The 72,089-nt window shown below is 43.4% G+C and overlaps 1 pseudogene; it reads right to left on the reverse strand.

The window, feature by feature from the left end:
* Window positions 1-6,073: 6,073 nt before the first annotated feature.
* LOC115664152 (zeaxanthin epoxidase, chloroplastic-like) lies at window positions 6,074-53,486 on the reverse strand (annotated as a pseudogene).
* Between the last annotated feature and the right edge of the window lie 18,603 nt (window positions 53,487-72,089).

The following is a 72,089-nucleotide window of genomic DNA, read 5'->3' on the forward strand; positions in this document are numbered from 1 at the left end:
ACTGCAAAACCGAAAAAAATAACATGTAAAAGTGCCGACGAAAGTCTCCTCAACGGTTGCTGCCCTGCCACCAGCTCACCACCTCCGGTGTTTACCGTTGGGAAGTCACGTGTCGCCCCACCGCCCGCTCATCTTCTTCACGTTCTTCTTCTCCATGCAATTAAATGCATCTCTCCCTCTCTTCTTCTTTTCTACCATGTCCATGTCAATCGTCATTGGCCAAAAATATGTCCCTCCTCTAATTTTTTTTCTCACTCGAATGACTTTCCTATAATCAAATTGTAAAAAAAAAAGGAGTTTTCTATTGAAATATCGAATTATCTAATCACGATACCTTTTAAATATTACATATCATTAATTTAATCCGATTGTCATGCATTACCAACTTTTAGAATAGTCTATAATTATCGAGTAATCACGTTATGCGAGAGAAATATATATCACGTCGCAAAATCAAAACAACTAAACCTTTAGGGTGCGTCTATTTCGCGAAAAATGAATGATTTAGAAAACGTTTTCCTAAAATGAATCGTTTATATCATTTACAAAAATGAATGAACGAAAATTTTTTCATCGTCCACAAAAGTGTTTAGGTATAAATTGTTGTCTAATGGAGGTATTTTTCATTGATTAATTATTTCAAGTGATACAGGCGATTATTTTTAGGAAAATATTTTCCAAACCATTCATTTTTCGCGAAACAAACAGAGCCCTAGGGTTTATAACAAAATAGAGGATCCATCTTCAACATAAAAACTCACCGGGCAAAAAAGAACATCCGACGAGATTAACGAAACTTCTTATGTGTTCTTTGAATTCCCCAAGATCTTCTATACATTTATATTGTGTATATCAAAATATATACATGTGCTTGCGTGAAGTTCTCCTCCTCCTAAGTTCAAATCCTTTGCCAAGAGAGCAAACTACTATTTTGGACCCTCGGAGGAGTGAATGAGGGGGCATGGGGTGATGAAAGAGCAGGCCAATTCATCAGTAGCTTTTGTCTGCTGGTTTCGAGACATAGAGAAGACTTCAAATCTCATAAAATCAACCCCCCACTTTGGGCGATCCAACTCCAAGATCCCATCTTTTGTCTTCAGATCCTGCGCAATCAATCCCTTTTCATTCGAGAAAAATTTGGCAGGTGAAGTAGGAAGGATCATGACAAATTCGAGCTCAAGATCCATCTGTCCACCATCCTCCCCTGACCTAAACGAAACCCTAGAGACAAGAAACGACACCCCAACACCAGCCAAAGTCCAACCCTTGTCTGCTCAAGGGGTGATCATGGTGGTGGCCGATTGGCCACTCATGTCCCTAGTGAAAATGCCCCTCTCTCTCTCTCTCTCACTCTCACTTGCACAGGCAAGAGGGTGTCCGAACATGTTGAGGTCTGGTCACGACATTGCGAGACAGGTGCACTTGGGTCTGGAGTGGCAAATTCAAAGAAAAGATTTGGGATAGCGACCACACGTTTGACATTAGAAGAGGGTGTTTTGGACTCTTGTGCCCAAGATGTTGCTGTGTGGTTGTGGTGGGATGAGATCATGAGAGTGAAAGGTACGTTATTGGAAGGGACCAGTCCGTGGTCGATTATTTGTATGTGGTGTTTGTATATATGCGCATGACATTTTTGGATCACCACCTAAGAACCTCAGTCTCAAAAGTGTTGTCAGTTTGGGACAGGTTACAGTCATTGACTTTGGTGAGAAATTGACTGGTGATAGCTAGGGTTAAGTGTTGGCCGGTTGTACTAAAGGTAAGAGTTGCATTTGAGGTTGATTTGTGAGTTTAGGCTGTTTTCTTCTGGCTGTGAGGGTGAATTTTGCTTTCACTTGAAAAGGTCATAATAATTGTTAAAAAATAGAAACTTTGGTTTCATTAGACTGCATACTAAAGTAATAAAAGAAAGCAAAATCATAGCTAGGTCAAGCATTCCGGCCTAGATAATTTCTTTTTATAATCGGGCTAGTCCGAGCCTTCGAGTTTTAGATTGTAAAACTTGATTGTCTCAACCGGCCCGAAAGTCTTCGTTTTCTCTCTCTCCTTTTTTTCTCCCTTACATTCTGCCTCTCTCGAGTCTCTCTACTTTCTCTCCCTCAAGCACACGGTCGACATGCGTCTTCCGCCTCTCTCTGTCCTTTTCTCGCTCATGACTCGCCCACCAACGACTACGCCACCACCGCGTGAGCCAGCATCATACATTTAATGCTCCTCCACGGCTCCACTAGTCACCATAGTCTTCAATGGCTTTCTCTTAAACTTGTCACTCTCTTGTCTATCGAGGCTACTGTCTCGGGCCAAATAGTCACTAGCCCGAAGGATCCAACATCACGAGTCAATACTTTGGCTCCGTTTGTTCTACGGAAAAATGAATGATTGGAAAATATTTTTCTAAAAATGATCGCTTGAAATAATTAGCAAATTAATTTTTTTTCATTATCGACAATAACTTATGTCTGAACATTTTCGTGGATAATAAAAATATTTTTCTTTCATTCATTTGTATAACCGATATAAGCGATTATTTTTGTAAAAATATTTTTCAAATCATTCATTTTTCGCAAAACAAACATAATATTTGTTACATATGTATGTGCTCCACAACCTATATTTTTTTGGGTAAGCAAATACCATTTCACTGCACAAACGCATCAGTAGTTGGACAAGGTCCACGACATGTTCCCATCTCTCATACAGTCCACAAGAAGACCCCCACAATGATCCAAAGACCAAACAAATGTCCCGATTGCCCAAGAAATGGCCCAAAAAATGTGACCCATTGGCCCAATAACCTCTAACACAGCCCAAATAAGACTCAAAACCATCAGACCACACCCTTTTTTCACCTTCTATCAGTATCTGCAACAACAGAGGCAACAATATCAACTCATCACTCGGCACATATACAATTAAGGGAAAATGACGCAAATAGTCTCTAAAATTTGGCCCAATGTGCAATATGGTCCATGAACTTTTAATTTATTTAATGTGGTCATTAAACTTTACCGTAATATTTATATAGTGCGGGGATTACATGAATATGTATCAGAAGTCCATGGACGATATTGAATATATTAAAATTTCATAGAGCACATTGAACATTAGGTTAAAGTTCAGGGACCACATTGAACAAATTAAAATTTTATGAATCACATTGCATATTGGGCTAAAGTTAAGAAACTGTTTGTGTCATTATCCCTACAACCAACAAAAAAAGCAGTTTTCTCCACCTTTGGCATAACCTCATTAGGAATTGATCTATAACATGTTATTTAACTACAATAGTTTCTCCAAAAGGCATATGTTTCCTTATTAAAAATAAAAAAATGACCAAAGAAGAGAGAGAGAGAGAGAGAGAGAGAGAGAGAGAGAGAGAGAGAGAGAGAGAGAGAGAGAGAGAGAGAGAGAGAGAGAGAGAGAGAGAGAGAGAGAGTCGTGTATAAATAATTATTTCTTTAAAAAATCATAAAATGAAAAAAGCATTTGGTATTGTCATATTTTTTCCACTAAAGTAATCACATGACAATAATCTTAAATACTAATTTTGAGTGTAACTATTATATTAGACAAAATAATTATTGAGAAAACCTCGTGTATTTTGAAGTTGACAAAACCTTTCATTATTTATTTTGAGTCTGATAAATGCATTGAAGTAATTCTTTTGGGAACTACTCGTGAGGAGAAGTTTTTAGTCAAACCTAAATATCATGGCTGAAGCTTAAGAAAATTACTTAGTGGATATCATCAAGATCATTGAAGAGATATCATCAGAGCAACGGTGTGGATATCAGCAAAGCTTATATGCGGATATCATTAGAGCATTTGAATTCTTTAGACTCTATGCTAAAGTTGAATATCAACATATTGCAAAATCTACTATTGGAAATATATCCAGAGGCAAAATACCATTCAATACACTAGTGATATGGCTCGGATATCATATATAGAAATAAATGATTGACCTTCAATGTTAAAAATTGTTTTGCTACCTTCTACCATGACTGATAACTCATTATAGAATGGTGATCTTGGCCCGGTCTCAATGATAAATGGCTCCGATACAAACTAAGGTTCTCATCCCCAAAAGAGCTTTTGTGAGGTGAGGGCAACCCTCGAGCCTTTTAAATGGAGGGGCTTGGCTTCTCCCAAGTGATGTGGGACTCCCTTCCGCAGGGGCTTAACATCCACCTGGATTTGATTGATTGGCAATCACTCGAAAGGCAAGCTATCTTCCTTAATCGAAAAACTTAATTTATGGAAATCAAGATTTGTTTGTATGAGCGATCAAATCAACGGAGATTCTGATCTTATCTTTCAACAACTACTTGATCTTCATTATATAATCTCGTCTAACGAGTTGATTGGAGAGTGATCCTTTGAAAACTGTCCGACGGAGAATTGGAAAAGGAGACAAAGGTGCCAAAGAGAAAAGAGAGGTCTAGAATAAAAAATTCCAAAGTGCAAGAGAATTTCGATCTTACATACTTATCTTTCTAAGCTACAAACTGTACTTCTTGAGAGGCATTAAAAGAGTGTTTATGTGGTATAGTGAGACCTATCACAAATCTGGGTATCATCAATCACTTTTGTAACCTCTTATTGATTGATTAGTGAAATTCAGCCAGTAGGCTGTCAGCGTGGGAGAGTGGATGTAGGCTTGTTTCAAGCTTAACCACTTTAAATTATATGCTCAATTTCTTCTATCTCTCAACTCTTGCTCATTATTTTTTAGAAGTTTGCACACTTGTGAATATTATCAATCACCGTCAATATTCACGCTCTTAATTCACTTGATTTTGATAATATTCGAATTGATTGTCTTACTTCCGCATTAAAATTACAAGTTGTTTTAAAATCACTTATTCACCCCCTCAAGTTGATATTGCTAGCTAACAATAATAAGGTTAATCTTAATCTCCTATTGCATATACACCAAAATATTTCTAAGTTTATATTGCAAATTTGTCTAATCTTTCATTGTTCAAATGTTTTCTATTGCTCTCTTTCCTAGGTAAACAATATAGCTCATTGAATACCTTGTGTCAGCATACACATGATCAAATATTCATCAAACTAAGTATCATTATTTCGTGTACATTGAAATATCTCATGTTAAAAGAACAACAAACAATGATGGTGATGATAATGGTCAGTAAACAAATACGTGATTGAAGAATTTTAATCTAATTACCGTTAATATATGGAAAATATCATCCAAATTAAGTTCTATTGGATTGTTTAGATAACTACTGAATGGTTAAAAAGAGAGATTAGTACCCAATCAGTCCTAGATGTATTGTGCAGATGCTAATTCATTCATAAATTTTCCAATTTTGCCAATGTATCCTAAACTTTTAAGTAAAATTTCAATATACTTCTTCCAACCAATTGTCGTTGGAAATCGCTCTACTGCGATCCACAAGTCATCAACGTTATCGTGCCAAGTAGGACAGCTAGTGATAACTGGATACTGCATCAGCAATTCCAGAGGCAATTGGCCGTAATGACTATATTAGAATTTTGCACAAAATTTTAGGATTAAATTGGCACCCGCACAATAATTTTAAGACTAATTGGATAATTATCCAATAAAAGAGAGTAACATACAATTTTTTAGTTTCTTCATTTATATATGTCCCCATGTGAGAAATTCAATCTGTGTTGGAAATCCTGGAGATCCATTTACACATCCCTATTAGAAAGTTCAGCAAAAAAAACTTAAGCTGATAGATGGAGGGAGACTGCATGTATATAAAAAGCCTATAAATCCCGAAGTCAAGTAATATGGGATACCTTAACACCCCTCTCATGTGCAAGCCGAATTATGAAAGACGTGGAATTTTACGAATGTGGGGCTGCACACTCAAATAAGTTGTTCAGAACCAGACTCTGATACCATGTTAAAAAGTTTCAATTCAAAAGGTTGAACTGATAGATAGTGGGAGATCGTATATACATAAAGAACATATAAACCTTATATTTAAGCAATGGGAGAAATTTTAACGGTCTTTATGTCACTTCGATTCTATGATGTGTTTTGAATTAATCGATGTACAAATCGAATGTCGAGCTTCTGCTTATCATGCTGCCTGGAGCATTCCTCTTCTTTCGGCCCCTGGAATTTTTGAAGGAGACCTCACGACTTTCACGCGATACATCGCCTGCAGTAATCAATGACAGATTTGCATAGTTGGTTTTGTTAGCAAAGTCGAGAAAATAGGAGGATCAGTAAACTCTGATAGACAAGACGTATGGAAGCTATCAGTAGTTTGGCTATTACGGCACGGACTTTACAACGGACGGAATACCGACCCTCTTGTCTGAACCAAACTCGATGATGTCTGGGGGATGAATCCTAGCCGGGAAATTCGGAGTTGTGCGATACCGACGCCCCGCATTACTGCAAAAGCGATCTCATTACATCCTATAATTAAAGACTTGGTAAACGATAGGAGAACAAGAAACAAAGAAGACCCTTTTCCATGCTGCTTACTTGGTGATCCAGATACCGTGTTTGCTCCCCAGATCGGTCACGAAAAAGGCACCATCCTTATAGCTGATTTGAGCATGTACCTTTGAAATCTGAGACAAGAATGCCATGCGACTCCGACAAAGCGAAGTGGAAAGGTGCGAAAGAAACTAGAATAAAATGAACATTCACCTGTGGCAAAGGTATTGTCACCGGAACTCCGAGAAGATCATCACTTAGTTCTCTCCTGCAAGCCCAGGAAGTTATTATTAGCAAGAATACGAAAGGCTGGCGTCATGAAGCTAACGGACAGCGATGCCAAGGGCACATTGCTTTCGATTTGTCAATTAACTAAAGAACCCTACCTCATAACAAACAAAGTGTTTTCTTCTAACATGCGAGGTTATACTACAATGTTAAGATAAGATGCAGCATGAAATTGCTTTTTGAGAGCCATTTCCCAACTCGGTAGGTACTTGTCAAAGAATCAGGCCATAAAAGCAAAATCATGTTGATATCGTCCTTCATTCATTGATTCTCGATATGTTTCTGATGAAGTTTCGGATACCACATCCTGGAATAGTTGGTGGGAGATTCTTTATAGCAATCGCGATGCCGTTGATGCTCAAATGGGTATTGGGTGGTAACAGGTCAATCTTAGGAACACTGGCTTTGCTTTCCTTTACAATGATCCTGCAACTACATAAAACTCGTGACAAAGTACATCTGTTGTTTTTTTAAATGTATTTGGACTGAATCTGGGAAGTACGGTTTTTGACAGCTCGAAACTCGAGGGAAGGGCACCCTGTTGCAGACTCTCAGACAAAGTGTGATCCCTGCATTCCTGTAAATTATCTTAGGAATTTAAAATGTACAGCTGGTTCAGTCCAGTGTAAATATTTGATAAAATCATCAATGTCGAAGCTAATGCATATAAAATCCGTGTGACGAAAGGCAAATGATCAGTTGAGAAGATGGTTGGAAGACAATGATGCGCTGGAGCGTGCTATGAATGGGGAGTACGTATTTGAGCCTTGCGTTTAATAGTTCAGTTCCCATCATATTTATTCTTCATGACCGCAAGTCACTCTTTTTCACGCGCTTGTCATGTATTTTGCACTTTGCAGATGGATTCTTTTACCTTCTGGAAACAAGACTAGTCCACAGCAACCTATTTGTTTAAGTAGAGATGAAAGCACCAGCTGCATAATTGGGTACAGACTTGTTTAGTGTCCTTGGGCTCTTCGAGTTATTGTGCAGCACAGAGGTGGCATAGTACCGAGTCAGCTTCCCGTGTCGATGTTGAGAAAATATGAACCAGATCCGACCCACGTTCTAAGGTACGAGGAGATAGACGTGGACAACAAGGTGTCGTACGTGGAAAGACCAGTAAGGATTGAGGACAGAAAAGATCATGTGCTTCGGAATAAGACGATTCCAACGGTCAAAGTTGTATGGGAGCACCACGGAACGGAAAGTGCTACCTGGGAAAGTGAAGAGGCCATGCGACGTCAGCACCCCCATTTGTTTGAATAGATGAGTGTAGATTGCAAATTTTGAGGACGAAATTTTTGTAAGGGGGGAAGAGTTGTAACATCCTGAATTTCGACTCATTTCCGGGATCAATAATATTGATATTATTCCTCATTTAATTTTAGTAAGTCTCGCCCGAAATTGAGCTCTCTCGGGATACTAACCGGAAAGGAATGGCTAATTAGGAAAATGGTACGTGGACCAGGGACCCAATCGCGAATCGGGCACCGATTCCGAGAAACGACGAGGAAATATTTTGGGCCAATGTGGGCCGATCCTAGGAGGGTGACGGATTCAGTTTGGCCAATGACGTACGATCGGATCGCGGGTGATTCCGCACGACCGAGAGTGCGCGTGGCGAACAAATCCCGAACTTAAACTGAATGATTGCGACCCTCGGAACTAGCGATAATTCCTCACGTTTTCCCGGCAATCGAGGCCGTCACGACTCGAGTAACCCTAGGTCGATACGCGTAACCCCTAAACAGCCGCCCGTTAGTGAGAGACCCTAAAATTTTAAATTGAGCAATTTTGATCGCGGAATTGGATCCGGACTTGGACGTCAGATTTCGGGGTCGTGAGCGACTATTTTGCGAGGACGACGTCATTTTAGTGTGGCCACATATATTTGGGGTCAGTACTGTCGAAAAATGGAAATTCGGCCCGAAATCGGAAAATGACCATTTTGCCCCTAGGCCTAATTTGAGCATTCCGAATTTTGGGAAATTTGGAGAATTATTTGGGGATTAATTTAAGGATATATATCAGCCTAATAATTCATTTTAGCTTGGACCAAAAAGCCCCTCCATTATTGGATATGGATTAACCCTAACCAAGTGTATCAAGGGAAATTTGGGAATTTGGGAAAATTGGTCAAAGCTATTAATGGTCTTGTCTCTCTCTCATTATTTCTTCCTCACCAAGAAACATTCTTTCTCTCCTTCCCTTCTCCCTCTCCCGCCGGTTCCCTCTCTCCCTCTCTTCCGTCCGTGAGTGTCACCACTGCTGGAGCCGAGCACCGCTGCCATCGCCGCCGTGCCGCTCGTCAACTCAGCCTCACCACCACCGACTGTCCATCCTCTCTCTCTCTCTCTCTCTCTCTCTCTCTCTCTCTCTCTCTCTCTCTCTCTCTCTCTCTCCCACCGTCTCTTTCTCTCTCTCATTCGGCTGAGGAACACGCCGGATCAGCCTTCCCTTGGCCGTGAACCGCCCGGGTAAGCCGCCGGACCGCCGCTCGCCAAGCCGTTCGCCCGCCCAGCCGCGCCACCACCAACCTGACCTGTTCTCTCCCCTGTCCGAACCATCCCCTTTCCCTCTCTTGGCTGCGTGGGCTGCCTTGGACCGCCGCCAGCCGATCGCCGTAGCCGCCGCCGCGAGCACGCCGGAACGCCGCCGCTGGTTCCGCCGCACGCCGGCGATCAGCCGCCCGTTCCCCGCTGAGTTAGTCCTGTTCGGAGCATAGGATTAGGGTGAGTATTAACCTCTAAACCCTAGTTAGGACTAATTGTGCATTTCTAGATAGGATTAGTTGGATTTTAGGGGTTAATGAGGTTGGTTTTAGGGGTAATTAGTGATGAAATGCTATGGTTGATTGTGTGGTGAGCCTAATGACCTAATGTACTGATTTGGGAGAAAAATTTATGGCTTAGAGGGGCTGAATAGGTGGCTGTCCATAGTGGGTTTGATTGGCTTGAGTTGAGCAATTTTGGCATCGATTTGTGTTATTGCCGAGGATGCTTAGTTGGACCCAATTGTGGCTGAATTGTGCATGATGGTGTTCAATTTTGTGATGCCAAGTGTGAACTCTAAAGTGGCCGAGAATGAGGTTGTAGGGCGGGCCTTGATTTGGGCAAGTTTGTGTTGCTCTAATGGCGTGATTTGTGTGCCGTATCAAATTGTGCTTAATTGAAAATTGGATATACCAATAAAATGTTGATGGGTCATATTGTGGTACCAATGGAGCATGTCTTGGTATTATTGATTTGTGTACTCGTGGTTGAAATTGGATGCTCATTATGCATCGTGTTATTGCCCGAGTGCGGGAATTGCATGGCCACGCATTTCGTATGCTGAGAATGGGCATGAGACGATAATTGTGCGAGTATGCGTGCCCGACATGAGCATGTGATCACTTAAAATGCCCTGATGCATTTTACGCGAGGTTCAGATAAAAATTGGCTGTGTGCATGTGTGATCACGATAAACCCTGATGCGTTTTACGCGGGGTATTGATTCCGTCCTGATGCGTTTTATGCGAGACGATGCCCGGTTCGTCCGGAAGACGGCCAGCCTGATGCGTTTTATGCGGGTTTTGGTCCGTAATGAGATCGGTGTTGCGCCTGATGTGTTTTGACGCGGGCTAGAGACACTGGGCCTGATGCGTTTTACGCGGGCCATGAAGTGTTGTTAATTGAGAAATAGACCTGATGCGTTTTACGCGGGTCGAGCTCTAATTGAAAAATGAGCCATGTGCCAGAGTGCATTATTGAGCCAAATCATGAGCATAGCAAATGTGTGCCAGAGTGTGTTGGCCATTGTGCGTATCGGTGACTTGTACGTGAGGCAGGCATTATTGAGCATGAGCATGCATATGGCGTACGTGCGACCAGTGTGTTCGCGTATGTGCCGTGAATATTATTATGAAATGCCTAATCTGTAGGGTCGATTGTATGCTCGATCTGGGCCCGAGGGCCTAGGTCAATTGGTTGCAATTACTATGCATTGTGTGTTTTGTTTGCCTGTTAGGAGGTGCATGTTAGCCGAGTTTCGATTTAGGGGCTTCTGCTCGCTGAGATTCGTCTCATTGTTGTATAAACCCATCTTTTCAGACCCCCGGACCTGAGAATGCCAGATGTTCCAGTGCGTTTTGGGGTTCCGCACTAGCTAGGCCGGACATCGACCGAATACCCCTTAAGGAATGGGGATATGTACATTAGATATCGCACTGTAGTACTGGTTGATGTGGGAGAGGCGTACTACCAACACCACGAGTATATAGCCTGGTGTTTTAGGGACCGATTCGGAGAGCATGGACCTCTTCATACTTTTGATGTCCCGATTAACGGGCTAGGTGAGGTAGACACGCAGTGTCCCGACGAAGACTTAGTTAGCCCCGAAGCTACGCCTGATGAGAGTTCGAGCTTTGGCACCGAACCTGTTGTCTGGGAAGTAGATGAGAAGGAGCCGATGGAGGCAGATGAAGATCCAGAGCCCATGGAGCAGGACATGGAGCAGGAGGGTGAAGTCGAGCCAATGGATGCGGAGGAGGAGGCCGTGGAGGTTGAGTCCGAGCTGGACTCATTAGATTCCGAGGTAGAGTTATCCGATAGCTTTTCATCTTCTGAGTCTTCTGGTTCTGACCCGGACTGTGTCCCCTAGGTTAGCCTCAGCTTTAGATAGATCGGGCTGTACCTTTTTTGATCGAGACCCAGTCATAGTTAGTCGTCTAACCCCGGGCCACTGTCCCTTTTTGACCGTAGTGGCCGTAGACCAGTTTTTTTTGAGTCTGTTGTATGTTCTCCCTGTAAATGGATATTGTATATATTTTTTTAATAGTAATGAAATGTATATGTTTTTAATCATATTGATTCCCGATGTTGTGCTATCCATGGTTATCTTGTTTATTGTACGGGTGTATATCTATATATATACGTTGCTTCCGCATGTGTAATGATCTCTGTGTTGGGCGTTGGGTCGGCAATGCGTCTTGGGACGTCGCACCAAATTCAACCTTTCCGAGGGATGTTGCGCGTCGTGGGGTTCGGGCGCGTGACATCCCCGTTTGATTTGGTATCAGAACAAGGTCAGCTCGGTCCAATTAGGTCGAAGTCTGGAGTGATAAGGAGCGATGACCTTGGGTAGCCAGTAGGGTGACCTCGTGTGCTAAGTGTACCTCCTGACTGTCTGTGTTTGATTGAGTGCATAAGTAAATTGACCCGTGAAGTGTAGGTGCAGCAGGACCTGAGGTAAGTACGTGTACCTCCTTGTTTGAGGTCTTGTGTTGTTGGTGTTTAGCCGCATGCTGAGTGATTGATTGCTGCTGTGCTAGTTACCTGCCTAGGACCTTAGACCAGTTTAGTTTGGTTTAGGTCTCTAATTCCTGAATGGAATTATAGCAGGTAGGCAGGTAGTGAGATTAGTAAAGATGAGAAGAAGAGGAAAGGAACCTCAAGGTCAACCCAGTGCAGGAGGCCAAGAGGCCAGAGATCCTAGACTGGAGGATGTGATTCAGACCCTACACGAAATAGGGAATGTTATGGGTAGGCAGGCTCAGGAAAGGGCTGCCACCATTGCCCAGGCTGCTGAGGCTGCAGCAGCTGCTGCTGTGAATGAGAATAATGCCAATCAGGGGCAAGCCTAGATGGCGGTAAATAGATAGATGCACCAGTTAGTTGAACAGTTCTTGAAGCTAAAGCCACCTAAATTTACTGGAAGAGGTGACCCCGAGGCTGCACCGAGATGGGTAGAGGAACTAGAGAAGGCATTTGAGGTGTTGGGGTGCACCGAGGCTAAAAAGGTGACCCTAGCGGTATATCAATTGCAGGACAACGCCAATGATTGGTAGAAGGCCACCAGGGCTAGAGTGTTTCCAGAAGGTGTCGCCCCGACTTGGACTGCTTTTACCGAGAGTTTCTATGGGAAGTATTTCTCGGAAAGTGCTAGGGAAAGAAAGCTAGCAGAGTTTATGAGACTCCGCCAAGGTCAGATGACCGTGGATAAGTATGAGGCGGAATTTGCTAGATTGTCTAAGTTTGCGCCGAGGATGGTGGAGCATCCCGAGGACAAGGCGCGAAGGTTCCGGGAAGGATTGAAAGCTGATATTCGCATCTAGTTGATACCGGTGAATCTGAGGACCTATGAGGACATCTATGATAGAGCTCAGGCTCTTGAGCGGGACTAGGTAGACAGGGCAGCCGCATCTGGATCACGGTTTGCCCAGAATAGGGACAACCGCCGTTTGGGAAAGAAACCGATGATGGGAAATAGACGATTTGTCCCACCTGCTAAGAGGAATATTGGAAAGCCGAACCCTCCACCGAACCGATTTGGGACTTGTTTCAAGTGCGGGAGTTTAGAGCATCAGATTCGAAACTGTCCCCAGCAGCGCCCCTTAGGACCCCCAGGGCAACCGCAGCAACCCCGAATAGGGAATCAAGCCGGGAATGCCCCACCGGCTAATCAGGGCAGACCGCCAGCACAAGGACAAGTTTATGCGATGGCGCGTAGAGAGGCGGAGGATACGCCGGGCGTGGTCATTGGTACGATTTCTCTATGTGATCATGCTGCGTATGCATTGTTTGACCCAGGGGCGACCCATTCATTTATTTCAGAACAATTTGTTAGGCTGGTTGGGGTTGAGCCTGTATTGCTTGAGAATATGTTGTGTGTGATGACCCCATTGAATGATAAAGTGTTATTGTCGTTGGGGTGTCCTAGCTGTAAGATAGTGATTGGGGGTAGAGAAGAAAGGATCGACTTGGCAGTGTTGGCCATGTTCGATTTTGATGTGATAATTGGGATGGATTGGCTGGTAAAGCAGAAAGCCGTAATGGATTGCGGCAATAGGGTGATCCAGTTTAATTCGATTGGACATCCTAGATTTGAATTTCAGGGAAATCGAGGAGGAACCTCGATCCCTTGGATTTCCTCGCTCGAGGTGACTAAGTTGCTGGATGCTGGATGAAGGATGCGAGGGATATTTGGTGAATGTAGTAGATCCAACCGTGGCAGAACCTAAGTTGGAAGCAATACCTGTAGTGTGTAACTTTCCCGAGGTTTTTCCTCAGGAATTGTCAGGTTTGCCACCAGAGCGGGAAGTAGAATTTGTGATAGAATTGGCCGCGGGCACAGAACCGATTTCAAAGGCACCGTATCGGATGTCGTTGTCAGAATTGAAAGAGTTGAAAGTCCAGATGCAGGAGTTATTGGACAAAGGTTTCATTCGTCCTAGTGTGTCTCCATGGGGAGCACCGGTCCTGTTTGTAAGGAAGAAGGACGGGACATTGAGGTTATGTATTGACTACCGGCAGTTGAATCAGGTGACGATTAAGAATAAGTATCCACTGCCGAGAATCGATGGCTTATTCGATCAATTGCAGGGGGCTTCAGTGTTCTCTAAGATTGATCTTTGGACCAGATACCACCAATTAAGAATCCGGAAGGAGGACATTCCTAAGACCGCTTTTAGGACGCGGTACGAGCACTACGAGTTTACAGTGATGCCCTTCGGATTGACCAATTGTCATGCCCCGAACTCCTCGGTACGCGAGCATCCCACCTTCGGTCGATTATGGTGCAACGCTCCCAAGACGCGTCGCCGACCCAACACCCAAACAGAGATAAGGCACATGCGAAAGCAATAAACAAACACCTGTACAATGCAAACATATGAGACCAAAGATAGTACAACAACCAAGCAGGAATATAATTACTAATATATACATTTTCATTTCTACGAGGAAACCTTTTTACAATATCCATTTGAACAGTAAAAACATACAACCAAAAGCAGTCAACAGCCACCAGATCAAAAAGGGGCAAGTGGCCAGGGAGAGGTTAGGCCAGCTACAGGGAAGATCACAGTAAAAAAGGTACGAACTTCCCAACTAAGGGCTAAGACCTATACTAGGGCTCCCAATGAGGGTCTGAAGACTCCGAAGAACCATCCGACGACTCCTTCGAAGAACTCTCAGGAGGTTCAGATTCCTCTGACTCCATATCCTGTGCTGCAGCCCACTCATCCTCTGAATCCGGCTCCAACTCCGGGTCCAGGTATAATACTATCTCGCCTATCTCCTCATCCGAACCTAATTCTGGAACTTCCCCGTCCTCATTCGAATCTAGGTCCATGACCTCTAATATCTCCTCCTCTTCATCTACGAACTGATCAGGGTCTTCCACTATCACCTGCGGCTCCCCATCCATCACCTCATCCTGGACATCCAAATCATGATCATCCTGTGGGTTGATCACCTCACCGTCAGCAACAATAAGAGCCATCAAACCATTCTCATCAAGTGGGGCATCGAAGGTCTTGAGAGGTCGGCCTATGTTCCCGTCAGTGTCTCGAAGGCACCAAGCAACGTACTCTTGAGTTTGATAGAAGTATTCCCCAACATTGACAAAAACCACGGATCGATACCTAATATACGCTTCCCTATTGCCCGAAGGAAATACACTAGTCGACTGCTGGATCTGCGTCGGGATCCCAAAAAGTACTGGTAGCTCCGGCATGATCAGGGACGAGGGTCTGAAAAGTTTGGGTTATACAACAATGAGAACACGTCTCAGTGAGTAAAACCCCCTAAACCTAGGCTAAGCTAACATACATCTTCTGACAGACAAACCAATACAATCCACAAACAATAACCTAGGCCCTTGGGCCCATATCGATCACCACGCAGACCCTGCAGGTTAAACAGTTCGATATATAACAATCACGGCACATACGTGGCACGCATAGTCACACGTACGCCATACGCCTGGTCATGCTCAATAGCGTTTGTTTCGCATGCCAATCACCGAGTCTCACACATTCGTACACAAGCTCATGCATTCTTATGCATGCAAATGACCTCAACATGCCATGTTTCATTCTGGCTCACACTGCACACTGCACACTGGCTCAATGCTCAATTTATTAATCATTACGACCCGGGAAACGCATCGGGCCCAATGTCTATAGCCTGCTACAAAGTGCATGAGGCGCAACACTGTTCTCATCACAACACTTCGTGGCCCGCGTAAAAACGCATTCTCTCGGCCCAGTGTCTCTAGCTTGCTACAAAGTGCATGAGGCGCAACACCGATCTCCTTACAAACCAGAGCCTGCTACAAAGTGCATGAGGTTGGTCGTCATCCGGACGTACCGGGCATCGTCCTGCTTCAAAGTGCATGAGGACGGCACACCCCGCGTTAAACGCATCAGGGCGAAATGTGATCACACATACACACAGCCAGTTATTATCTGAACCCCGCGTAACACGCATCAGGGCGATTAGGTGATCACATGCTCATGTCAGGCACGCATTCTCGCACAATCTCAATTCATGCCTCATTCTCGGCATACAATGCGTGGCCATGCAATGCAATACAATACAACATGAGCATCACATATCTCACTCGGGTATTCCATCAATTCATGTCGCTATAACGTACTCAACTGGCCAATTTAATACCGTGCGGCCCAAAGCACAATTCAACAGTCGGAGAAGTAATTCAAGCCGTCAATTGACAAATCACACTCCGCACAATTTGGTCACATAAACACACGACATGGCAATACCCGATTTACTATAGTTGAGCACAACAATCAAGAATTCAGTCAACCCGGGCATACCCGGCTGTTCAGTCACATAAACCTCAATTTGTCCATTTTAGCCCGATAAATCACCAAGTGGACCGCCACTATTAATTCCAACATAGCGGACGAAGTCACACACCTAAATAAGCTTTGTACGGTGAGGCAATCAATGTAGCCATTCTTGCCATTCCATGGATGGCAGCGACTCTCAGCCGTCTGGCTTTCTCGTAGCTGGAGGAAATTCAGATTGAAATTAGAATCTAAGTTGACTGACAGATTGAAACTTTGATCAAGCTTAGCACAAAAAAGATAAAAAAGAGTACCAAATATGTCTCCTAACATGCACTAACTGCAGAAACTAGACTTATGTCATTGCTAGGGTCCTAGAAAAAGAAAGACAGCGTTCGAAGAAGTTAGATCTATGATACTATGTGTGCTTATTCGGGGGTGGTTGCTTGCTTGCACTATAGAGCATAATTGTGTCAAGAGTCTGATCGAACATCCATGCTTTGTACTGTGTATCAAATAGCAGAGCATTGTTGCTGATAAGTCAACAGGTTTCAGAACCAAAGGGAAAAATCGTCCCATTTGTCACTAGAAGATACATCCAAAGAGAGCAAAAATCTGACACAAAACATTGTATCCACGGAACTTGACCTTCTGGGCATTGTGCAACAAAGATGCTAATAAATAATCAACTACCTCTTCAGAGCATCAACCACATCAATTGGGGTCCCAAATTTAACGCTATTTTTCCATGCCTTCTCAAGCTCCAGGGAGAGTTGGTAACTATCCTGTGCAAATGAGAAATCAATTACTGGCTTCATTTCAACGGCCATATTCAAGCATTTGAATGGAAAAATTACCAAATCAGTCATAAACCTATTGTAATTGTGCCAATTCAGTCCTAAACCTTTTGCATTTGTGCCAATTCAGTCCATCCGGCTAATTTTGACATGCCGGCGCTGACGTGGATGCCGACCAACCTGCTGACGCTGACGTGGCAATTTTTTAACATTATTTTTTATTATTTTATTTTATTATTAATTTTATTAAATTTTATTTTTTCTTTTCTTTTTCCTTTCCTTTTTTTACTTCATCTTCATCTTCACCCTCTGGCTAGCGAGGTCGACCCCGCTGGCCGCTGGTGAGGCTCGACCCTGTCGGCGTTGGGCGAGGCCGACCTCGTCGTTGTTGGGCCTCACCAGCGACGACGAGTCCAAGCCTTGCCAGATCTGGCGAGGGGTCGTCCTCGCCGTCGCTATGGAGAGGGCTCGAACTCACCAGCGCCGGCGAGGACAACCCCTTGCCAAATCTTGCGAGGCTTGAACTCGCTGGCAACTGGCAAGGTCAGCCTCGCCCAGTAACGGCGAGGTTGAACCTCGCCAGGGGCCGACGGGGCCGACCTCGCCAGTTGCCGACGGGGCCGAGCCCTGGTGAGGTCGGCCGAGCCCTGGTGAGGTCGGCCTCGCCCAACGTCGGCGTGGTTGAGCCTCGCCAGCGGTCGGCGGGGCCAACCTCGCCGGCTTTCGCCTCTGGCCGGCTAGAGGTTAAAGATGAAGATGAAGGAAAAAGAAAAGAAAAGAAAAGCAAAGAAAAAATAAAAAAATTCGAAAAAATAAAAAGATAATATTAAAAAATTGCCATGTCAGCGTTTGTCAGCCGGCTGGCATCCACATCAGCACCAGCCGCCCAAAATTGGCCGGATGGACTGAATTGACACAAATGCAAAAAGTTTAGGACTGAATTGGCACAATTGCAATAAGTTTAGGACTATTTTGGTAATTTTCCCCATTTGAATTGAGCACTGAGTACAAACCTTCACTATGTTTAAAAGATGCTCAAATGGAAAGAATGAAGCAGACCAAAACATGCAAATTATAACACGCCTGTTGACCAAGCATGTTTATCAGATCACATACAATCTAAAGAGCAGTTCATAAAAAGGAAAAAAAAAACTTACTACAAATATACTGAAACATCAAAAAAGAAAAGATCAGGATATATCTCGAACCAACCAAGCATAAACATGTCAAAACAAGCGACATAGTCTTCTTGACTTGGAACTTCTTAACACTCGAATTTTGGGTACATACTTCAATGGCCATGCATCTCCCTTGCCCCATAGTTGGCTGCATAGCGTGTATGGAATCCCCAAGCAAAGTCACACGACCCTTTCCCCATGTAAAAACCGGTGTCCGGTCATATACGTCACGTCGAAGAATCGCCTCTTCGTCCGTGGCAAGTATTAGATCTATCACATTATCACACCAACCTTCAAATATTTTCAGGAGCCTTTCTTTTTTACCTGCGGAATCGTCACATGAAAGGAGATATGGTCATTTCAAGTAAATAAATACTCTGCATTACATACGGGAACGGGTTATTACTAGGGGTGTCAATAAAACCCGGGCCAGCTCGGCCCGACCCGCGCCGACCCGGTCCGGCCCTAAAATTTGGGGTATTTTGGGGTCGGGCCTTAATCTTCTTCGAATATGGCCCTAAAATTTGGGGTTTCATTAGGGTTGGGTAGGGTCAGGCCGACCCATTAACACTCTGGGCCGGCCCATCTCCCTCTCTCAGACTCTCAGTCCGACCGAGTTAGTCGCCAATCGCCATCGCCATCGGACGCTCTCTCGCCTCGCCTCGCCTCGTCTGCTCTCGTCTCTACCCCCGTCGATCATCTCTCTGCATCTTCGCTCGTCGCCGTCGCTCGAGGTCGGTCTCTCTCTCTCTCTCTAGCTCTGCAACGCCTCTGTTAAGGTTCGCCTCTGTTGTTGTCCTTTTCGCTCCGCTTGCCCTAGCGTCCTCGATCTGCTCCCTTTTGCTCCGCGATCGCTTGCGCTCGCGAGCTCCCACCCTTCCGTTCGCGCTCCGGCGAAGATTGCGGGGTCTCCTCGAGGATTCGGAGCGGTGGCCGGAGAGTGGTGGCGGGCGAAGCGAGAGTGAAATCTCCCGCTGATGGGGAGAGCGACGAGCTCAAGTTCCCCAAGCAATGCCGTGCGAGGCATCGGGACGAGAATGTATGTTTTTCTGGGTCGTGGGTCTTGAGTGTGATGGTGTTCTTGTTTCCTCTTTTGCTTGGGTGAGATCTTATACTTGCGAGTCCTCGGTTCGAGAATGTATTTTTAGAAGCTGCAACTTGTTCTCGTCTTGAATTGGTTTCTTTTTTTGGGTGGTTCTTTGGAATGAGAGGTCTTGACTGAGTCGGTTTTAGGTATTGTTTCATCAGTGTCTCCACATTTGATAAGTTTCTTGAACAATATTTGAACTTTCTGCTATTTTTCGGATTGTTACCTTCGTAGTAGTTTCTTTTAGAAGGTAAGGTACGGACTGATCCTTGTCATCTTGGTTGCGTTAAGGATGAATTAAATCTCCAGTTGGTTGTGACGTAGGAAGTTTTGCTGAAAAAGTTTGGTTCGTTACACTTTGCATCTCAAAATTTGAGTTTGTCAAGCTATGTCCTGTGTTCTTTCATTCTTTCAATTTGCTCACTACATTAATTGTCTCACTTTGTCCAACTCTTTAGTTATTTTTTAATCATGGTCAATTGACTAATGCCTTAAGCAAAGGGTCATATCTGTTACTCAATATATACAAAAACTGAACTTTGGCTTTTACTTGAGACTTTAACAGCATCTGTAGGAAACAACTGTGGCTAATTATGTGGATTGGCATTAGATGGGCATTGCCGACTAGTTTTGAGAATTAAAAAGATTTAGGTAGGTAACATATGAGGCTTGCGACAAGTTTGCTCTTGGTGGCGAAACTCATGACCAGTGATGATTGTTAATGCTAGGGATTGAGTGTAAGTGAGAAGGAGGGAGAGAGGGATTTCAACTAACTTTTAGTGGATCTGCATAATTTTAAGATTTTGACTAATGGTTTGGAGACTTATTTTGTGTTGAAGTTATTCAACTTTGGATCATGGATTCATGGGTAACTCTATATGCCATTATTTTCTTTGAGAGATTTGCATCATTTGGTTGTAGAAGATACAGAGAATTTTAGCAGGGTGTTGAACTTTAGATTGACAGCTAAGAATATATTTTGATGATTAATTTAGGTTGCTAAGAATCATTGTTATGTCATCAAATACCAATTGAAGGCTAATATGTCACTAGCATTTGCAAATTGGTTCCATACATCTAGTTTAATCTAATATCTTGTGAGTTATGATTGCAAGAAAACAGTATGGCATTTTGCTTTAATCTGGATGGATAGACATCAAGAATTGATTATGAATGATTTGCTTATGTCTAACCTGCTAGGCAGAGCCTTTTGGCTTAAGCAAAGGATTTGGAATTTCAAAAATTCAGTGCACATCTAAATTGTTCAAGTGATATCTGCAGGACTTTAATCACGATTACTGAGAATATTGCTTCATGGTTAAATAGTTTAGGTCTTTTGTGAATTTTCAATCTGTTCACAGCACTTGAAGAAGCATGGACATTGTTTTTTGTCTTTTTGCTGTGTCTAATAATTGTTAGGTCTATTTATTCATGAATGCGAGTTATAGTCCCTCTTACAACCTAAATGCCACAATTGTAGGTACTTCAAAGGACCCGAGCTGCTTGTTGATTTGCAGGACCATATCTAAACATCTATTGCTGGGTCTTTCATTTGTGTAGAATGGTAGGTTTTATACACGACCCAAGTAACTCAAGAGGCCGCGAGGTGAAATGATTGTCGGGTTTTAGGGGCCTGGAAGCTGATCTAGTTGAATCTTGGAGTGAAAGGTGAAGGTCTTTTGAGATCGGCTTGTGGGTTTTGAACTTCTTTCTGCACAGAACTCCGTTCCTGTGTAATCCGCTTCTCGAAGACCATGGCCATTCGTATGCGTTAGAGGCAAAAGTTGAGCTATTTTCTAATAGTTGCAGGCTTTCAGAATAATTAGCGTAATCGGCTGCAATCTCTCGATTTTCTGCGTGTTATTAGAATAAATGGTTTTGATATTAAGTGCCTGACAACGTTAGTGCTGGGGTTCCCTCATTCCATTTGCCTGCACCTGAAGGGTAGTCTCGCAGGTATGAAGCATGAACCGTGTCAACTCAAACTTTAAGCTTTTGCCGAAATTGGCACAGCACTCAGGTTAAATTTTGTTTTGTTTTGCTTTTTCAAACTTGGGTTGGCTGGTTGGTTGATTTTGGCTTCACTGCTTGTGCTACACAGTCTGAAGAAACTGGCGATACTCACTAGAATGAATTTGATTCTCACTTGGTCTATATTGGGGAGCATATAGTAAAAGAAAAGGTACCAATGGGTTTGAATGATTGTGAACCATGTCACGCCCGAAAAAAAAAAACTATGTAGAAATTTTTCTTCATGAGAATTGTCTTCTGCCTTTTGATGTAACTATCTACGCGAAAGCGAAAAAAAAAAAAAAACCCGAAACCTGACCCGACCCGGCCCGGCCCGACCCGGGCCTTGGGGGTGTACGGTGAACAGGGTCTTGGGTGGGTCTGGGCGGGTCAAGCATGACCCTGTAGGTTTCGGGTCGGGTCGGGTATCAAGAAAGCCCGACCCGACCCGACCCATTGACACCCCTAGTTATTACTAGATTGGGTCGAATCCACTGCTGCTGGTCACAGCAACGTCGTCCAAGCCATGAAACTAATGATGACAAATATAGCTCTAGTAAATACTGCTTCTTCATAAAGGATTGAAACAAAAAAAACTTGCAAGTCATTGAGATAATGACAGGCTAGTGCGAACCAATTACCCCAGCTCAGTGGAATTTAGGTAGATTATAAAGGATAACCTCCACAGAAACCATGGAATGCGTAGATCAGTTCTGAAATATGACAAGCACGATCAGAATGAACTCGGAACCTTTAAGTGAAAGCAGGAAATGTACCATTTGGACCATCCACACCACCGGGTGGTTCCTTGTGAAATGCGTACCACTGCATCTTTCCAGCGCCAACATATGAAGGTGCAAAGTATTGCTCATGTCCCAGAAATGTTCGTAACCTTCAGAGCAAGAATAACTCGACTTGTGAGAGACTTGATGATCGAAACATATACCAGTACATGATTAACTTCCCTTTAATTTCATATCAATCGAGCTAATCGATGAACCTGACACTGACAGAAGAGCAAAAGGCTTTACATACTGTTAAAGGAAGAAAATACTCAGCAAATATTTAGGGAATATTTGTTATTCTGTTACCTTTTGTATCTTATCTGTTAAGGGAGGAAAATATTTAGGGAATATTTGTTATGATATTATCTTAAGTATCTTATCTCTTAGAGTCCTTTATATACATTGTATTTGCAACACAATGATGTATAGAAAAAAGAGCAATAAATCTCTAAAACGTAATTCTTCTTTTCAAGTTGGTATCAAAGCATCTTTGGCAAAAGCCTCACCGATCCATGTCTAAAGAAACATCTTCTGCACCGACGTTGTCATCAATAGCCTTGAATAACCCCACTCTCATGTCACCATCAAGTATTGGGGAGAAGCTAACTGGGACGAACTTTCCGATCCGGAAAACACAGATCTCACCGTATTTATGCGCTGCCCGCTTGCTGTCCATTTTGGACGGCACCGAACCTCAGCCGGAGGAGACTGTCAAGGAGATTGCACCAGGAGGGGTTGTTATGCAGATGACCAATCCAGCGTTTGAAAACTGGAAATTTCGAGAGTCCATTGCCTTGGCTTGGATCCTTAATTCGTCGACCACTCCGATAGTTGCCCAATTGACGAGCCACACATCCGCGACAAGAGTTTGGAAGTATCTTGCGGACTCGTATGCCGCTCAATCAACTGCGCGCGCGTCTGCTTTACAGCTCCGGCTTCAATCACTCTCAAAAGGCCACCGATCCGTCACAGAATTCCTACAAGAAGCCACCAGTCTCATGGACCAGTTAGCTGCTATTGGTGAGCCTTTATCTATTAATGAATATCATACTCAATTGTTTCGTGGTTTGGGTGCTGAATTTCAGGGTCTCGACACCGCAATTTCCGTTTTAACTCAAACCGGGTCTTTGACAAAGGACCAACTTCATGCCTTAATTCTTAATCACGAGGGAAGGCTAGAGCTAGCGTCGGTAACAAATAATCAGCTCCCACCGGCGGCTTTTCAGACCAGCCAAGGACCGCCTTCTTCTCGGCAGACCCGTCACGGTTCCAACAACTACCATGCAGATTTTAATACGGTTCCAACAACTACCATGCAGATTTTAATCAATCTGGGAATTTTTCTGGAATATCCCATGGCCGTGGCTCACATTATGGAACTGGAGATCGCGGGAGACGCCGCAACGGAGGAGGCTCATTTTGTCAGCTTTGTGGCAAGCAAGGCCATAGGGCAAGCAAGGCCATAGGGCCAATACATGTTATCGTTTTGTTGGATCAGTTCAGCCCGCACAAGCCCACTTGACGGGTCCGGACTCACTGCCACAGTATTTACCGCCATCAAGTCCGCCCTCTGCTCTCACATCTTCGGCGTGGTTTGTTGATTAAGGTGCTACACATCACATTATGGACAATTCTGTAGGACTTACAAGCGTCAATTCATATTCAGGTCAAACTCAGCTTGTTGTGGGTGACGGCGTCTCCTTACCGATCACCCACACAGGTACACTCGTGTCCTCTTCTCCGTCATTCATACTTTGTCAAATTTTAGTCGTACCTGGAATCACTAAAAACTTACTTTCCGTGTCTCGATTTGCACTTGATAACCATTGTGTTTTCCAATTCAATTCTAACTCTTTTATTGCCACGTCTATTAAAAATGGTCAGGAAATCCTCCGCAGAGTACTTGACAATGGGCTTTACCGCGTCACCCTTCCGTCCTGCCACTCATCCACACCTTCTGCGCCAGTTGCTTCCCTCACTCTATGGCATAACCGCTTTGGACATGCCACCACCGATTGGCTTGTGCATCTTCTCAATTCATCCAACATTAGCTTTAGTCGTCCTTTATCTTCAGTTTGTACAGCGTGTGCTATGAATAAAAATCACCGCCATAGTCATTATCCTACTTTGTGTAGGTCAAAACATCCTTTGGAATTAATTCATTTTGATATTTGGGGTTCCTCTCCTGTTATTTCATTCAACGGCAATAAACACTATATTTGTTTTATTCATTCTCATCTCGCAGTCAATTTTGTTCCATTTTTAAAGCCTTTCACAAACTTGTTGAAAATCAACTTAACTGCAAAATTAAGTCTATACAGAGCGACGGAGCACCTGAATTTGTCACATCTACCGAATTTGTCCAATACATTAGAGAGCATGGCATTCACCAACGGATTTCTTGTCCTTATGCACCATATCAAAACGGGACTGCGGAACGAAAACATCGACATATAGTCGAAACTGGATTGACTCTTCTTCATCAAGCTTCTGTTCCACCAGTATTTTGGGAGTTTGCTTTTGAAACAGCGGTTTACTTGATTAACCGCACGCCAACACCAGTCATTGATAATATTTCACCTTGGGAGGCTTTATTTCACACTAAACCCGATATTACGCATTTACGTGTTTTTGGTTGTGCAGTATATCCATTTCTTCGCCCTTACTCGCCCCATAAGCTTGCACCAAGATCCAAGGTTTGCATCTTTATGGGCTATCCTCCGGGATATAAGGATATCACTGCTATTGCCCCAAGGATAAGCGTTTTTATGTTGTTGCATATGCCATTTTTGATGAGGCCATCTATCCTCTTGCTGCCACACCAAACTCCTCTCAAAATGTCTCAACACCAACAAGTGTGGAACTATTTTTGCCCGCTGATTTGTCCCTATCATCCTCGACACCTGCTGGACCACCCGAGTCTCCGAGGGTTTCCCCATCAAATCCGGATGTTTCGCTTGTTGACACCACCGACATTACAACTGAACCTGTTGAGGTACCACAAGAAACTCCTGCCACGGTACCAGCATCATTTTCACATCCTATGACGATCCGCCTTCAAGATGGGACCATAACTCGTCGCACTTTTAAAAGAAATCACACCTCGGCTCTTGTGGTTCAGTCCAGTATTCCTGAAGAACCCACTTGTTTTTCCAAGGCTACAAAGGATGAGAAATGGCAGCTCGCAATGCAGTCTGAATACAAAGCACTAATGGAGAATGGCACATGGGATCTTGTTCCGCTTCCCTCTCATGCTCGACCCATCGGATGCAAATGGGTGTATAAAATTAAAATCCGCTTCGACGGAACTATTGAACGATATAAAGCAAGATTGGTCGCCAAGGGTTTTCATCAACAAGAGGGTATCGATTACACCGAGACGTTTAGTCCAGTGGCCAAGCCCGTTACTATACGCACGGTCTTATCTTTGGCATATTCTCAACATTGGTCAATTCGATAATTAGATGTCTCTAATGCATTCCTACATGGATTACTTGAGGAGGAAGTTTATATGACTCAACCGCAAGGTTTCGTTGATGCGAGTAAACCCGACTATGTCTGTCGCCTTCGACGCTTGTTATATGGTCTTAAACAAGCGCCTCGCACTTGGTACACCCGCTTGAGTTCCTATTTGTGCGACTTGGGATTTGTCATATCCAAGGCCGACACCACCTTGTTTGTCAAACACACGGCTAATTTCACCATTTACTTATTTGTACAATCCTGAAATCGACCCACTTTCGTGATTAATGAAATAGATGTTATTTCCCATTTCGTTTTAGTAAGTCTCGCCCGGAACTGATCATTCTCGGGATACTGACCAATAAGGAATGGCTAACTAGGAAAACGATACGCGGACCCAAGAACTCGACCGTGAATTGAGCTTCGATTCCGAAGAACGACGAGGGAATATTTTGGGCCAATGTGGGCCGATCCAAGGAGAGTGACGGATTTGGTTTGGCCAATGATATACGATCGGATCGCGGGTGATTTCGCACGATCGAGAGTATGCGTGGCGAACAATCCCGAACTTATTCTGAACGATCGCGACCTCCGGAACTAGCGATAAATTCTCGCGTTCTCTTGGAAATCGAGACCGTCACGACTCAAGTAATCCTAAGTCGATACGCGTAACCCTTAAACAGCCGCCCGTTAGTAAGAGGCGCTAAAATCGCAATTGAGCGAAATTGATCGTCGAATTGAATCCGAACTTGGGTGTCGAATTTCACGGACGTACGCGACTATTTTGCAAGGATGACGTCGTATTAGTGTGGCCAAATATATTTAGGATCGGTGTGAGCGAAAAATGGAAATTCGGACCGGGAGCGGAAAATTACAGTTTTACCCCTGGATCCCTAAGCTTTAATTTCGAATTTTTGGAGGGTTAATATTGGACTTGTTCAGCCCATTGGTGACCAAAAATATTGGACAATAATGCCCCCACCACTCTTGCTCATTCCCCAAAGTGCCCTTGGATATTTTGTGTGAGATTGAATCTTGGCCATTGAAAGTGGATTGATTAGATTAGGCTTCAAATATTGGCCGTTAGATCAAGTAGATAGTGGGGTGGGTGTGATGGTAATTTTTGGTGGGGTGGTTCAACCACCCCACTCACCCATTTCATCAAAACTCTTGCAATCTCTCTCTCTCCCTTCACTTCTTCATTTTCAGCCGGCCACTCCTCCATTCTCGCCTCACTCTCTCTCCCTTTTCCTTCCCTTGGCCGTGTGAGGAGTCGCCGGAGCAACCACCGCCGCTCACACCGCCGCCCGCCGGAACCCCCGCTCACGCCGCCTGTCCGTCCACACCCCACCGCCGCAACCACCCTCGTCTTTCCCTCTCCATCTCCGCGACACCACCACCATCACCGTCGCCCCCTTAGTTGTGTGAAATCAGCCGAGAGCCACCGCCCGTTGCCGCCGCCGTCTGCCGTCGTAAGGACCGCCGGAGCGCCGCCGCCGAACCTGCTAGGACCAGCACCGCCCAGCCCGTTTTCCCTCTCGATCAGCCCACGTTTGGAGCTTAAAACCTAGTGAGTACAAACCCTAAGCCCTAATTAGGCTATTATGCATTTCTAGATCGGTTGAGGGGTTAATTAGGGTGTTTTAGGGGTTAATTAGTGGCTGGTAATTAGGGCTGGTAATGAGGTGATTAAGGTGGCCTAATGTGATAATTTGATAGTGATTTAGAGGCCTAAGGTGGACTGATTAGTGGCTGGCCATTGTGGACTTGATCGGGCCTTGTTCGGCGAAATTGTGGAATAATTGTGTAATTGCCGTGTGTGCTTGAATTGTCCATGATGTGGCTGAATTGGGTGTGATCAGTAATTAATATTGTGATGTCATGTTGTGTGCTTGGTGTGGCCGAATGATGGGAGGCTTGGTGGGCCGTAAGCATGCGTAATTACATTGGCTTAATCGCGTGATTTTGCGTGCCAATTAGGTACCATGGCTGAATTGATTGAATTGGTTAAATGGGCATGCTAATATGTCGAATTGAGCGTGTGGTTAAGTTAAATTGAATGCTCAATGTGGAATTTATGGATGCCCGAGTGTTGGTTGTTATGGCCATGAGTTGTGCATATTAATCATTGGCATAACATGTGCATCATGTGAGTGTGCACGATTGGCATCGAGCATGTGATCACCTAAATTGCCCTGATGCGTTTTACGCGTGGTTAAGATAATAATTGGTGGTATGTGTACGTGTGATCACATAAAACCCTAATGCGTCTTAGGCGGGGTGTTGAACCCGTCCTGATGCGTTTTACGGGGGACGATGCCCGGACTACCGGAAGATGGCCAACCTGATGCGTTTTACGCTGGTTGTGTCATGAGCCTGATGCGTTTTATGCAGGCCGGAGATCGATCGAAATGTGATAGACCTGATGCGTTTTACGCGGGTCGGACCTGATGCGCTTTACGCGGGTCGGTGATAAATGGAAAGTTGGCATGTGTGCAAGTGTGCAGAAATGAACATGAGCATTTGCATAGTGACGGCGCGGGTGCAAGAACGCATTATCGAGTGCACGCATGTGCATGGCATGTGTTTGTGGCTAAGTGATTTCGTGTATGTGCCGTGATGGGGTTCTGAGCTATTATTGCTATCATTATGTGCCTAACTTACAGGGTCAGTTATATGTTGGATTTGGGCCGAAGGCCTAAGTCGTGTGATTTCTTGATTGTGTGTTGGTTAATACTTGTCCGGAGGTGCATGTTAGCCTAGTTTAGCTTTAGGGGCCTACTCGCTGAGATTTATTCTCATTGTTGTTTAAACCCCCATTTTTTCGACCCCCGACCTTGAGATGGCAGAAGCACCGCTTCGTTTTGGGATCCCGTATCGCATAGAGCGATCGGTGACCGAGTACCCCGTAGGGAACGGGGAGACTTATATTAGGTATTATAATATTATTTGGGTCGATGAGGGCGGGCTATAGCTCCAGGCCCATCCTTATCTCTCTTGGTGTTTCCGGGACCAGTTCGGCACCCACGAACCTCTTAGGACCTTCGATGTCCTGTTCTACGCGTTAGGCCAGTCGGATCCGCAGGCCGCTGATGGGGAGATAGTGAGCCCCGCTGCCACGTCCGAGGAGGATTTCGACCCCCAGCCAGTCATCATTAGGATGGATACCGAATCTGAAGAAGAGGAGCCGATGGAATGGGAGTCCGATCCCGAGTCGGAGTCGGAGCCCATGGAGCAGGAGCCAGAGCCGAAGGATGATTCCGGGGTGGAGTCAATGGATGCCGAGTCCGAGCCGGATTCGATGGATTCCGAGTCCGAGTCGTCTGACGATTCGTCTGAGTCCTCAAGATCCGACCCGGACTGGTTGCCCTAGGGTTTACCCTTGACCATAGTTAGGTAGGGCCGACACGTTTTGATAGGAGCCCTTCTTAGGTAGTGTCTGACCACCTGAGCCACATACCCCTTTTTTATGTTAGTGGCTGCTGACCTGTTTTGGTTTGTGTTTTTTTTGCTGTCAATGGATATTGTAAATTCTTCGTATTAATGCAAGTTGTATTTATTGTATCTATCGCTATCTTTGGTCATGTTGTTGGTATTATGTACGGGTGTTTAGTTGCTTCCGCATGTGTATTATTCTCTGTTTTGGGTTTTGGGTAGGCGACGCGTCCTGGGACGTCGCACTGAATCGATCGCGGTAGGGTTGTCGCGTACCGTAGGGTTCGGGGCATGACATCCCCCGTTGATTTGGTATCCGAGCAAGGTCAGCTCGATCCAACTCGGTCGAAGCCTGGAGTGATAAGGAGCGATGACCATGGGTAGCTAAATAGGGTGACTTGTGTGCTGCGTGTACCTCTAGACTGTTTGACTTGCTTGAATTGAGTGATTGTTGTGCACGACCCGTGAAATGCGGGTGCGACAGGTCCCGAGGTAAGTATGCATATCTCTTGGTTGAGACCTCGTGCCGTTGTGATTGACTGCCTGCTATGTGATTGCTGCTGTGATTTTTGCCTAGGACCTTAGACTGGTGTAGTTTGGCCTAGGTCTCTAATTCCCGAATGGAATTATAGCAGGTAGGTGAGTAGTGAGGAAAACCGTACGGATGAGCAGAGGAATGGGGACAATAGGACAGTCGAGTGCCATGGGCCAAGAAGCAAGAGACCCAAGGCTTGATGCGGTCATTCAGACGCTACAAGAAATAGAGAATTTGATGGGAAGGCAGGCTCAAGAAAGGGCCGCCAATATAGCCCAGGCTGCTGAGGTTGCAGCAACTGCTACTGTGAATGGAAACCAGACCAATCAAGGGCAGGCCCCAGTGGTTGCAAATAGGCTGATGCACCAACTGGCAGAGCAGTTTCTAAAGTTAAAGCCGCCAAAGTTCGACGGAAAAGGTGACCCTGAGGCCGCGCCACATTGGGTGGAAGAGCTGGAGAAGGCCTTCGAAGTTTTAGGGTGCACCGAGGCCGAGAAAGTGACATTGGCGGTGTATCAGCTGCAAGATAGCGCCAACGATTGGTGGAAGGCCACCAAAAGAAGAGTATTTCCCGAGGGTACCGCCCAGGCTTGGGCCATGTTTTCTAAGAACTTCTATAGAAAATTCTTTTCTGAGAGTGCTAGGGAAAGGAAACTAGCAGAGTTTATGAGACTGCGTCAGAACCAGATGACTGTGGATCAGTATGAGGCAGAATTTGCTAGGCTATCTAAGTTTGCGCCAAGGATGGTAGATCATCCTGAGGACAAGGCGCGAAGGTTTCGGGATGAACTGAGAGCCGACATTCGCAGTCAGTTGATACCGGTGAATTTGAGAACTTATGAGGAATTATATGAGAGGGCTCAGGCCATTGAGTGGGATCAGGTGGACAGGGCAGCCGCTTCTGGATTGCGGTTTGCCCCGGCTAAGGACAACCGCCGTTTCGGGAAGAAGCCGATGGCGGGAAATAGACGTTTTGTCCTTCCCGTAAAGAAAAACATCGGGAAGCCGAACCACCTGCAGAGCAGGTTTGGGGCATGTTTCAAGTGCGGGAGTCTAGACCATCAGATCATAAATTGCCCTTAACAATGCCAAGCAGGACTGCCGATGCAACCACAGCAGCCCGGGGCTGGAAATCAGGCTGGGAATCTCCCACCGGCCATTCAAGGTAGACCACCAGCGCAAGGAAAGGTGTATGCGATGGCGCGAAGGGAGGCTGAGGACACGCCAGGCGTGGTCATAGGTATGGTCTCTCTCTGTGATCATGCTGCGTATGCCTTGTTTGATCCGGGGGCTACCCACTCGTTTATATCGGAGCAATTTGTTAGATTGATTGGAATTGAACCAGTGTTGCTTGAGGTTATGCTTTGTGTGATGACCCCGTTGAATGATAAAGTGTTAGTCTCGCTAGGGTGTTCTGACTGTAAAATAGTTATTGGGGGTAGAGAAAAAAGGATAGATTTGGCAGTTTTGGCCATGTTTGACTTTGATGTGATTATTGGAATGGATTGGTTAGTTAAGCAAAAAGCCGTATTGGACTGCAGTAGCAGGGTGATCCAATTTAACCCGATTGGACATCCTATATTTGAGTTTCAGGAAAACCGAGGAGGAACCTCGATCCTTTGGATTTCTTCGCTTGAGGTGACCAAGTTATTGGATGAGGGTTGTGAAGGATATTTGGTGAATGTAGTTGATCCGACAGTTGCGGAGCCAAAATTGGAAGAGATACCAGTGGTGTGCAATTTTCCCGAAGTCTTTCCTCAGGAATTGCCGGGTTTGCCACCAGAAAGAGAAGTGGAATTTGTGATCGAGTTGGCCCCAGGAACTGAGCCAATCTCGAAGGCACCGTATCGGATGTCCCTGTCGGAACTGAAGGAGTTAAAGGTCCAGATGTAAGAATTATTGGACAAGGGATTCATCCGCCCAAGTGCGTCTCCATGGGGAGCGCCGGTGCTGTTTGTAAGGAAGAAGGATGGAACATTGAGGTTGTGTATAGACTACCGGTAGTTGAATCAGGTGACCGTCAAGAATAAGTATCCACTGCCGAGAATAGACAACCTGTTTGATCAGTTACAAGGAGCCTCAGTGTTTTCTAAGATCGATCTACGGACAGGGTATAATCAATTGAGGATCAGGAAAGAGGATATACCGAAGACGGCCTTTAGGACGAGATATGGGCATTATGAGTTCACAGTGATGCCTTTTGGTTTGACTAATGCCCCCGCTGCCTTCATGGACTTAATGAATCGGGTATTCAAAGAATTTTTGGATCAGTTCGTCATTGTCTTCATAGGTGATATTTTGGTGTATTCAAAGAGTCCCGAGGAACATGAGGTACACTTGGAAAAGGTCCTACGAACGTTAAGAGAGCATGCACCGTATGCTAAGTTTAGCAAGTGTGAGTTTTGGCTTAACCGAGTGGCGTTTCTTGGACACGTAATCTCCGGGGAAGGAATCTCAGTAGATCTGGCGAAGATTGAAGCAGTGATGGATTGGCCAAGACCGACGACAGTTACTGAGGTTCGAAGCTTTTTAGGTCTGGCAGGTTACTATCGATGATTCGTGGAAAGATTCTCAGCGATAGCCAAGTATGTGGCCAAGTGTTTGATGTGCCAACAAGTGAAGGTACAACATTGTAAACCTGGTGGAATGTTGTAGCCGTTGGAAATCCCAGAATGGAAATGGGAGCATATTACGATGGATTTCGTCACGGGATTACCAAGAAGCCAAAGAGGACACGATTCTATTTGGGTGATAGTGGACAGACTGACTAAGTCAGCGCACTTCCTGGCAGTGCGAAAGGACTTCGAGTTGGAAAGGTATGCGGAATTGTATGTACGGCAGATAGTCCGACTGCATGGAGTGCTGGTGACGATCACTTCGAACCGTGATCCCCGGTTTACTGCTGATTTTTGGAAAAGTCTGCAAGTGGCCTTAGGGACGAAACTTCAGTTCAGTACGGCCTATCATCCGCAGACGGATGGCTAGTCTGAAAGGACTATTCAGACTTTAGAGGATATGCTGAGAGCATGTGTATTAGATTTTCAAGGCAAGTGGGTAGAGCAGTTACATTTGGTTGAATTTGCCTACAACAACAGCTTTTAGCAGAGTATTGGGATGGCACCGTTTGAAACACTTTATAGCAGAGCGTGTAGAACACCGTTGTGTTAGGATGAAGTGGGAGAAAGAAGTGTAACGGGTCCAGAGTTGGTTCAACAGTCGGTGGGAATGGTAAGGATTATCTGGGACAGGCTAAAGACAGCACAGAGCCGTCATAAGAGTTATGCGGACCGAAGGCGTAGACCGTTGGAGTTTCAGGTTGGTGACCACGTATTCCTTAAGATCTCACCGATGAGAGGACTGTCTCGATTTGGCAAGAAAGGAAAGCTGAGTCCAAGGTATATAGGCCCGTTCGATATTTTAGAGAGGATTGGAATGTTGGCTTATCGTCTCGCCTTGTCGCCGAATTTGTCGCAAGTTCATAACGTCTTCCACGTGTCAATGTTAAGGAAGTACGAACCGGATCCGACCCACGTGCTGAATCATAGACGTGGACGACAGGGTGTCGTACGTGGAGAGACCGGTTCGAATCGAGGACAGGAAGGAGCAGGTTTTGAGGAATAAGACGATCCCGTTGGTCAAGGTTGTTTGGGAGCATCACGGGGCAGAAGGTGCCACCTGGGAGAGCGAAGAAGCGATGCGACGTCAACACCCTCATTTGTTTGAGTAGTCGGGTTTGAGTTGTAAATTTCGAGGACGAAATTTTTATAAGGGGGAAGAGTTGTAACATCCTGAAATCGACCCACTTTCGTGATCAATGAAATAGATGTTATTTCCCATTTCGTTTTAGTAAGTCTCGTCCGGAACTGATCATTCTCGGGATACTGACTAATAGGGAATGGCTAACTAGGAAAACGGTACGTGGACCTAAGAACTCGACCGTAAATCGAGCTCCGATTCCGAAGAACGACGAGGGAATATTTTGGGCCAATGTGGGCCGATCCAAGGAGAGTGACGGATTTGGTTTGGCCAATGACATACGATCGGATCGCGGGTGATTCCGCACGACCGAGAGTACGCGTGGCGAACAATCCCGAACTTATTCCGAACGATCGCGACCTCCGGAACTAGCGATAAATTCTCGCGTTCTCTTGGAAATCGAGACCGTCACGACTCGAGTAATCCTAAGTCGATACGCATAACCCCTAAGGCTGCGCATAACAACGATTCTAAGCCCGGAAACAGATTCTGCTCAGAAATGATTCTTTTTAATTCTGTGCTCGGAATTAATTCTGAGCATTTTAAGACGTTTGTTAACGGCCCAAAATTCCATCCCTGGAATAGAAAAAGAACAGAAATGCGTTTGGTAACGCCACAAAATTTCTTTTTATTAATAATATTTTTAAATATTTTAATATTTCTTTCTTTTTTTCTTTTCCTCCTTCTTGGCCATGGCCTGCTCGCCGGCCATGACCGGTAAAATATTTTTTTTATTAATAATATTTTTTATTAAAAATATATTTTTATTTTTTTTGGCCATGCTTTGTTGCCGGCCATGGCCGGTAAAATATTTTTTATTAAAAATATACATTTTTATTTTTTTGGGCCATGGCCTCGTCGCCGGCCATGGCCGGTAAAATATTTTTTATAAATAATATTTTTATAAAAATATTTTTATTAAAATATATTTTTTTCTTTTTTTTGGCCATGTCCTGATCGCCGATCATGGCCTTTAAAATATTTTTTTTATTAATAATATTTTTTATTAAAATATTTTTATTAAAAACATACATTTTTATTTTTTTTGGCCATGGACTGGTTGCTGGCCATGGTCGGTAAAATATTTTTTTTATTAATAATATTTTTTGTTAAAATATTTTTATTAAAAATATATATTTTTTATTTTTTTGCCATAGCCTGGTCACCGGCCATGGCAGGTAAAATATTTTTTTTATTAATAATATTTTTTATTAAAATATTTTTATTAAAAATATATTTTTTTTCTTTTTTTTGGCCATGGCCTGGTCGTCGGCCATGGCCGGTAAAATATTTTTTATTTTAATAATATTTTTTATTAAAATATTTTATTCTCGTCAGATCCGGCGAGGGCGGTCCTCGGGCCGGACATTAGAAGCTACATTAAAAACCAAGAAAAGGAAGAAGAAAAAAAAATTGATTCTCAAAATTGTTCTAAGAATCAAGAAGCTACCTTTTTTTTTATTTTTGAAAACTGATTCTGGGAACATTTTTTGATAAAATTGTGCCCAGAATCAAAAAATTAAACAAACGCATTTCTGTTCCCAAACTGATTCTGGGAACAAAAGAACAGAATCAAACACTGTTTGGCAAGTTGTCATGAGCATCCTAAATAGCCGCCCGTTAGTAAGAGGCGCTAAAATTGCAATTGAACGAAATTGATCGTCGAATTGAATCCGGACTTGGGTGTCGAATTTCACGGACGTACGCGACTATTTTGCAAGGACGACGTCGTATTAGTGTGGCCAAAAATATTTAGGATCGGTGTGAGCAAAAAATGAAAATTTGGACCGGGAGCGAAAAATTACAGTTTTATCCCTGGACCCCTAAGCTTTAATTCTGAATTTTTAGAGGGTTAATATTGGACTTGTTCAGCCCATTGGTGGCCGAAAATATTGGACAATAATGCCCCCACCACCGCCATCTCCGCGACACCACCATCATCACCGTCGCCCCCTTAGTTGTGTGAAATCAGCCGAGAGCCTCCGCCCGTTGCCGCCGCCGTCCGCCGCCGTAAGGACCGCCGGAGCACCGCTGCTGAACCTGCTAGGACCAGCACCGCCCAGCTCATTTTCCCTCTCGATCAGCCCACGTTTGGAGCTTAAAACCTAGTGAGTACAAACCCTTAGCCCTAATTAGGCTATTATGCATTTCTAGATCGGTTTAGGGGTTAATTATGGTGTTTTAGGGGTTAATTAGTGGCTGGTAATTAGGGCTGGTAATGAGGTGATTAAGGTGGCCTAATGTGATGATTTGATAGTGATTTAGAGGCCTAAGGTGGACTGATTAGTGGCTGGCCATTATGGACTTGATCGGGCCTTGTTCGGCGAAATTGTGGAATAATTGTGTAATTGCCGTGTGTGCTTGAATTGTCCATGATATGGCTGAATTGGGTGTGATCGGTAATTAATATTGTGATGCCATGTTGTGTGCTTGGTGTGGCCGAATGATGGGAGGCTTGGTGGGCCGTAAGCATGCGTAATTACATTGGCTTAATCGCGTGATGTTAGGTACCATGGCTAAATTGATTGAATTGGTTAAATGGGCATGCTAATATATCGAATTGAGCGTGTGGCTAAGTTAAATTGAATGCTTAATGTGGAATTTATGGATGCCCGAGTGTTGGTTGTTATGGCCATGAGTTGTGCATATTAATCATTGGCATAACATGTGCATCATGTGAGTGTGCACGATTGGCATCGAGCATGTGATCACCTAAATTGCCCTGATGCGTTTTACGCGGGGTTCAGATAATAATTGGTTGTATGTGTATGTGTGATCACATAAAACCCTGATGCGTCTTACGCGAGGTGTTGAACCCGTCCTGATGCGTTTTACGCGGGATGATGCCCGGACTACCGGAAGATGGCCAACCTGATGCGTTTTACGCGGGTTGTGTCATGAGCCTGATACGTTTTACGCGGGCCGGAGATCGATCGAAATGTGATAAACTTGATGCGTTTTACGCGGGTCGGACATGATGCGTTTTACGCGGGTCGGTGATAAATGGAAAGTTGGCATGTGTGCAAGTGTGAAGAAATGAACATGAGCATTTGCATAGTGACGGCGCGGGTGCAAGAACGCATTATCGAGTGCAAGCATGTGCATGGCATGTGTTCGTGTCCAAGTGATTTCGTGTATGTGCCGTGATGGGGTTCTGAGCTATTATTGCTATCATTATGTGCCTAACTTGCAAGGTCAGTTATATGTTGGATTTGGGCCGAAGGCCTAAGTCGTGTGATTGCTTGATTGTGTGTTGGTTAATACTTGTCCGGAGGTGCATGTTAGCCTAGTTTAGGTTTAGGGGGCTTACTCGCTGAGATTTATTCTCATTGTTGTTTAAACCCCCACTTTTCAGACCCACGACCTTGAGATGACAGAAACACTGCTTCGTTTTGGGATCCCGTATCGCATAGAGCGATCGGTGAGTACCTCGTAGGGAACGGGGAGACTTATGCTAGGTATTATAATATTATTTGGGTCGATGAGGGCGGGCCACAGCTCCAAGCCCATCCTTATCTCGCTTGGTGTTTCTGGGACCAGTTCGGCACCCACGGACCTCTTAGGACCTTCGATGTCCCATTCGACGCGTTAGGCCAGTCGGATCCGCAGGCCGCTGATGGGGAGATAGTGAGCCCCGCTGCCACGTCCGAGAAGGATTTCGACCCCCAGCCAGTCATCATTGGGATGGATACCGAATCCGAGGAAGAGGAGCCGATGGAATGGGAGTCCGATCTTGAGTCGGAGCCGGAGCCCATGGAGCAGGAGCCAGAGCCGGAGGATGATTCCGGGGTGGAGTCAGTGGACACCGAGTCCGAGCCGGATTCGATGGATTCCGAGTCCGAGTCGTTTGACGATTCGTCTGAGTCCTCAGGATCCGACCCGGACTGGTTGTCCTAAGGTTTAACCTTGACCATAGTTAGGTAGGGCCGACACTTTTTGATAGGAGCCCTTCTTAGGTAGTGTCTGACCACCCGAGCTACATACCCCTTTTTGATGTTAGTGGCTGCTGACCCATTTTGGTTTGTGTTTTTTTTGCTGTCAATGGATATTGTAAATTCTCCGTATTAATGTAAGTTGTATTTATTGTATCTATCGCTATCGTTGGTCATGTTGTTGGTATTATGTACGGGTGTTTAGTTGCTTCCGCATGTGTATTATTCTCTGTTTTGGGTTTTGGGTCGGCGATGTGTCCTGGGACGTCGCACTGATCGACCGCGGTAGGGTTCGGGGTGTGACATTATTGGTGTACGTTGACGACATTATTTTAACCGGTTCCCCGAATGCTCCATTACATGATCTCATGCAATCCCTTCAGTTGGAATTTGCTATCAAGGATTTAGGGGACATTCATTATTTTTTGGGGATTGAAGTGCTTCATACCAACGATGGTTTACATCTTCACCAGAGTCAATTTGTGAGGAAAATACTAAAAAATGCTAATATGCAATCTGCCAAACCCGCTGCTACTCCTACCAATTCCGTGGAACCAGACACGGTTGCTTCTCATGAGCCACTTGCGGATCCATTTCAGTTTCGAAGCATTGTGGGAGCACTTCAATATCTCACTCTTACGCGGCCCGGTATTGCATATGCGGTGAATTCGGCTTGTCAACATCTTCATGCCCTCACTATGGCCGATTGGTAGGCCGTGAAACGCCTTCTGCGTTACTTGGCTGGTACGGTCTCGCATGGTCTTCTTTTTACTCGAGCGGTAGCCACTAAGCTCCATGCATTTTTTGACGCCAGTTGGGTGAGCGACCGGATGGACCGTCGCTCCGTTGGTGGGTTCTGTGTCTATCACGGACCCAATCTCATCTCTTGGTCATCTCGCAAGCAACGGACCATGGCTCGTTCCAGCACCGAAGCAGAATACAAATATCTTGCGGATACAACGGTGGTGTTAATGTGGCTTGAATATCTTCTTCGGGATCTTCATGTGCAACCACCCGAGCCACCCACTCTTTGGTGCGATAACTTATCCGCCATCTACTTATCTGCAAATCCTGTGTTTCATGCTCGAACCAAACATGTGGAAATTGATTATCATTTCATTCGGGAACACATTACTCGGAAACAATTGGTAATCCGCTACATTTCTACCGAAGAACAAAATGCCGATATCTTCACTAAAGGCTTGCCTACCCGCCGATTTCTTCAATTGCGGTCCAAGCTAATGGTTCACCCTCACCATTAGCTTTCGGGGGGATGTTAAAGGAAGAAAATACTCAACAAATATTTAGGAAATATTTGTTATTCTGTTACCTTTTGTATCTTATCTGTTAAGGGAAGAAAATATTTAGGGAATATTTGTTATGATATTATCTTAAGTATCTTATCTCTTAGAGTTCTTTATATACATTGTATTTGCAACACAATGATGTACAGAAAAAAGAGCAATAAAATTTTCTTCTCTAAAACGTAATTCTTCTTTTCAAGTCATACTAACCCGACGGTCTCGATGTCAGCCGGCACAAAATCTGTAATGCCAGTGTAACAAGTATAGACTGAATAGGTGGCATCCTTTGGCCCAAATAATCTTTTCCTCACCTATTCTCAAAGAAAATAAAGACCTCTCAGGATGACAGGATATTTGACCCCCCCTAAAAAAAAAAAGGATGACAGGATAGGAATAGTGACTTTGCAGCCATATTTTCACGGACAATGATTTTGTGATCATCTTTTCATTTTTCTTTTAATGATGGAGGGAACTAGAATAAATAGGTGATATTGCATATGTTTCTTAGGCCTAAAACTTCCTTACTTGCCTAGAATGAATAGGATGATGCATTTTGTTTGGACATCTAATTCAGTGCTCGTTAGGATTTTCTTTCATCAAGTTAGGACAATAAGTTGCTCCAAAAAACTTCACTCCCTCATTGAGCAAACATTTTCTCTTCTATATGAAAAGGGCAGAGAACAACATAGTACCTTCGACCATATACCGTCAGCTCCAACCAGGAGATCACCTTCGAAACGCTGCCCATTCTCTAGAATGACGGTGACCTTCGATCGAGATAATAAGAATGACATGACGAGGAATGTCAAATGAAGCAGAGAAACAACCAACAAGATTATCTTGAAACCAGTTGGTGAAGAAATTGTCACGCCCCGTACCCCACGAAGCGCGAGCATCCCACGCAAAGGTCGAATTTGATGCGACGTCCCAGGAAGCGTCGCCGACCCAACGCCCAACGCACAAATCATTGCACATGCGGAAGCAACGTATATAAATATATATATACACCCGTACAATGAACAACATAACCAAGGATAGCACAAAACGGGAATCCACCAGATTAAAACATATACATTTCATTACTATTAAAATATATACAACACCCATATACAGGGAGAACATACAAAAGACTCAAAAACTGGTTAACTGCCACTCACGTCAAAAAGGATCAGTGGCCGGGAGTCAGGGATACTAGACTTAGATAGGGCTCTGGTCAAAAAGTTACAGCCCGATCTATCTAAAGCTGGGACTAACCTAGGGGACCCAGTCCGAGTCAGAACCAGAAGACTCAGATGATGAAGAACTATCAGGCAGCTCCTCCTCGGAATCTAATGAGTCCAACTCGGACTCAGCCTCCGCGGCCTCCTCATCCGCGTCCATTGGCGCCACTGCGTCTTCCAGCTCCATGTCCTGCTCATGGGTTCGGGTTCTTCCTCAGCTTCCATCGGCTCCAGATCGTCTACCTCCCAGACAACAGGGTCAACTCGAGTGCTCGAACTCCCATCAGATGAGGCTTCGGGGCTAACTATTTCTCCATCAGGACACTGCGGGTCTACCTCACCCTGCCCGTTAACCGGGACATCAAAGGTACGAAGGGGTCCGTGCTCTCCGAATTGATCTCTAAAACACCAGGCTACATATTCGTGGTGCTTAGGGTACGCCTCTCCCACACTGACCAGTATTATAGTACTATATCTAACATACGCATTCCCATTCCATAAAGGGTGCACAACCGACGTCCGCCCTAGCTGGCGTGGAATCCCAAAACGCACTGGAGCATCTGGCATCCTCAAGTCCGGGGGTCTGAAAAGTTTGGGTTTATACAACAATGAGACGAATCTCAGCGAGTAAAATCCCTAAACCTAAACTAGGCTAACATGCACCTCCTGACAGGCAACAAAACACCACAACAAAAGCCACAACAACAGACCCAGGCCCTCAGACCTAGATTGAGCATACAATCGACCCTGCAGGTTAGACATTTTATAATAATAATCACGGCACATACGCGACACACTAGTCACACGTACGCCATACGTATGCTCATGCTTATTAGTGCCTATCTCACACACGAGTCACCGACATGCACATTAGCCAACATACTCCGGCACACGTCTGCCATGCTCATGAATTGCCTCACACAATGCACCCTGGCATACAGCTCATTTTTAGTTATAAACCGACCCGAAGGCCAACAAATATTCCGACCCGTAGGCCCACAACACTCCATGGCCCGCGTAACACGCATCAGGCCCAGTGTCTCTAGCCCGCATCAAAACGCATCAGGTGCATCACCGATCTCCTTACAGACCAAAACCCGCGTAAAAGCATCAGGCTGGCCGTCTTCTGGACGAACCGGGCATCGTCCCGCGTAAACGCATCAGGACGGCATCGACCCCGCGTCGAAACGCATCAGGCCTTAAGTGATCACACGGCACACCGCCAATTTTATCTGAGCCCTGCGTAAGCGCATCAGGGCATTTAGGGTGATCACACATGCTCATGTCAGGCACGCAAACTCGCACACTTTTCTTCTCATGCCCATTCTCAGCATACGAAATGCATGGCCATGCAATTCCCGCACTCGGGCAAATGATGCAAATCACATGAGCATGTAATTCCACACTGGCACATCAATGAATCACTAATTCATATGAGTATATAATTCCACATAGCCCAACTCATAATTCACACTCTTTGGCATCATAATTCATGCCAAATCAATGGCCAATCACACACCGCATTACTCGGTCACACAACCACGCGGCATGGCATCATATAATTGAGTACCAAAGGGCACCAATCAACCACCAATTAATTAATCATGGAAAAGACCCAATTAAATCCAAACTTAGCCAAACTAAGTCAAATTCGGCTCTATGAGGGCAGCCACAATTCAGTCCATCTTAGGGCATTAATCCACCTCCTAATTAGCTCATTTAACTCCCACATATACCACAAAATCATCCACTAATTATCAGCCCATAATCAAGCCTAATCTCAATCTAATTAACCCCTAAAAACTCACCTAACCTATCTAGAAATGCAATCTTGGCCTAATAAAGGTTTAGGAGTTAATTACTCACCCTAGAACCTAAGCTCCAAACACGACTAATCGACGGGGAACGAGCGGCCGATCACCGGCGAGCGGCGAAATCAGCGGCGGCGTTCCGGTGGCTTCCGCGGCGTCTACGGCGGTCCGGCGAGCGGCGGTCCCAAGCAGCTCACACGGCCGAGAGAGGAAGGGAGAGATCAAGTCGGTCGGACGGTGGGGGCGAGGCGAGATGGGTGGCGGCCTAGGCGAACGGCGGCGACGCTTCTCCGGCGTGATGATCGCGCGGCCGAGGAAGGGGGGAGAGGGAGAGAGAGATGGCCGGCGGTGGAGAGGGAGAGGGGATGAGAGAGAAAGTGACTTGGCTTGTGGGGGAAGAAATGATCAAGAGAGAGAGAGACAAGGGCAATTAATACTTTGACCAATTTTTCAAAATTCCAATTTTGCCCTTGAAGACTTAGCCCACATTAATCCATATCCAATAATGGAGGGGCACTTTGGTCATTTCCATGGCTGAATTATTGGGCTGATATAGCCTTTAAATTAATCCTTAAATTAATCTCCACAATTATTCCAAAATTCGGAATGCCCAAATTTGGCCTAGGGGCAAAATGGTCATTTTCCGATTTCGGGCTGAATTTCCATTTTTCGACCGTACTAACCCCAAATATATGTGGCCACACTAAAATGACATCGTCCTCGTAAAATAGTCGCTCACGACCCCAAAATTCGACGTCCAAATCCGGATCCAATTCCGTGATCAAAATTGCTCAATTTAACATTTTAGGGTCTCTTACTAACGGGCGGCTGTTTAGGGGTTACGCGTATCGACCTAGGGTTACTCGAGTCGTGACGGTCTCGATTACTGGGAGAACGTGATGAATTATCGCTAGTTCCGGAGGTCGCGATCGTTCGGTTTAAGTTCGGGATTTGTTCGCCACGCGTACTCTCAGTCGTGCGTAATCACCCGCGATCCGATCGTACGTCATTGGCCAAACTAAATCTGTCACCTCCCTAGGATCGGCCCACGATGGCCCAAAATATTTCCCCGTCGTTTCTCGGAATCGGTGCCCGATTCGCGATCGGGTCCCCGGTCCACGTACCGTTTTCCTAATTAGCCATTCCCTATCGGTTAGTATCCCGAGAGAGCTCAATTTCGAGCGAGACTTACTAAAATCAAATGAGGAATAATATGAATTTTATTGATCCCGGAAATGAGTCAAAATTCAGGATGTTACAGAAATACTCTCGAAAGCCTCAGTGGTCAAATTTACCTTCGTGCCATCATCCTCAAAGTCAACCACGTTACTGTTATTTAAGACAACATCTTCCCCGACTGCTCGTGCCAGAATCTGCTGAAGGGACATTCGGCTAATAATTCTAGCGAGCGGAAGCCCCTGTTCCACTGCGGGAGTGAACATATCCAACTTGATGTACCTGTAGCCAACTGCATATCACTTTCTAAAACTTCTCTCGAAAAATAAGTTCCTCCGCGGAGATTTGTGTGAACTTCTAATTGAAAAAAGAAATCAAAACAGTTGAGATGAGAGAATTTTGTGTATATTACTTGCTTGAATGCTTTTGAACTACAAGGCCAAGTCCCTTTATATAGGGAAAGAATGAATAGTAAACCTAAATGAATGAACAGTAAATCTAAATTATATATTATATTTAACATCCCCCCGCAAACTCAAGATGAGTTGAAACAAGTCAACTGGAGTTTGGAGAGAAGATCTAGGAAGCGCCCAGGTGGATGTGTCTTTGTGAAGATATCGGCAATCTGATCAGCTGATGAAGTAAAGACAAGTCGTAGAGTGCCACGAAGAACATGAGAGCGGATGAAGTGACAATCTATCTCAATGTGTTTGGTGCGTTTGTGAAAAACATCATTATGTGCAATTTGGATAGCACTGCGATTGTCGCAATGAAGGATTGTCCCGCTATGATGACGGACTCCCACATCTTCCAGTAGCCATCGCAACCATAATAACTCCGATGTGGTATCAGCAAGAGCTCGATATTGAGCTTCTGTACTAGAACGAGCAATAGAGGATTGTTTCTTGCTACGCCAGGAGATAAGTGAAGTGCCCAAGAAAAAACAGTAACCCGTAGTGGAACGACGATGTTGGGGGTCACTACCCCAGTCAGCATCTGAATAGGCAGTCAACTCCAATGTCGAATGAGCAGAAAAGTGAAGGCCATGAAATAACATACCCTTGACATAGCGAAGAATACGAAGAAGCTGACAAAGTGAGTTGTACGAGGCCTTGTCATGTCTTGGTGACAATATGAACGCATGAGCGATGTCGGGCGAGTTAGTGAGATATATAAGACTGCCAACTAGCTGTTGATAGAGGGTAGGGTTTTGGAGAGGAGTCCCATCACCAGCATCAAATTTGGCATTGATCTCAAGAGGGGTCGTAACAACCTTGGTGTCCGTGAGTCCTGCTCGAGAAAGAAGATCAGTGGAATATTTGGCTTGCGAAAGTCAGTGGCATATTTGGCTTGCAAAAGATAATATCCAGATGTGTCTGAGGTAACCTCCAAGCCTAAAAAATAACTAAGTTGTCCAAGATCCTTCATCTCGAACGGTTGACCAAGATAATGCTTGAGTTTTGAAATTCCGGGACGATCATCTCCAGTAATAACCATATCGTCGACATATAGTAGCAGCAGAATAGACCCACGAGAAGTATGTCGAACAAAAAGAGCGTGGTCGTGGGGACTAGATTTAAAGCCAAGAGATGCCATGGTGGAGCTAAACTTGGAATACCATGCACGAGGAGATTGTTTCAATCCATATAATGCACGACGTAATCGACACACTTGTTGGGAAGAATGAGTGTAGCCGGAGGAAGTACCATATAAACTTCCTCGATGAGATCGCCATTTAGGAATGTAATTTTGACATCCATCTGAAACGCAGGCCAACGCTTAACAGCAGCGACAGCAAGAAGACTGCGAACAGAAGTAAGACGTGCAACAGGGGCAAAAGTCTCTTCATAGTCAATGCCATATTCCTGAGTGAAGCCTTTTGCAACGAGGCGAGCTTTATAGCGGTCCACAGTACCATTTGCTTTTGTCTTAATCTTGTACACCCATTTGCAACCGACAGCGGACTTACCAGGAGGCAGAGCAACTAAATCCCAAGCATGAGATTTGTCTAAAGCTTGTAATTCATCTGCCATTGCCTTCTGCCAAAGAGGGTTAGTACTAGCTTCTCTGTATGTGCGAGGTTCATGAAGGGAAGCTATCGTAGAATAACAATGGTAATCTCGAAGCCAAACAGAAGGTTGACTTACTCTGGTGGGGCGACGATCAGAGGAGGAAGGAATGACCGCTGGTGGAGAATCCGCGGAAGGTGCAGACACGTCAGAAGTGGCCAAAGTGGGGTCACCAGAAGGCCCTGCTTCAAGATGAGGGAAAGGTACATCTGGAATGGAAGAGTCAGATGTGGACGGAGGTGTGGTGTCTTCTGGAAATAAGTCCACGGAAGGATTGGTAAAGAAAGGAACATGAGCAGAGGGGTCGAAGGGATGAATAGAGGAGAACATCTTGTGTTCCCAAAAAGTGACATGACGGGATACACGAAGACTATTGGAAGTGGGATCCCAACATCTATACCCTTTGTGCTCAATGTCATATCCAAGGAAGCAGCATACATGGGCACGAGGTTCTAATTTCGTGCGCTCATGTGGATGAAGGTGCACAAAACAGGCACTACCAAAAACACGTAGAAGAGTGTAATTTGGGACACTACCATACAAACGCTCGTAAGGAGAGATGTGACCTATAATAGGTGATGGAGTACGATTTATAGTGTAAACAGCAGTGTGACAAGCTTCCCCCCAAAACCGTTCAGGACAAGAGGCAGAGATGAGCAGAGTACGTACAACATCTAAGATATGCCTATGCTTACGTTCAGCTCTACCATTTTGTTGAGAGGTGCTAGGGCAAGAGCGATGAATGATAGTACCATTTTGAGAAAGAATCCGAAGTAATTCTGTATCTCTATATTCCATAGCATTATCAGTACGAAAAATCTTAATATCTCGTGAAAATTGGGTTTTAATCATAGCAACGAAATCACGATAAATACGAGAAAGTTCAGAACGATTTTTCATAAGATAAACCCAGGTATACCGAGAATGGTCATCCACAAAAATGACAAAATAGCGAGAGCCACCCATGGTGGGAGTGGGAGAAGGTCCCCATATATCAGAGTGAATGAGATCAAAACGAGTATGAGACACAGAATCACTAGTCTGAAATGGTAAAGCATGATGTTTTCCCAACTTACAAGGCAAACAGTCAAAATGTTTAGTGTCAACAGAACCTAAATGACCAGTCGAAATTAAAGAGCTTAACCTAGAAAAGGAAGCATGACCTAACCTAGAATGCCAAGTTTCAGATGACACTGTGGCAGCACAAGCAGCAAAAGAGGTCGGAATATTTAGGGAAACAAGCTCAAAGAGACGCCCCACTTTACAGCCTGTCCCAAGTGTCTGTCCCGTCCGAGGATCTTGCACATGACAACCATGAGAAGAGAAGTGAATATCAAGACCAAGTTCACACAATTGGCCGACGGAGATCAAGTTGAGTGAGAGTTTAGGAACCAGGAATGTGTTAATTAAAGATAATGTAGATGTGGAAATGTTTTCTGTATGACTAACTCTCATATATGAATTATCGGCAGTAAGAATATGAGGTGCATGTAAAGCGGAGGATTTAGACTGAAATAAAGCAGAGTTTGATGTCATGTGATTGCAACAAGCAGAATCAAAGAACCAAGAATCAAAAATACCTGGAGTAGTAGACATAGTAGAAGTGCTAAGAATAGGAGGGGTAAAGGTACCAGATTCTCGGAGAATGGTGCGAAGATCCTCTAGAGACACTAGTGTGTGGGACGATCCATGGGAAGAAGCTTCTACAGTGGCACCATTGGCAGATGGACCGACAGAGGGACCTCGTGAGGGACCTCGGCTACGAGGCTGAGTGGTCGATCCTATGGGTTACATAGGTCGTAGCCGATAACAATTTGATGCCATATGACCATGTCGGCGACAATGTTTGCAAAATGGATGGCACATGGAGGAAGAACTCGAAGTGGCAAGTACTGCATCCGTAGGCATGGATATAGGCACAGCAGGACGTTGCGTTTTCAAGGTAGCTAGCCGAGTCTCCTCATTCAGTAAATCTGATACAACTGTCTCAATAGAAGGAAAAGGGATCTCTATGTAGAATGGAAGCTCTCACAGGTTCAAACTCATCATTCAGAGCCATAAAAAATTGCATGACACGAATACGATCACGATGTTCAGCAACTTTGCGAATGTTACTATCCCCTTCCAAGCGTGGTTCACACAAGGTCAACTGATCCCAAATAGCATGCATAGATGATAGAAAATCATTAATGGACTGACCTGGCTCCTGACGCATGTGATATAAAGTCCCTAACAATCGATATTGATGGGCAACATCTGAACTAGAATAACGACGATCAAGAAGATCCCAAGCTTCCTTGGCTGTATTAAAAAGGCCAAACTGGAGTCGGATAGATGGGATCGAAGTGTTTCGAAACCATGTGAGAATCTGATGATTTCTACTATCCCATTCATCCAAACGATCCACAAATTGATCATCAGTTTCTTCAGCAATTCTAGTAGGTACCCTAATTTGTCCAGTGACATAACGTCAAAGCCGGCGTCCTTTTAAGAAACTTGATATCTCTTGAGACCATAAAATATAATTGGAACCATTCAAAATAGTCTGAATTGGCATTGAGACTTCCATTCTATCCATTCTATCCATGAAATGCACTTTACTACTATAGAATCAGCAGAATGTAGTATACTGAGCGCAGATATGGGAAAAATAACACCAAAAACTAGCTCAGGATGTTGGAATACCTCAAGAACCGGTTGGAAAACACCGAAAACCGGTCAGGAAATGGTCGAACCGGCCGAAAAAAATGACAAAATCGGTCTGGTCAACGCCGGTCAACGGTCGGTCAACGGATGACGTGTCGGTGACGTGGAAGATGGCGTGGCGGTGACGTGGCAAATGACATCAGCTGGGGAGCGTGGGCCAGGCGCGTGCCGGCGCGTGCAGGTGCGTGTAGACGTGTACCAGCGCGTGCCGGCGCGTACAGGTGCGTGCCGGCGCGTAGATCTCACGCGCAGAGCTTGGAGCGGCGCGTCAGGGCGCGTCCGGTGGAGGAAGGTAGCGAAACTTGACTGGCTGACTCGACTGAGGGCGGCGAGTCGTGGATTGGTGTTGGTTTTTGGAAAAACACGGCGGAGGATGTCCAAAACACCGGTGAACATTGGTGAACGGCGGTGGGCTTCCTGGGTCCAAGGCGCGGTGGCGCGGGGCGGTGCGTGCGGCGGCGTCCGGCAGCCGTTGATGATGAAATTTCAAGATGTGGGTCGTCTGAGGGCGGCGAGTCTACTGGTGGTCTCGGTTTTCCGAAATGAGCAGCGGAAGTATGCCGATCATAGACGAAAAACTTCGGTCTTGTCGGAGAACCGGGGCGGCGCGGCCGGTGCGGCTGGCGTCGTGGCGGCCACGGTGTGGCAGACTCAATGGGCGCTCCTCAGGTAATAACGGCTCTGATACCAAGTTGAGATGAGAGAATTTTGTGTATATTACTTGCTTGAATGCTTTTGAACTAGGGAAAATTTCATTTTGGTACCCAAAGTGAGGCCTTTTTCTCAATTTGGTACCCAAAGTGGACATAGTCCCAAATTGGTACCCAAAGTGCCCATTCAGTCTCAATTTGGTACCCAAAGTGCCCATTTAATCTCAATTTGGTACCCAAAGTGAACATAGTCCCAAATTGGTACCCAAAGTGCCCATTTAGTCTCAATTTGGTACCCAAAGTGCCCATTCAGTCTCAATTTGGTACCGAGTTCGCCGGCCGGTCAAATGCTCGCCGTAGCAAGCAAAAATTTCTTGTTGGCTGCACGAACGATTTTTTTACTTTTTTTTTTTTTTTTTTTCCCTTTTTCTGTTTTTTTTTCTTTTCCTTTTCCTTTTCTTTTTTGTTTCCTTCTTCCCTCCGCCGGCCACGGCCATGGCCGGCGGAGGTCGCCAGCGTCCGGGTGAGGGCCGCCCTCGCCCGACGCCGGCGGGTGACCTCGCCCTCGCCGGATCGGCGAGGTCACCCTCTCCGGCGTCGGCGCGGCGGCCCTCGCCTGCGTCGGGCGAGGGCCACCCTCGCCTGGGCGGGCGAGGGCCGACCCTGCCCGAGATCCGGCGAGGGCGAGGGTTGCCCTCGCCGGATCGGGCGAGGTCACCCTCGCCGCCGGCGTCGGGCGAGGCGGCCCTCGCACTGGGCTGGCGAGGGTCGCCTCTGCGCTGCGTCGAGCGGCCGACCCAAGCGAGGGTGGCCCTCGCCCGACGCCGGCGAGGGCCGACGCCGGCGACCTCCGCCGGCCATGGCTGTGGCCGGCGGAGGGAAGAAGGAAAAAAAAAAGAAAAAGGGAAAAAAATAAAAAAAGTAAAAAAAATACTGTTCCGGTAGCCGGAACAGTAAATTTCTTGCCGGCCGGCGAGCATTTGACCGGCCGGCGAACTCAGGTACCAAATTGAGACTGAATGGGCACTTTGGGTACCAAATTGAGACTAAATGGGCACTTTGGGTATCAATTTGGGACTATGTCCACTTTGGGTACCAAATTGAGACTGAATGGGCACTTTGGGTACCAAATTGAGACTGAATGGGCATTTTGGGTATCAATTTGGGACTATGTCCACTTTGGGTACCAAATTGAGAAAAAGGCCCCACTTTGGGTACCAAAATGAAATTTTCCCTTTGAACTATAAGGCCAAGTCCCTTTATATAGGGAAAGAATGAACAGTAAACATAAATGAATGAACAGTAAACTTAAATTATATATTATATTTAACAAAAACCAGGAATGGCGGAGGAGGCCATCCTGACCATCCTAGTGACTTTCTTTATCAAATACCATACATTACGTTCTTCTTTCTAAGTACATATTTATTTCGAAAATACCTAACGTAAATGCAAGGAGATTGATGATGTTATTGTGAGATTCAGAAAATGGCAGCGTCATATCTCAAACCACTTCGAGACTTGTAATCCTCTGTATTCTTATGGGATTCAAAAAGGCCAGCATGATGGTAGATAGCTTCATATACTGAACCTGCTGCGAAAATCCAGTGGTCTAAAAAACTTACTCACGCGAGCTCAAACCACTTCATTTGTAAATCTGAAACATTTTCCTATAACTGTAAGTGACCAGTGCATAGTACAAAACCAGAAGTTCGTAGTCCTTCGCTCATTCAGCCAACAAAGATGCATAAAGATATATGTAATAGGACTAATCTAGCATAATGGCCGCCGTGATTCAAGTTGACGACGGTGCATTGTTGGCCACGCTTTTCATTTCGAAGGAATGGGAAACCACTCATAAAGGTAAACAATCATGTTGAAGTTATGAATATGGTATGTTTTTTGGGGCTGCTTTTGACTACAAGATTTATTTTAAGACTTGGAAATACATTACCAATTGTATGACATTATTGTAGTTTATTTAATGATTTGATAATTGTTGTTTGGCTTTTGCATATCTCAATTAAAGATTAATATTGTCTGGGGGTTCCTTCTAGACCTAATTTCTCTCTGCGATTGATAGTCCTATTAGGCAAACGCTACTAACTGAAAAAAGGCGTTGAAAATTTGAATACTCAGTCAATTCTCACTGAGTGTGACCTCTCTTTTCATAAATTTCTTTCTTATCTTGGGAAAATCCGCAAAATTTTACTCACTTTTTACTCCAACTTCACTTTGTATCGTCTACTACAAATTTGTATCCTAAGTTCGGGTTGGATTTCAAATCTATTTCTAATTCCACATCGCTCAAGCATGGGCTTATTGTTCTGGTAGAAAAGTCTTGCATAATCTTAAACTAGCATGACACGCTTAAAGGCGTGCAGTTGAATAGCGATCAGAGCTCACAATGGCTGCTAAAACGATAAAGCTCCCTTCATGAAAAGAGACGTCACATTTAAATGAAAAGAAAATCATTATTATTGTAATAATAAAAAATTGATTACCATTGTAAAAGGAAAAGTAGATTCTATTCCTCGTGTACACTAAGTTCTTCCATTTCTTCATGCAATGCCAACTAGTCTTGGGTTATACATTAAAAACGACTAGGAAGAGATCACACTGATTAACACAGAATAATTCAATAGCTGAACTCAATGTAAACCATTTAATAGTCATGTCAAGCCAGTTCACATGTCTTTAATATGAGAATAGTAACATTACACACACTATTTATCTGATGTTAGATTTCGATTCACGTGTGCAAGTATGGCTATAGAATGGACCGTGCTAATTTGAGATGGTATAAGAGTCACCTATCAACGCATTAGTACGACGTCCCCCAACATTAGAGCTCTTATTTAAAACGAGTCATGCTAGTTAGTGGAATATCAATGAGATATTTGACACCAAATAATTTGAATTTATTATTTTTTTGTGAGATTAATTTACATGTCCTAACACTCCATATAGAATATTTTAATCGAGTGAAGTACCCGACTCATTTCCAGTAACATCGTTTCGAAAGAGTAATATATTTCATTTATTTAAACATAACTCGATAAACTGCGTTTGTGTTTATCACTATTACATAACTAACTTCCTGTATAAGTAAGATCATGAAACGGTGGAGTGCGCAATAAATTAACAGAGGAGGAAATCTTGTGAACCGGCAAAGGAGGTTATCAGATAACACGCTACAAAATGAATGGTGAATAATAGCCCATTATTTGGTTTGACCACGAAGGACGATTGCTAAATCATTTTCCTACATAATATGCCTGCTAATAATTTTAACTCAACACATGGACATTAACTTAGAATCAAATCGAAAAACTAAGGTTTTGTTCGTTTCGCAAAAAATATGTGACGTTTCTAAAAAATGTTTTCTAGAAAGCCATTTTCTAGGAAAATGATACAATTTTCCGGTATTCGGCTGAAATCTGAAAAAAAATCCGGAAAATATTTTCTGCCTTTTGGTATGGAAAATTTGAATTGATTTTCCTCCATGCACTGCTTTTAAATTTTTTAATTTTATTAAAATCAATTTTTTTAAATTATGTTTTAATTTTCTTTTTCTTTTTTTCTATGTTACCTTCTTCTTCGACTAGTCCCCAGCCACGGTGACGGCCAGCGATCGGTCACCGGCGAGCTTGAACCTTGCCAGATTCCGGAGAGCTAAGCCTCTCCACCTCGCTAGATCTGGCAAGTTTGTCGAGACTCACGAGGCCTTGAGCTCGCGGGTCGACGGTGAGTGAGCTCGCTAGGCCGCGACTTGCGAGGCTCGAGCTCGCTGGCCTCGCGCGAGCTCGCCGTGACTCTGTGGCCTGTCACCGTGGCCGGTGACTAGCTAAGGAAAAAGGAAAATGAAAAGGAAGGAAAAGAAAAAAGAAAAAAAGAGAGAAAATAAAAATAAAAAACAATTAAAATTTTGATTTTTTTAAAAAAGAAAGAAAAAATAATTAAAAGAGGTACATGGAGGAAATCGTGCTTGGTTCGGGTGAAAGAAAGAGGTGAGAAAGCAGAAATCATTTTCCCTTATTTAAGAAGACCTCTTTTCCATTGATGGAAAACATTTTAATTGATCGGTTTGTTTTCCATGTGCCGAACGTTGAAAAATCCAGAAAACATTTTCCCGAATATTGTTTTTCGTGAAACAGACAAAGCCTAAAAATTTGACTTTTCTCTCTCTTCCTCCTCTATTCACAGCCATCGCTCTAGCTGGCCATGGACTTGGGAATTTAGTTATGCATCTCCACTGCCTAAGCCGCGCAACCTCCATCCCCAACCCGACCGCCCCATGTAGCCGCCACGCCAGTCCACTAGTCGAAGGCCGTTGTACCTCCAAATCTGGCGAACTTCCAATTATGAAGCCATGCCTTTAGATATGGCCACGACCGGCTTGTCCATGTCTGCGACGAGCGAGGGTGGCTTGGCTGGGACGCTCGGCAGTGGTCAGCCTGGACACGGCATCGGCAACTCCGCTGGTGGCGATTGTCGGGGGAGGCGCGGAGGTCTGGCTCAAGGTGGCCGTAGATGAAGGAGGAAGATAAAGGTGGATGGAGGAGGACGAGAGAAAAATCAGTTTTTCATTTTGTTTTCAATATTCATTTGTCATTTGTAAGTGGATTTTTTGTAAGTGAATGTGAGAAAATAAATGACCACCGCATATTTTCTCTACACACGCAATCTCTTTCAACAGGAAAACCAATAAGAGTAAGCAAATCAACGGACAAAACCAAGTGAACTCACCAAGTACCAGAAAGCCCATCAACGAGGCCATTAGTCCTGTCCCCAATAATTCAACCAATCCTCATCACCTCCTCAGCCACCTCCATGTCAATAACCTCCAAAGCAGCCAACGCATTGCTCTGTATCAGAATGGGACCCCTGTACTGTCCCTCCCCTCTGATTGCACTCACGTCCTTCTCAAACACCACCACCTCAAACCCCTTCCTCTTCGCCGCCAGCGCAAAAACCAACCCTCTGATGCCGCCTCTGGCGACAAGCACCCGGAGCTTCTTGCTCGGTGCCCTTTGGCTTGCTTCGGCATCGGAGCTATCGGCTTGAACCACGGGGGATTCGACTACAGTGGCTCTCCCTCGTTGGGTACATCCCCTCTCCCGGGAGCTGGTTTTACTACTTCTTTGAGTGGTGGTGACAAGGAGAGAAATCCAGCGGACGAGGGAACTGAGAAGTGGGTCCTGGAGTAAACTGAGGATGAAGGACGGATTACGTTGAGAAACGGAGTTGTAGCCATTGATAATGCGCAAAAACACTTCGCTTGCAGTCGAACCTTCTTCTTGAAGGAATGAAGAAACAAAAGGTCGAACGTATTCTTTTCTTCTCTCTTTTTCTCCCTGCCCTGGCGGTTGGTGAGAGGGATGTAGAGCCAATAGAAGGCCAATCAATGATGGAGATACGCTGCCAGGTTAGCCCCACCGACACCCTGACTTCTCTAACACCCAGTGAGAGAGACAGAGAGAGAGAGAGATCACGTATGTCAGCAATCAGCTTTTCTTCCTATCTCACATTTTGTCGCCTTCCTTTTTTGTCAATTCAGGAGGCTTAAACAAATGCATCACGTGTGTCAACAGTCAGGTTTTGCTTGTTATTCTATGATGGCTTAGTACGTGGCAATGCTCCGAAGGCTTCTTAGGTTGCTCTCATATCACGAGCAAATTGATTTTCTCGTGGACGTCGGAGAATACTAGACGAATTGCCTTACTTTTCTTTAAGTTCTGCTAAAGTCAGCAATGGTCTGAGGCCGATTTGATTGGGACCCGGTCAGCCGCCGTGTCCGATTCAAGCCCACGTTTCGGGATCTCATTGGTGGATGAATTTTTTTTTCCCTGTTTTGGATGGCCGGTTGGCGGACTAATTGATTATATAATTCTTTTTTAGTTTATTCAAATATGAGAAGAACGATGAGAAAAAAAATCTTGAATCAAGAAAGGATGGAAAGTAAATAAATGACGATTTCCCGTTATGATTAATGCACTTCAGCCAGAATATAGCTATTTATCCAACAAAACTGCTAATTTGGTGGACATGATAAACTTTCTAAATGCACATCATCGTCAAGTCCTCCCTCGTTAGCATTTTGTTAGAAAAATAGCTCGAATTCCGGTCAATATGCATCAATTGTAAGGAAAAAAAAGGGAAGTTTAGTATGACTGGCTAGTTGAAATCGAAGTTCAATTGTTTAAATGATATCAATTAAAACAAAAAAGTTTACTGAGAACAAATAAGGTTTGCTAGGGACAAATAAGGTTTACTGCTCATGATTCTTATTATTTGAAATAACTTGCTACAATAAGAAGATTTACCATGAACAACAAAAGTTTACTACTTACAGATAATTTTCGTAAATATAACTAGAGGTCTAGGAATGGAACGAGGCTTTCTGGACCTTTAAATATGGTGAATGATGATTATTGAAAGTATCAAGTCGCCAAAGTGAGGTCCGGTTCATAGATCGAGCCTTAGGCCATAGTGCGGGTCAAAACTTGTGGCCCATGATTTTGAGATTTTGCTTATTGATAATAGGCTCATTGGGAAGGTCTCGATGCGAGCACTCCAATGAGAATAGGACATCGGACCGAGAAATTATGGGCCCAGGAAGTGGCACGCCTTGATTGGAGGCGGCTGCCTCGTCCTACAGAACTAATTCATCTCCTTTTGGTTGTTAAGTTTAGCTCATTTTCAAAATATACTTATTAAACATAGGAAAAATAGAGTATACACTACCATTATAACAAGAGACTTTACATTCACTCATGATTTGATCATTATAACACCTTATTAGGCGGCCGCCTCGTCGTACAGAACTAATTCATCCCCCTTTGGTTGTTAAGTTTGAGCTCATTTTCAAAATATACTTATCAAACATAGGAAAAATAGAGTATACACCGCCATTATAGCAGGAGACTTTACATCCACCCCTGATTTGATGATTATAACACCCTGTTGGTCGATAAATCTGCTTGTGTAAATATTTTTTTTACATTGAGAGTATATGCCATGTGATTGCTCGTGCATATGTGTTTTGATCTTTAGCCATTACATGAAAAAAAAGGAAAGAAAGATTTTCTAAATTTGATTAGAAGATGGTTTGCATATAAGTACATATATTTCCTTTTCTTGTGCTGTAATTGGAAAGACCCTTCTTGTGCCGTCAAGGCTAATGTTTAGGGTTTTTCACTTATGTTCTTAACAAGAAATTGTGAGGAGAACAATGAGGCACGTCAAGGGTGCACTTGGAAGGTCGGATAAAGTTCACATCAATCAAATCACATAAATCTGGTATTTGATAATTTTTTCCTGTTTTTATTTTTGGTTTATTTGTGTTCTGTTTTTTAGAACACAAGTTTATCTGTGTTCAAATCGCTTGTTTTGCAACAATACTAAGCTGACGTATAGAAGGGTCCTTTAACCTTATAATTTGCCACTGACTTTTATATTTGAGATTTGATGAGCGGTGTTTTTCTAATTCCATGCAATGCGCTCATCTTTATCCGCATCCGTCAAGGTGATCATATTATAGGCTAATATTGCCACATCGGATTGAGTCACCTTTTCAAGGAATAAGGACGGTGTCAGTGTCATATCTATTGTATAACTCCCTCTTTGGTATTAATTTCTTTTTTCAAACGATCATTTAAGTGTCACCATTTTTAAAGAACAGCAATTAAGTGACTCTGATGACGGAAAATCTTGAGGGAAATTACCAAAAAAGTCCTAAAGTTATTGTACTTGTGCCAATTCAGTTTTAAACTTTTTAATTTGGCCAATTTAGTCCTAAAATTTTTGATAATTTGCTAATCAATCCATTCGATAAATTTTGGCCGAAAATTATTGACGTAGACATTAGCCGTCTTACGTGACACCGCTAGCGCTGAGGTGGACAATTTTTATAAATTTTAAATTAATTTCTGAATTTTTTAATTATTTTTTTAATTTAATTTATTTTCTATTTTCTATTTTCCTTTACTTTTATTTTTTTGTCATTATGGCTGGTGAAGGTCACTGGCAACCCTTGTCGGCCGTTGGAGAGGGTCTCGGCCCTCACCCAGGCCATTGCCAGCTAAGGGCATGGTGGCCCTCGCCTGCCACAATGGAAAAAAAAGAATATACAAAGAAAAAAGGAAAAAGAAAATAAATAAATAACTAAATAATAAAATTATAGAATTATAAAAATTGTCCATATAACACTAGCGGCACCATGTATGATGGACAGTGTCCATGTTAGCGATTTTCAGTGAAAATTAGTCAGATGGATTGAATTAGCAAATTGGCAAAAGATTTATGACAAAATTGGCTAAATTGAAATGCTTAGGACTGAATTGGTACAAGTGCAATAATATATTTAGAACTTTTTTGGTAATTTTTCCAGAAGGTGGAGGTACTCGATTGAACAATAATGAAAAATTAGATACTTGCTTGTAAAACGGACAAAACTACAAATACTTTGGGATGCTCACTATCCCCAAAAAGAACAAAGGAGAAATAGAGTAGTGCGCCTATTCTTTTCGTAATTCTGGTGCATGGTTTTTATTTTTGTGGTGACGAAAATAACATAGTTACGCCGCAGCCTGAACTTCAAACGGCGGAGAGCAATTGAAATCGTCATTTGGTATCACACGGTGTGCACAAAGTGGGGATTCAATGGAGTGCAAATCCACATGAATTTACGTAACTATGGAGGGTATTAGAGATTGCGAGGAAATCCGAAATTAGAGATTGCTAGGAAACCTAGGGTGTAATAGATTTCGTGAGATTTTCAATTCGGAAATGAAAAATTACCCATTCAAAATCCTCCTACCGTGAGTGACCTACTCTGGATCACGGTCACTTGTATAGGCTAAATATCAGGATGCAACTATTTTACGGGGTTTGCATAATGTTCTGTGAAATTCTAACGAGTTGGATCGCCGTGGTCATACCCATGGATTATCAAAAAGGAGAAAATCACTTCGCAATCAAAACCCTTGAAACTATTTTGGTTTAGTTATTAGATAAGCTAGACATAGTAGGCCACCTAGGCATATTCCATACACAAATTTTAGCCCCCCAAGAAGGAAAGCCCGGCCCAGTCCCCAAATAATTGGAGGGGCTTAGGCCTTTATCTTGAATGGCCAAGCCATTATCTAAGATAAATAGAAAAATGCAAACAAATTTTTTTATTACCAATATAAGATAAATGCTAAAAAAAACATTTTATTTATTTTTAATTAAAAAAATCATTCAGTTTAAAACATTAAATAACGAGATTTCTAACCGAATTCCCAAAGAAAATTATTGTATTGTATAAGCCTGGTGTTTTTCTTTCATAAAGATTTGCTGCATGTATATTTCATCCCGAATAAAAAGTTGCCAAAGAACAATATAAACATGCCAAGATGAAAAAAAAGGCAAAAGATATTATTACAAGACCAAAGAACAATTGAATTTTGAATTTGTTCAAGAGAGTTGATTTAACTTCAATGCAATCTACATTTGAATTTCTATGATGCTATAATAAAGCTAATTTCAAGTGGAGAATCAAACTAAGATGCATGAAATAAAACCAAATCGATTGAAAGAAGTAATATAAAATCGGAATGAAAATGTCACAACTTATTTGCCAACTATTTTACCAGTGGATAAAAGTGAAAGTACTAATATACCCAGAAACCAAAATGAAAAGATAATAAGTGAGGAAATATTAAGAGGACATAAAAATTTGGTACGAAATATGTACTCACTGAAAATAGCCAAATCATATGCATACAAGTCCCCGATTTGCATGTTTGATACAAGGAGGATTTCGAAGATTTATCATGTCGAAAACATGTAATGCAGTGTGAGATTGAATAATTAATTGTATTTTTAACAATCATTTCATATGTCTCATTTCCAATCATATCATTCTACCAAACCTTTTCGTTTCACACTCATCCACCCTAGATGACAATTTAAAATGAAAATCAGTTTTACCTTTTGCCATTTTTATAACCAATTTAATGTCGCATGGGCTTAATAAATTGGATAAATTTGACATTAATGATAAACCTTGGAAAAGGTTAATACTTCTTTGGCAATCAATTTTTGGTGATATTGCTTTGGTCTCAATTTGGATAATCATTTCCAATAGGCATGTGACCCTGCTGGTAAAGGGATTGAAGGGAGAGAGGATGGGGACGCTAGTATCACAGGTACGGGGTTTGACTCCCATGCTTTGCAAGAGACAGAGCAAAAATCAGAGAGTGAGGAGAATTAAAGATAGAACAGACAAAAAAAAAATTAATCATTAGGAACGTTTTCTATCCAAATATTACTTGTGAAAATCAAATACTAACTAATGATTTATACAGAGCATAGCTCGCAATGTGCGTGATTAACTCGCCATTAGCGGTTCGATCCCAAATTTCTGGTGTCCCGTTATTCTTAAACATCTACCAAGTTTTGATCAAGCTTGGATATCAAGGGTTTTTCTCCAAATAACTCAACAAAATTAATGGAGCTTCCTCAAGACAAACTTAAGGAATGGTGACTAATGATGAATAAGTGAATCCTAATCTCCATTTACATATATACTTATATAATTCAAATTCTATACAGCAAATTTATCTAAACTTCATAGTTCAAAATTTTCTATTGCTCTACTTTCTAGGAAAAAGATATAGTGCTGTAAATTTGGAGAAGATGAAAATAAGTTCAACTATTGGACATGTATAAGCACTGTCCTTAAGGATAATTTCGCCTCTTGAAATATGAAAACTTAGTGCAATAGACTCTAGCAACTATCCTCCCAAGATATAAGAGACTTTCCTCATTACTCTACACAGAATAATAGAGGGAACATGAACAACATTACTATATTTAAAACCTAGCAAAAAAAGGAAAGAAATGGAAGGAGAAGAGAGAATTTTGAGGCGGCTTTTTTTGTTGTTGGTATTTTAGGGGTTTTATTTATGAAAGAGAGTGTTGGTGAGAAACAAATTACATTGGCCAGTTGTGATATTTAAAAATTAAGAGTTTGTCATCAATTGATGGTTGTCAAAACCGTTTGTCGCGCTACGCCTTTTCGCACACCTATGGAGGCACTTTCGTTCATTACGAATATATTATAACAGATCACCAAGTCCAGCTGGATATTCCCCAGCTGTTAACGTCGTTTAATATGTACTGGATTAATCTAGGTAAGGCGGTGAGAAGCGGGCCGGGGAGACATTTTTCCCCTTTCCCAAACTTGGAGTGAGTTGGGTAAGGGAGAATCTTGACTTGGGTCAGGTCGGGTCGATCTAACCGACCCGACAGGCCCGGGTTGATCTAATTTTGTAAATTGACCCCCATTTCGACCCAATTTTTCAAATTTAACCCCAAAATTGAATACCTTAGCACATTTTGCATCCAAATATGGGCATTGTACCAATTTTTATTACAATTAAACCCAAAATTCCCAAATTCGAACTTAGGCTAATAGGGTTTTTGTTCAATTCAGTATCTAGATGACTTGATTGGGAAAAATTGATGCCAAAATTGAATTACCCATGAATAATTAACCCTAGGAATGGTGTTATCTTGGTTCAACAATTTCGAATTGAACAAGATTCCCAATTTGGGCTTAAAAATCCTAATTTTCAATTGATATTTGGGGCCTTGGGACCCGACGGGATGAAGGATCAGTTCTACCATCATCATTGGGTGGACATTCAACATGACCTACATCGGCTAGTAACCAACTTCTTCCAATCAGGTATCTTTGACCCAGAACTCAACAAAACACACATAGTTCTCATCCCTAAAGTTTCTAGCCCAGAAAGTATCACACAATTCAGACCCATTAGCTTGTGTAACTTCAGCTACAAGATCATATCCAAGGTAATGGCGAACCGCCTCAAGCCTTGGCTCCCGAACCTTATTGCAATAGAACAAAGCGCCTTCATTTGTGGGAGGCAAATTCAGGATAACATTTTAATAGTCTAGGAGATCCTACACCAATTGAGAAATAGGGTAAGAAAACGGAACTTTCAGGCGATTCTCAAGCTGGATATGCAAAAAGCATATGATAGAGTGGAATGGGATTTCCTATGCGCCTGCATACTGAAAATGGGTTTCTGTGAGGAATGGGTGTCTTTGGTGAAGCAGTGTATCTCCACAGTTTCTTTTAGTGTCAAAGTAAACGGGGAGCCTTTACAATATTTCCAACCTTCCTGGGGAATTAGACAAGGTGATCCACTTTCTCCTTACTTATTTATAATCATGGCCAATGTGCTCTCTGCCCTTCTGAGAAAGGCGATGGAGGAGGGGAGTATAAAGGGGATAAGCCTGAATAGAACATGCCCTACGTTGTCACACCTACTCTTTGCCGATGATGCGATATTCTTCCTGAATGGGACTATTGGGGAGTGTCAGAATCTGGCCAATATCTTAAATCAATATTGTTTCGCTTCGGGACAAGCAATCAATCTGAACAAATCGGGGATCTTTTTTAGTGCGGGCTGCCCCCAAAACCTCAAGAGTAATCTAGCGGCTGAATTGAGAGTACCTATTATGGAGAAAACTGGGAAATACCTTGGCATCCCATCAGACTGGGGGCAAACAAAAAAACAGATGTTCGCGTGGATTCTAGCAAGGGTAAACATGAAGATGGAGGGCTGGAAAGAAAAATTGCTATCTAAGGCGGGCAAGGAGACTTTGATCAAAACAGTGGTTCAAGTACTACCCCAGTATGCAATGTCGATATTCAAAATTCCCATTTTAGTGTGCAAGGCAATCGAACGGAAAATTGCACAATTTTGGTGGAAACAAAACTCATCCAGATCGGGTATCCATTGGAAAAAGTGGGAAATCCTAAAAGAGAGGAAAATAGATGGAGGTTTGGGCTTCAGGGACCTCATAACTTTCAACAAGGCAATGCTAGGAAAGCAAGCATGGAGACTTGCACAAGATCCATCTGCTCTATGGAGCCAGCTACTAAAAGGAATTTACTTCCCAAATGGAAGCTTCTGGAAAGCAAAAAAGGGTTCTCGCCCTTCATGGGGGTGGCAAAGCTTGTTGATGGGAAGGGATGCGATAAGCCCAGAAGTCAAATGGCTGGTTGGCAATGGAGAGAGTATCAACATAAGAGAGGACAACTGGTTGGAACAAGGAATGATTGGGGGTCCAGCTAATTGAGAAGACCCCCAACGAGTCGCCGAACTGATTGATCACAGAACAAATACATGGAATGAAAACCAATTGCATGTGCTCTTTGAAGAGGAAATTGTGAAAGAAATTCTTGCCATACGAATCAAGCCAAACCAGGACAGGGATAAACAGATATGGGCTGGAAATACGAAAGGGGAGTACACGTTAAGACATGGGTACACCAGCCTTCGCGCATCTATACCCAAGAACACAGAACAAGCATCACCATCTTACTAGATGCCCCGATCCCTATGGACTAAAATTTGGAAACTACACACTGAACCCAAAATCCGTTTCTTCTTGTGGTGTGTGTGCCGAAATGCTCTACCCACAACGGAAAATTTATACAAGAGAAAGGCGATACCTGACCCGATTTGCCCAATATGCAGGAAAACTCCAGAGACCACGGAGCATCTCTTCATCCTGTGCGACTGGACCAAGGAAATTTGGTCAGATCCGAGGCTAAAGGTGGACGCTTCTCTGCAAAACATAACAAGAATGGATAAGTGGGTTGACGAACTACTCACCGTCGACTCAGATTCATCCTATCGTGAGAGGCTAGCAACAATACTGTGGCTGATCTGGAAGGCGAGGAACGCCCAGGTATTTCAACAAAAAAGACTCAAACCAGGAGTAATTGTAGACGACGCCCTTCTGCTGAGTAGGAACTACCGTATGCAAAACTCAATACAGCAGAGTAGCTGGTCAGAGAAGACCACACCTGAACAGTGGTCGCCACCACCAACAGGGACGTGGTTTTTCAACGTCGACGGATCTTGGGTCGAGGGCAAAACAGAGGGATCGGTGGCCGGAGTATGTCGGGATTACAGGGGAGTGTTCGTGGCTGGGTTTACAGAGAGGATGACTGCTTTTTCTGCTCTTGAAATTGAAGCCATAGCGGTGAAGGAAGCGCTACTTTGGCTGCGGGGAGTATCTGACCAGAAAAAGGAATTTGCAGAGCATGTATGTATTCTGTCTGATAACGAATCCACTGTTAGATATACTGTGTAGCCGACCCGGAGCCCATAGGCTTTGAGAAGTCTCTTTGAGGATTGCAATGCACTACTCGCTCAATTAGAAGGTGTCTCACTGGCCCACTGTCCACGAGAAGCCAACGAAGTCGCAGACTGGATCGCCAAATCTCACCGAAAAGGAACACTTCCCTCTAGTTGGATGTCTAGGCCACCCCAACCTCTTTGGGATTTATTTTGTACTGACTCTTGTCAACTTTGCTCAGGTGGTACGACTTTCATATGAATGAAATGGAATATGTTTATGACCAAAAAACAAAAAAATTGATATTTGGGGCCTTTCAATTTTCTTGTTAAATTGTGAAATTGGATAGACCATCATGCAATTCAAGGTACCATAATCATTTTTTGTGAAGACACTATGGCCTAAAACTGACTAAAAATAACTCAATTGAATTTTTGGTTCAATTTGGGCATGAATTTACCCAATTTTGGGAAAACATATTCCCAATTGACATTTTCTGAAATTGAAGCATCAGTGATGAAATTGGAATTAAAATAGGACTAATGGATATTTTTATGGAATTTTTGGGTTCCATTTGGTATTTTTCTTGATTTTCTCTCTTATTTTGGCCCAAAAAAGTTAAATAAAATTCAGGAAAATTCTAAACAAATTATTTTTGCTTTAGAAATAGGTTTCTAGACTTGCCAAGGTTCCCAATCCTAATTATGTGATTTTTAAGAAAATTTGAAAAACGGGCCAAAAATCAGGTGTCAATACCGTTACAAAACTATTACAAAACGATTGATAGTAACCAAATTGATGGTTGTCAAAACCATTACAAAATAATGGCTTTCAAATTTTCAAAATTATTGAAATATTAAAAAATTCCCCACATATTTTATAAGGTTTCATAAGAAATGAAAGAATTATGCAGATTTAAATTCAATTGAATGTAATTTATCGAAATTGGTGCCTTTTGGGTTATGAACCGGATCTAGACAGAATGAAATATAATTCACAAAATTATTGATGAAGTCTGAAACTTTTATGAAACAAGAATTTCTTTCGTGAATCATAATTTTCCCCAATCACATTACACCCCAACAATTTTGTAGTACAATGCGGTTTGCACTAATAAGCCATGCGCATGTCTTCGTTATTTATAGGAGCGGCCCCACTCAAGACTCATATAAGCAATTCCATCAAGTATATTCTTCAAGTTAATACACCACCAATAATGGATATGAAATTCATTAAAAGCTTAACTCAACCTCTCTTTCGTTGAAATCTTGCACTATTCTTGCTTTAGGAGGGACAATAATTTTTAATATGCGTCACTAGATTAACAAGTGATTTGTAATTATCCATATGAAACTAATTCATGGGATTGCCAATCACAAAAGTTGGGCCACCATCATTATTAATTTTTCTCAACTGCTGAAGGCCCATTCCTCTCAATGTATCGTGAATTGATTCTCTTCCATAAGGTTTAGTAAGAGCGTCGGTCAAATTCACTTCTAACTTCACATAATCATTAGACATAATATCATCTTTAAGTAGCTATTATACCACATTATATCTCAATTCGCTATGTCTATTTTTACGATTGAAAGTTTATTCTTTTCAATGTCTATTGCCGCTTGGCAATCACAATGCATAAACACAAAAGGTGCCGATTTCATTCCCAAAGGAATATATGTTTCTTAACCATTCAATCTCATTGCTAGCCAATTCTAGAGCTACAAACTCTTACTCCATGGTGGATTTAGCAATTATTGTTTATTTGGCTAATTTCCTAGTTACAGCACCTCCATCAAAAGAATACATAATAATCACTAGTAGATTTTGTCTCATTTGAATCTAAGATTCAGTTAGTATCATCCTATCCTTCTAATACAATAGGAAATCCACTATATAAAATTTCATAATTCATGATTCCTCTCATATCTTTCATTACTCTGCTCAAGGTAGTCCAATAATCACAATCGAGATTTTGTATATATCTACTCTGTCACGCCCTGATCCTATTCGAGAGCGTAACATCCCATCTTGGTCGTTAAGATGTGACGTCCCAGGTCTCGTCGCTGACCCTTTATTTTATCTTTTTATTACACAAGCGGAAGCTAAACAAACATTCTCCCAGACAACAAAAATAAATAGGGATAGATAAGAAAACAGTTCACGATAGTCAAACCAAAACACCATTTTATTTATTTACTTAATTAACCCCTGGGAAACATTTTTTACACTCCCACTTCGGGCAATTCCACACAAGCCTACAAAAAGATACCAGGCTAGGGGTCAATCTACTTCGCCAACAGAAGGTCAGTCAAAAAGTTAGCTTCCAGGCAGGTCTATCATGGGCTATCCATGAAGAGGGTCGGTGAGTCAAAGTTGGGTGAGTCGAGCTTGTGCTCCGACAGCTCATAGGCCAACAGGTACTTGGGAACAGGGTTGGGCTCGGGATCCTCCACTGGCTCGTCAGGTGGGTCAATAGCCATAAGGTCCCATATCTCATGCCCAGGACCCTCATCCGAAGGACCGTTGAAACCCCTGAGAGACCCGTACAGATCCTCACCATCCCTAACAAACCATGCTTGGACCCGATGAGGGGTCCGATAAGCCAGTCTCTCATCTACCTAAACTGTAGTCCGGTGGCGCTAAAAAACATACGGCTTATCGAGGAACACACGTGTGGAAATAACAGTGTCCATATCCTGTGGTACTCTGAATCGCACTGGATGCATCGACATGCTAAGGTCCTATAAGACGTTTAACAACAACAAATGAGATAAAAAAATCTCAATAAGTTAACAGCCTAAGCCTTGCTTAGGAGGCTAACTCGCCTCGGGGCTCCTAATCAAGCAACCACACATCGGATACAGGTCAATCGCAAGCCGATAAGCAATCACAAGCATCCTCACCTTGCCTTGGCATACACATCATGCATGACATTGGTCGTCAAATGTCATAACAATGCAACAAGCATAACACATACTCGGAACACTTATCGAGATTTCCCATGCATCATGCATCCACACTCACGCGTGTCTCGATTATAAGGTAAAACCCCCCTGGGCACATACCATACTATGCCTAGCAGTTTTCACCCCATAATTAAGCACTATGCAAACATGTGTGTTTTATTTATCACGACCCTTTTGAACCACTACACATTAAGCGATCTGCAGCAATATGGCAGTCTTCCGGCATGACCGGGCATCGTCTCACCCCGTCGGGCACGGTAACGTCAAACGATCTACAGTAAGATGGCATTCCAATACGGCATTCTAATACGGCAACATCAAACGATCTACAGTAAGATGGTATCCCGTAAGGAGCATCAAATCCGACCTCGGGCTGCGACTCGACATCCGGAGTATCAGCAATCCAGATAATCTCCAAGCATCCGATAAATCGGGTATTGTCAAGCGATCTACAGCAAGACCCTGATAAATTGGGCAACATCAAGCGATCTACAGCAAGACGGCTCCAACATATGATTACACAAGCACTCAAGCATTCAAGCCAATTCTTATCTTTTCAATTAGCCAATGCAAACATGATTGTGCTCATAACAATGCCACATCACCATTTCGCGTGATCACATATACAAACAGTCGCTCGACTTTGTAAAAACATCATTTCAAAACATGCTTTCCTTCTCAAGGCATCGAATTCATTTCCTAAACATAACTATAAAATAATTCAATTTCAAAGGTTCATAATATTTCCTTGAAAATAATCATTTAATTCATTTAGCTATGTAAGCTAATTTATACGGCTATTTCCAACATTAGCATCACAATTTAATCATAAAACAATCACAATTCTGTGGATAAAAAAAAATTATTCGAAAATATTAATATTTAATTTTCGAAAATCAATTAATTTAATAATAAAGTATTAATATTAAATTTCAAAAATTAATTGATTAAATTAATAAATTATAAGATTATAAAATAATTTAATAACTTATTATCAAAATAGCGATAACTTATTGCCCAACAACCGATAGCTTATCACTTGAATAGGGAGAGCCTAACACCCAAATAATAATGCCTTATCAATCAATTACCGATAACCTATCGCCAATTCACCAATAACTTATCATTCATTTCATTGATCACTTATCATTCGATCACCGTTTCCATTGATAACTTATCATCCGACGATAACTTATCACCAAAGGTTATCCAATAATCCACCGATAATTTATCCCCTAATCACACTTAAATAACCATTAACCCACTATTAACTTAATCTAAACTGCCTAAAGCAAGTTTAACACCATAAATAAGGGATTAGGGGTTAACTTACTTGTCTAATGATGACGACGATACGAGGACGATGGCGACGACATGGGCTATCCGCGGTGGCCTCGGCTTGGCACGGTGAGTGGCGAATGGGTGATGGATGGGCGCGACGGAGGGGCGGCTGATGGGGGCGGATCGATGGTGGCTCGGGGCTGTTCCAGGCATGCAACGGTGGCTGGTGGTGGTGTCTTGGCAGCTAGGATGGCAGCAGACGAGCAATAAACACAAGCGGGCTCAACCGGCGAGCGGTGATATTGCGCACTCGGTGGAAATAGCCTGTGACGGGTGGCTATGGCTTGGCTGGGGGAGAGCTGCTCGGCCAGAAATGAAGCTGAGGTGGTGGTGGTTCGACGGCGAGGAAGAGCAGTGCACGATGGTGGTCGGTTCGGCGCGGTTTAGTCTGGCGGTGGGCGAGCAAAATAAGGAGCCGAAGAAGAAGAAGAAGAAGAAGGAGATGGTGGTGTAGTCGGTAGGGGTTTCCAGCCGAATGAGAAGGGAGAGAGAGAAGAGAGAGAGAAGAGGGAGAGGGGTGGTTGACTTACCCCACAAAAAATCTCTCTAAAATTCTTCTTTGCTTGACACATGTCCACCAAGGTCATTCTTGAAATTTCTCAACTTTGTCTCCCAAAATTACCGCTTTGTCTTTGGCCTATGTACCAATTGTGGGCTACCATTGTCTTATTGGGCCTTGATGGCCGGCCCCTCTTCGGCTCGAGGCCTAATGGGCTCTTGCTCGGCCTACTTTCGTTTCCCGCGTCCAATTCCCGATTCTTTGATCCTTATCCGAGGTTGTAAATTCAATGGCCATCTTGTAGAATAATGAGGCGACGTCCTATGGTTCGATCTGGAAAACCTTAGAAATTTGACACTAAAATCGGATCGTAATTCGTGTTTGAAAACAATCAATCGCAGGTATAGTACATCTCAAACTAACGGGTGGCTGTTAGAAGTAAATGCCTCGATAGCCTTTCCCCTTTGGTTAGTATTCCCTGAGTGATCAGGTCAGGGCGAGAATTAACTAATAGAGCGTCGATGAAATCACCATTTTATATATCACCAAAAAAGATCAAATTTTCAGTATATTACATGCTCAGTCTATACATAGCATAAGCTATATCACGTTGAGTGTAGTTCATTAAATGCATCAGCACACTCAGACTGAGCCACACTATCTTCACTATTTTTCATTATGTAAGTATTAGTATCCTAGGGAGTACTCACATGTGTGACATCTAAGTGTTCATATTTTTTAGGGAAAATTCCAAATAAGGACCCAAAGTGGGGTCATTTTCTCAAAAAATCGTCCAAAGTGGATATAGTGTCAAATAAGAGTCTAAAGTACCCAAATTAGTCTCAATTTGGGGCCTAAGCTCGCCGGCTAGTCAAACATTCTCCGACTGGCAAGCACGTGGCTGTTCCGACTAGGGCGTTTTTGTCCAAACAAAATATGAATAAAAGCAAAAGGCAATTTTATAAAAACAAAACTTGTGTTTTTCTTTTTCCAACCTCAACCCACTTTCGATAAAAAGAAAAACCTCAATCCACATTGAAGAACGAAGGGGGTAACCTGAAAGAATGATGCAGTGTGCAATCGGCGGCGTGTGACCAGTCGGCGGTGTGCGATTGACGGTGGCGGCGACGTGTGACCAGGCAATCATATCTTTCCTTCACCCATCTTCTACAGCTACAAGAACTGAAGGATTCACCTCAACGGAGAACCTCTCCTACGATTCACACAAAGAGTTCGTGTCTTTCATTGGGTGAATCTGCCGAGGTTAGTTTTCCAAATTGGAGCTCTGATTTGAAACCCTAATTTTCCTAATCTTCAAATTTCTTTCGTTTCTCAGTTCCTAAATTGGTTTAACTTGACTTTCCTTCATCCAAGAGAAGGCGATTGCAATATTTGAAGTAACATGTTGACAAGGCGTGGGCATGTTGTGGAATACGACAGTAATGGCAGCGATGATAGTGAGTTGATTATTTATAGTGCATTTCCTAATTGTGAAGGAATAAGCCGTGGTCCCTTCACATCCTCTGTGTGTTGCGACCTACCCCTCGAGGGCCGAACTCGATGGGGCGGGTTTAGAGGTAAGTGTTCATGAAACAGTCTATACGGTACATCATGAAAGATGGTTCATCCGTACAGTCCATTATTCATGAACGTGAATCTTTCCTAATTCATACCTCGCGCGACAGAGGATCAATTTTATCTTTTAAGGAGTCGCCACTAGCCTAGGTCGGAGGTCGGCTAGAATACCTAACCAATACGTGGGAATTTCGTATTGGTTTCTACGAAAACCAGAGATCAAAGATTCGGGGACTAGCTTACGTTAATATTTCTATTAACGCCCTTTCGGTACCGCTAAACTTAACATGGTTGTTATCTGATGCGTGCGTGGGCGAGTGATTCCACAAAGCATCCAAACAGCAAATAAAGTAAAGATTCGATTAGGAAAGAAGGCGTAAAGATTAGACCACCAACCAAGGATCTTCACCGAGAGGGATAGAACAATCTTCACCACGGCCTAAAGGCGCACCACCAGCCACAGATTCGATTGAGTTTGAATAGGTTCACCACCGAGAGCATAAAGGCAACGCCACCAACTCAAGGATAAAGGACCTTCGGCTCACCACCAAAGAGAAACCACTCTCTTAGGATAAAGATGCCTAAAAATTTGAATCAACTCACTCAGAGGAATTCTTGTTCATTCACCAACCCCTTACAATGTAGGCCGAACCCTTATTTAAAGAGAAACTAGGACTTAAGATAGGAAACAACAAATTAGGAAACAAACCTAAGAGGAAATCCCAGAATAGGAAATAACCCAAGATAAGACTTCAAAATAGGAAACAACCAAAAGGGAATCAACATAACTCTTAAAATAGGAATCTAAATAAAATCTTCAAAATAGGAAACTAGAATGAATCTTGTGCAATCTCGTTGTGCAATCTCGTACTTCAACCGTAGCCACCAAGTAAAATTACCAAAAGGTATCCAAAGTGCACGAGAACAGCTCCACTTGACCTCCCATTGATACAACTCCTATTGGGCTTCAATTCAACCACTTTCTTTGACCCAATGAAGTACATAGTACCCATTCTTCAAGCTGCATTCGCCAATTAGTAAAGCTAGGCTTGAAGTTGAGTTCTCACCAGCTTGGGGGTTTTCTACATGTTGGGGGTTTTCGGATGCAACCGCATCATTCTCCCCAGGTTGAAAAGATTTGCCCTCAAATCTTCCAAGGTCTTCATCTTCTAAATATGGTGCAAGGTCCCCCACATTGAAAGTGGCCGAGACTCCATAATCTCCAGGAAGCTCAATCTTGTATGCATTATTGCCAACACGTTCAAGAACTTTAAATGGACCATCTGACCTTGACATGAGCTTGTTCTTGCGGCGAGAAGGAAATCTTTCCTTCCTTAAGTGTAACCACACAAGGTCACCTGGATTGAAATGGATTCCTTTGCGATGCTGATTTGCTTTCCTCTTATAAGTCTCATTAGCTGATGCGTGCGTGGGCGAGTGATTCCACAAAGCATCCAAACAGCAAATAAAGTAAAGATTCGATTAGGAACCAAGGCGTAAAGATTAAACCACCAACCAAGGATCTTCACCGAGAGGGATAGAACAATTTTCACCACGGCCTAAATGCGCACCACCAGCCACAGATTCGATTGAGTTTGAATAGGTTCACCACCGAGAGCATAAAGGCAACGCCACCAACTCAAGGATAAAGGACCTTCGGCTCACCACCAAAGAGAAACCACTCTCTTAGGATAAAGATGCCTAAAAATTTGAATCAACTCACTCAGAGGAATTCTTATTCATTCACCAACCCCTTACAATGTAGGCCGAACCCTTATTTAAAGAGAAACTAGGACTTAAGATAGGAAACAACAAATTAGGAAACAAACCTAAGAGGAAATCCCATAATAGGAAATAACCCAAGATAAGACTTCAAAATAGGAAACAACCAAAAGGGAATCAACATAACTCTTAAAATAGGAAACTAGAATGAATCTTGTGCAATCTCGTTGTGCAATCTCGTACTTCAACCGTAGCCACCAAGTAAAATTACCAAAAGGTATCCAAAGTGCACGAGAACAGCTCCACTCGACCTCCCATTGATACAACTCCTATTGGGCTTCAATTCAACCACTTTCTTTGACCCAATGAAGTACATAGTACCCATTCTTCAAGCTGCATTCTCCAATTAGTAAAGCTAGGCTTGAAGTTGATTCCTTTGCGATGCTGATTTGCTTTCCTCTTATAAGTATCATTAGCCTTTTCAATCTTTGCACGAATTTGTTCATGGAGCTTCTTCATAGATTCAGCCCTTTCTTTTCCATCAAAATTCACTTGAGAGTTAGATGGAATAGGAATCAAATCAATTGGAGTGAGAGGATTAATGCCATAAACAACTTCAAATGGTGATCGTCCCGTAGTATAACTAGGAGATCGATTATAAGCAAATTCAGCATGCGCAAGCTTCAAATCCCAATCCTTTAAAGACTTACTCACCAAACCACGAAGTAGAGTGGTTAAAGTACGGTTGGTTACCTCCGTTTGACCATCGGTTTGGGGATGACAAGCCGTGCTGAATAGGAGTCTTGTTCCAAGCTTTCCCCACAATGTCTTCCAAAAGTAACTTAAGAACTTGGAGTCACGATCAGAAACAATAGTCTTAGGTACTCCATGAAGACGGATAACCTCTTTGAAGTACAAATCAGCAATATGAGATGCATCATCGGCCTTGTGGCATGGTACAAAATGAGCCATCTTAGAGAACCTATCAACCACCACCATGACCGCATCTTTCCCTCTTTGAGTGCGTGGAAGAGCAACAATGAAGTCCATGCTCACGTCTTCCCAAGGCTGAACTGGGATAGGAAGTGGTGTGTACAAGCCTTGATGAAAGTGACTTTTGGCTCTTTGACAAGTTGCGCACCTCGAGATGACAGCATGTACATCTCCACTCATCTTTGGCCAATAGAAGTGCTCTTGGAGGACCTCAAGTGTCTTGTTGATACCAAAGTGACCAGCTAGGCCTCCTCCATGCGCTTCTCGGATCAAGAGCTCTCTAAAAGAACTCTTTGGTATACATAGGCGATTTCCTTTAAAAAGAAAACCATCTTGGACAGAATATGTACCTTGAGCTCCATGCTTGCAATTCTCAAGGATTGGAGAGAAGTCTTCATCCTCATAATATAATCCCTTCATTGATTGAAATCCAAGGATTCTAGAGTCCAATACAGCAAGCATAGCATATTTTCTTGACAAAGCATCCGCAACAACATTAGTATGGCCAGGTTTATATTTAGAAACAAATGAGAAGGATTGAAGAAATTCTACCCATTTAGCATGTCTCGAATTCAACTTGTGTTGACCACTAATGTAT

This window comes from Syzygium oleosum, unplaced genomic scaffold, assembly GCF_021117445.2.
Source record: "Syzygium oleosum isolate NSW1041296 unplaced genomic scaffold, Sole_v2.1 Sole_v2.08, whole genome shotgun sequence".
Lineage (NCBI taxonomy): Eukaryota > Viridiplantae > Streptophyta > Magnoliopsida > Myrtales > Myrtaceae > Syzygium > Syzygium oleosum.